The sequence below is a fragment of the Quercus lobata genome, chromosome 3 (assembly GCF_001633185.2).
Source record: "Quercus lobata isolate SW786 chromosome 3, ValleyOak3.0 Primary Assembly, whole genome shotgun sequence".
Lineage (NCBI taxonomy): Eukaryota > Viridiplantae > Streptophyta > Magnoliopsida > Fagales > Fagaceae > Quercus > Quercus lobata.
Window position 1 is genome coordinate 43676016 of NC_044906.1, and position 72089 is coordinate 43748104.

At 35.5% G+C, this 72089-nt stretch overlaps 3 protein-coding genes across 3 annotated transcripts; all 3 read right to left on the reverse strand.

Moving 5' to 3' along the window:
* Positions 1-10569: 10569 nt before the first annotated feature.
* On the reverse strand, positions 10570-12678 carry LOC115980942 (exopolygalacturonase-like). Its single transcript, XM_031103134.1, has 4 exons — positions 12559-12678; positions 12043-12351; positions 10909-11424; positions 10570-10806 (listed from the first exon to the last, which is right to left on the reverse strand). Exons 1-4 carry the CDS (start codon positions 12676-12678, stop codon positions 10570-10572), a joined length of 1182 nt encoding a protein of 393 aa, XP_030958994.1.
* A 16377-nt stretch (positions 12679-29055) lies between these two features.
* On the reverse strand, positions 29056-31164 carry LOC115980943 (exopolygalacturonase-like). Its single transcript, XM_031103135.1, has 4 exons — positions 31045-31164; positions 30529-30837; positions 29395-29910; positions 29056-29292 (listed from the first exon to the last, which is right to left on the reverse strand). Exons 1-4 carry the CDS (start codon positions 31162-31164, stop codon positions 29056-29058), a joined length of 1182 nt encoding a protein of 393 aa, XP_030958995.1.
* Positions 31165-47541: 16377 nt separating this feature from the next.
* LOC115980944 (exopolygalacturonase-like) lies at positions 47542-49650 on the reverse strand. Its single transcript, XM_031103136.1, has 4 exons — positions 49531-49650; positions 49015-49323; positions 47881-48396; positions 47542-47778 (listed from the first exon to the last, which is right to left on the reverse strand). Exons 1-4 carry the CDS (start codon positions 49648-49650, stop codon positions 47542-47544), a joined length of 1182 nt encoding a protein of 393 aa, XP_030958996.1.
* Between the last annotated feature and the right edge of the window lie 22439 nt (positions 49651-72089).

Below are 72089 nucleotides of genomic sequence, written 5' to 3' on the forward strand. Positions count from 1 at the left end.
GATTTTCAAATGGGGATTATAATTGGTTGAGTCTGGTTGTGTTTATTTTTTAATATGTAATAAGATGATGTGGTGTTTTGGGATTGAAGGTATAAAACTTCGGTTTTATACCACATCTTTATAGATTTAATCTCTAAAAAAAATGTCGCATCAAGGTTTTTTTCTTAAGTCTTATTTCTTTTCTCTCACTTTCTTAGCAACCAAACACAAAGAAAATATCTTAGTCATTTATTTGCTCTCAAACTCAAGAACAAAAACTACTAAGCTCAACTTCCAACAAGCTGTTGGAGTTATGATTTTAAATCGAAGACTTAGCCTTTTCAGGTTGAGAATCAAATTTTGAGTAAGGTTTTATTATCAAAAAAATAAGAAAACAAAAGACGATGCAATTGAATAAAGTTTCTCTCCAAACTAGTTTGGAGAGAAACTCTTCAAACTTCTTATATATCTCTTTTTTGGGTGTGAATTTTGAAAATCTAACCGTTGAATTTCATGTTCCTTATGTTCTTAACATGCATATCAAATTGAATGTTATTTACTATTTGATCAATTAACCAATTTTTATACAAAATTTTAGATCACAAAAACTTAAAATTTTAACATTTGTTTGATGACATAGTAATTAATCTTTGATTTTCTTGAAATTTTGTAAGCATGAAGGATATAATAAGAACATGCAACCAATGATTAGATTTTCAAAATTCACACTCAAGGTGTCATTTCAAGGAACACCTTATGGACAAGGTGTTTTGAAGGGGAGGGAAACGATAGTAACCCATATATAGATAATTGTTGTAATGTTGCATTTAGTTAGTTTGTTGGTTAGTTAGTTGCAATTCCCAGCATGTTAATCACATTTAATACATTTCTTATGGGAAAAACCAAGTAAGATTTTTATTTTTATAAATTGAGTAAGACAATTATGAACTCCCACCTTTGGGCGCAAAAGAGTAGAATTGTTTTTACTCGCAAGAATAATAGTAAGATAGAATTGTTTTGAACTTTAGTTTGAAAGGAAGTCCTTTACACTTCAATTTTATATGAATTATTAATTGAAGGCCTGTGTTGTGCCTTGCACGGTGTTAGGGTCATAATTATTATTTGTTGGTATAGACAAAATGCATTTTACTTGTAATTTGGTAGATCTAAAATGTGCAGTGTGTTGAGAAATCAGAATAGGTGATATCATTGAAGTCATGAAGATTGATCGAATAAACAGGAAAGGAAAAGTTAAAATAATGAACCTCGACATTAGTCACAACACAAGCTCGACACTAGCATCTATTGAGATTAAATGATGGAACTCGACACAAGCTTGACACCTCTCGATATATTGAGCTATGGAGATCTAGAATTCTCATATCAAAATTTCCCACGATAACTTGGATTACTGTGGTTTGGTTTACAAAACTCCTAGAGGGTATAGTAACTTTATTTTAAAAAGTCATCAAAGAACTAATATACTTTTGGAGAAGCTACTACGTTCTTGTGCTCCTTAGGCTTTTGTAACCGAGTGCTTCTAGATCTTCAACATGCTTTGAAGTGAAGAACATTGCATTCAACAACAAACATCAATTGCTGGGAAGTTAGTCACGTACTGTGATCCATGAAAAAGGAAATAAGTCTCTACAAGATTAGGTCCAATTGCATATTGGAGTAAAGGTCAATTGTAAGTTGGTATTTTGGGATAGGCCATGGTAGTGGTAAGATTCCTTAGTGAGAAATCATTCTAGCCTCTTCTCCTTCCCTCTCCCATAGTCATACGTTGAGAGGAGATTTGTAACCAAACACAACCCACACATTTTCAGAGTGTAGAGAGTGTTTTGGAGCTTGGGAAACTTTGGGGACTAAGCCAAAAGAAGCCGGTGAGGCTTGGCGGATGTAATTGGGCGTATTGCGGGATCCGGAAAGCTAGACAAGACACAGTTCCGAGAAGCCTTGTTGGAGTAAGAGCTTGGAGGGCTTAGGTACATTGGGTTGATTAGGTTTGGAGGGTCTCTTGCTATTCGTGTATCCCAACTTATTATCTAGTGGATCAATTTACCGCTTGAAGGGCGGCGGAGAGGTTTTTCGCCGAGTTTTTTGGTTTCTTCTTCGATAACACAATAGGATGTTATCTTGTGTTTGCATTCTCTCTTCCTTTACTCTTGTGCTTTGCTTGTATTGTTTGCTGTTCTTGTTTATGCACTAGAGTAGTATCGGTTGATTGCATTTTATTTACTCTTGTTTCCGCACTTAGATAAGTTAGAGTAAAAGCAATCTAGCCATAATTTTTATTTTGGGGGTCTAAACAGCTCTTGTGTTTTAACACATTTTCGAGCTTTCATGATTAATTAAAATTAATTTTGATTAGTCAATAATTAAAATTAATTAAATAATTTATGTGATTGGTTGTTGAATTGGTTAAATTGAGTTTGGTTGCATAGGAATAAAAGGGATAATCTGAAAATGTGGGAATTATTGATACTTAGGCTTTTAGAAGTAATTATCTTTCAAATGATTATTCTTTCGAGGACTGAATTATCAAATTGAAATGAATTTTATTTAGAATATAAGTTTGAAAAACGTCCAAGTACAAATCCCAACCCAAAAAAGAGTCCAAAACGAACTAGAAGAGGAAACTGGGCTGAACACTGAGGAGTGCCAATCAGCACTCCAATAGTGCCGATCGGCACTTTGTATTTGCCAATTTTCTAGGCAACCATAACTTGTTTTTTAAGCAAACACGCCTTTATAAATAAAGGAGAAAATCTAAAATTCAGCACCCCTCTCTCCCCTTACGTTAAAGAAATTCTAGAAGCTCTACTTTAGGAATTTATTTTCTGTAAGTGATAATATTTTAGATCTCTAAAATACTCCCCTCTTGTAGAATACATTCATGCAGGTATTTTCTTACTTTGTTTCTTTCTTTCACAATTTTATCTTGTTTTTGTTTTCTTTTCATAAACATGTTCTTGTTTGTTTTGATTTTTTCTTATGAATGTGTGTTTTGTATCTTTCATTATTCACCTAGTCATGTTCTTAAATTGTTTTTGTATACTTTCCCTCTATCCTTTCTTTTAAATTCACATGCATAGTTTAGGTTCTAATACATTAATTGATTAACATAGATCTAGGGTTAATTTTCTTTTTAAGGTTTTTAGATTGGCAAGAAATTTATTTTGAAAGCTTCAGTCGTTTTTCTATAATAAAAATCAAATCTATATTTTTCATTAAAATATAGATCTGATTTTTTTTTTTTTTCTTTTAACAAAACCAGATCTGTATTTTTCATTAAAATACAAATCTGAATTTTTTTCTTTAACAAAACCAAATCTGTATTTTTCATTAGAATACAAATTTAAATTTTTTTCTTTAACAAAACAAGATCTGTGTTTTTCATTAGAATATAGATCTGAATTTTTTCACTTTAGCAAAACTAGATCTGTATTTTTCATTAAAATTCAGATTTGAATTTTTTTCCTTTAACAAAAACCAAATCTGTATCTTTCATTAAAATATAGATTAGAATTTTTTTCTTCAACGAAACAAAATCTGTATTTTTCATTAAAGAACTCATATGCTTTTGGAGAAGCTACTGCGTTCTTGTGCTCCTTAGGTTTTTGTAACCGAGTGCTTCTAGATCTTCAACGTGCTTTGAAGTGAAGAACATTGCATTCAACAACAAACATCAATTGCTGGGAAGTTAGTCACGTACTGTGATCCATGAAAAAGGAAATAAGTCTCTACAAGATTAGGTCCAATTGCATATTGGAGTAAAGGTCAATTGTAAGTTGGTATTTTGGGATAGGCCATGGTAGTGGTAAGATTCCTTATACTTGTAACTGATTGATTATTGATTAGTGGATTCTTGAGAGTGGCAACCTGAAAATCACCCGATAGGGTTTTTGCCTTGCGAGAGGTTTTTCCCATTAGTCAACAAATGACCATGATAATTTAATTTCCGCTGCACTTTAGTTTATTTGATGATTTGTGTGCACTTCCATGATTTGGCATGTAATTTGACCTAATCAATCAACTTGGGTAATTGAATTAATTAATCGGGTTCAATCTATGACCCGACACATGACTTTTAAAATATATAGTAATTGTATGGAAAAAAAAAAATTAAATGTTACCTGAATTGAAAATTAGTGTATTAAAAAAATGAAGCATTGACACCAAAAAAAAAAAAAAAAAACAGACAAACAAACAAACAAACAAACAAACAACCATTGACAAAATCTATTTTATTTCCTATAGGTATAGGAATCCTATTCCTATTTCATTGGTAAACACAAAAGAAAATATTGTATTCTTTGTTAATACATGCAAAGGAAGCTTCCCACGTTATGGATCACAAGAACAACATAGATGTGGACAGGGTGTTTGAACTACTAGACTATCTTCAACAACATATTCTGTCTTAGCTTTCCATCAATGAAGTTTTTCAATCCTCTATGCTATTTAAGAGATGGAAACATGTGTGGACTGCAATCCCAGTTCTAAAAGTTGACACAATCTTGTTTCGTTCTTTCGAGGTGATGAAAAATATGGATATCTAGAGAAAGTTATGGGAATTTTATATCTTGGGGGAAAGAACTTTAGGAAGGCATTGTAAGGAGGCTAAGTATAAAGGAATTTTCACTTATTCACTACTTTGATAATCGCAAATCATTTTCTCTTGTTGATCGTTGGATTAACTATGTGGTTAAGAGTGATGTCAAAAGCTATCCCCAATCTTTGTTCCTGAATACTGTATATTTGATCAAGATTACTATTATGAAAGGTATCAATTACCACAAAGTGTTTTGGATGCAGAATCCATAACTGTGTTGACTCTATGTTGGTGTAAGTTGGACACAAACTGTGGTAATATAAACTTATCCTCTTTGAAAACACTGTCTTTAGCTTGCATTGATGCAGATGATAAACTATTCAAAAACTAGTTGCTGGGAGTCATGTGATAGAAGAAATGAAATTTATGAAGTGCCATGAATTGGAAAGTATTAAGTTCTCCGGTCTTATTAAAGCCAAGTTGATTGAGGTGGAACTCAACGATGATCTTGTGAGAGTTGAGTTGAAAGCATCAAATCTTTGTCTTGTAATTACACATTAGCCTGAACAATGTGAGGTCAATCTGCTCCCTTGTAATAATCTGAGAATGTTAAAATTTAGTGCACCAAACATAATAGAGAAGTGGTTCCACAATCATTTTTCTCAACTTCCACTAATCGAGTACTTGAGCATAGACCATTGTTGTACACTAGAAGGACTGAAGATTTCAAGTCATCATCTTTAGACATTGTACTTATAGCCCCTTCTATTGCCATGACTCTCTTAGGGGCATTGTTCTTCCATGCAGATAGTCGACTTTTGAACCACCTTTAGGTTGGGTTTTGGCTTAGTATCACCACCTCTTTTGAACCACCTTATTTGTTAGGCTTAGAATGCACTGCTACTCCAAATCATATCATTGAAACTACCATATATCTAGAGCGAAAGAAGGTTATGATGATAAGACTTCTATCATTTTCCTTACTATCTTGGAAGTTTGTATGTGTCCTACATATCTCCTATTATACCTAATTTGCTAGTTTCTTGGAGTAGATGCTAAAAGTTATAATCGTGGTATTCTAAACGGTTATATTTATAAAAATAAATATTTCCCAATAACCGTCAGTGCTTCATAATTTGATAAATATGATTCATTTTGTCACAAAAGTAGACTAATTTAACTACATCCAATCTCTTAAACCTTTTTTTTAGCATTTTGATAGTGTTGCCAACTCTTTACTTGATTTCAGCTCTCCTGTGAAAAGCCTTTTCTTAGAGGGGAAAAGCCTAGCTGTTGCAAACTCCTTCTAGTTCCATGTTGGAGGCATTGCCTAAAGTCTGTGATAACTGAAAACTCTAGGATTGCTGCGGATAAAGAAACTCTAAAGGCAGAGGAAATAGGGCTAGAGAAATATTTTAACGAGAACACAAAAATCTTGGAGAGCTTCCAATTCCTTTCTGGTGTCGTTGCTTAAATATTTTCAAGATTAAGAGGTTTAAAGGATCTTCATACAAAAAGATTTTTTATTTATTTATTTATTTTTTGGTCAAAAGGAACTTATATTAAGAAACTAACTGGAAAAACCAGAGGCAGGACAAAGCCTGTTACAGAAAACACCTAAGGAGTCAGCCTCAATCAGAGGAATCAGCTCTTGAGGGGGAAAAGTATGTACAGAAAAAAACACAGATTGAGCCAGACCAAACTTAGCTAAATGATCCGCACATTTGTTAGCTTCCCGGAAAATATGCTCAACACGGACTTGAGGGAATTGATCAGTTAAAAGCTTGCAGTCATCCAGCAGGGGAGAAATCACAGTATTGCAGTAAGAAGACTTATTAAGAACTTCTACCAGCGACTTTGCATCAAGTTCAATCACAACCGCACCAATGTTCAGATGACGGCAAAGTTGGAGACCATCCTGGAGAGCCCAAATTTCAGCCACAAAGCTGTCAGCTCTACCAATCTTCCTAGAAAAACCCATCACCCAATTGCCACGATCATCCCTTATCAATCCACCACCAGCTGCATTACCTTCCGAGCCATTTGTTGCACCATCTGTATTGAGTTTAAATCATCCCAAATCTGGTTTTTCCCATCTGACTTGCTTAACCACCATATGAATGTTACGATTTGATTTCGCACCACAAAGCAAGAACTCAGTTGCTAATTTAGTTACCACCATGTCAATATTCGGGTTAGGCCTTTTGTTGGAAAAACAAACATTGTTTCTCTGCTTCCATATCATCCATATCGCATAAGGGAAGAGAATGTTCCAAGGAAGACCGGCTGCATTCTGGGAGGACTTGAGGCTGGAATTAGATATCAACCAATCTTTAATGCCTTGGGTGAAGAAAGAAGGACACAGGCAGCTGGTTCCAAGTTTATACCAAATCGGTTTGACCATGTTACTATCCCGGAGGGCATGAGTTAAAGTTTCTGCTTCAGAATGGCACATCGGGTAGGAAGTATCAATAAGGATTCCTCTTTTTGCTATAACCTCCTTGATTGCACTACTATTGTGCATGCATCTCCAAATGGACATCTGAATTCTTGGCAGCATTTGGAGATTCCAAATCCAAGATCCAGAAAAAGATTATGCTTCCATAAGATTTGAGGCAATAAGATAAGCACTCTCCATATCAAAACTCCCTTTTGGAGAAAATTTCCATGCCAACTTATCATTAGTCCTTGCTATAAGAGTAATCGGGGTTGCTTGAATTTCCTCTCTAATCCCTAAAGGGAGGTTGAAAGGGATCTTCGACCAATCCCATCTTCCCATAGATATCACATCTTTAAGCTTGAGGGTGGTCGAGTCTAGAGGGAGGGGACCCTGAATGAGGGCTCTAATGGAGCCAAGATTAGACCAGCAATCAGCCCAAAAATTGAGATTGCTCTCGTGCCCTGGGATCCACTTTAACCCTTTTTTGAAAGTATCCTCACCTATCTTCATACCTTTCCAAGTAGGGGAGCTTGGGAGATTAGCTTCATTCCTCGAGTTGATTCTCTGCCTCGTACAATATTTATATTTAAGAACCTTGACCCAAGGAGCATCATTCTCAGTGTGAAATCTCCAGTTAAGCTTGGCAAGGAGAGCTGTATTCCTGCCTTTAGCCGATTGCAATCCCAGACCTCCCAACTTCTTTGCCTTAGTGACAGCATCCCAATTGACCCAATGCATTTTCCTAGTACGATCAGAGGATCCCCATAAAAAGTTCCTATTGACCCTATCAATGCCCTTGAGGATTTTATTTGGGAGCGAAGCCTGCTGCATGACATAATTTGGAATGGTAGAGGAAGCAGCTTGGATAAGCACCAACCGGCCAGCCATGGAGAGTAAATTAGCTTTCCAACCCACTAACTTTTTCTTTACTCTATCTAGCACAAAATCAAAATCATGCTTCCGAACCCCTGCATGTTTCAACGGAAAGCCCAAATACTTGCCAAGATTGTCAGTAGAGTTAAAGCCAAGCATATTAGAAAAAAGGTCTCTTTGATCAGGATCTACATTAGGCGAAAAGAAAACACGGGATTTTGCTTCGCTAACCTTCTGGCCTGATCTAGAACAAAACTCCTGAAGAGCTTCATTAATAGCAATACAATTTTCCATATCAGCCTCGGCAAATAAAACCAGGTCATCTGCAAAGAAAAGATACGAAAGAGAAGGCCCACTCCTTGAAGTTTTAACTGGAATCCAAGCCTTGGTAGCACACTTATCTTCAATTAGGTGACCCAAATATTCCATACAGAGAATGAATAGATAGGGCGATAGCGGGTCCCCTTGTCTGATGCCTCTAGACGGCCGGAAGGATTCTAAGTAGCCCCCATTGAAGAGGAGAGAAGTTTAAACCGAAGAGACACAACTCATGATAATATCTGTAAGCTTGCTAGGAAAGTTGAACTTAACAAGCATTTCCCTGATAAAACTCCACTCAATTCTGTCATAGGCCTTCTCTAAATCAATCATGATAGCCATGTACCCTTTCCTTCCTTTTGCATGACCAATGGTGTGAATTAATTCTTGCACAATGATAACATTATCCGTGCCTCTCCTACCCAGAATGAAAGCTGTTTGGAAGGGAGAGACAATGCTCTCCAAATGAGGTCTAAGCCGGTTAACAATGACCTTGGAAATGATCTTGTAAACAGAGTTACAAAGACTAATAGGCCTATAGTTCCCAATAGACTCTGGCCCTTGGATTTTTGGGATGAGGACAATAAGAGTTTTGTTGAGATAATCCGGCACTTTTCTATCAAGAAAAACTCTCATAACTTCCTTCTTCACCGAGTCCCCCACTGTGAGCCAAAAACGCTGATAAAAACCAGCATGTAACCCATCCGGACCTGGAGATTTGTAAGGCTTCATAGACCAGAGAGCTTCCTTAATTTCCTCTAAGGTAACCGTCACATCTAAAGAACAACTAACTTCATTGGGCAATTGCACTTGCCATTGAACATCGTGACTTGGAACCCTCTCTACCTCCACAAAGGAAGTGGTATATAAGGAGACAAAACCCTTCCTAAAATGCTCCCTCACTTCTCCCCCATTAGTAATCCACTGCCCTCTCTGATCCTTAACCGAGGCTATATGGTTTCTTTTCCTCCTAGCAAGAGCAGAAATATGATAGAAGGAGGTGTTGCGGTCCCCTTGAATCATCCAGTTAATCCTAGATTTCAACATCCAAAGGTCTCTCTCTTGGTCAAGGATGGACTCAAGCTCTAACAGCAAATGATTCTCCAAATTGATTAGGAAGGAACTAGGCACATTAGATAGAGCTTTTTGGACCCCATAAATTCTAGCCAAGACTCTTCTTTTCCTGTGATGAATAAAATGATTCTCCAAATTGATTTAAGCCTAAGAAACAGATGAATTTGAGGGTATTTTGGGCATCTAAATAGACGATCCCAAACAGGGCAATATCTTTAAATAGTACTATTGATATGTGTTAGGTGTGTAAGTACCAAGCTAAATGGATAAATCTAGCAGCCTCAAAATATTTTTTTTACAAAAGGATTGGCATGTAATTTAGTGACTCTGTGAAAGAGATACAATTGAATGGGCTTTTGGTTTTGGTTGATGATGGTGATGTCCAGGGCTATCCATGGGTCGAGTCGAGTTGGCAAAATCAACCCATGCCCATTTTCCCACGCAAACCCACCAACTAAAATATGACCTAAACCCACCCAATTATTAATTGGGTTAAATGGGTAGTAACCCAATTAGACCCAATTATAACTAACGTTAATTGGGTTTTAACTAGGTACCCAATTAAGCCTAAATATCATTTCTACAAATCACCAAACTCTAAAGTACCTCAAAACCACTAAAAAGACCAAAATACCCATAAAACCTCCAAAATTACCAAAATACATCCTAAACCTAAAAATGAAATAAATACCCCCCGAAATCTTAAAATGACCGAAATACCCCCTAAATCTAAAAAATGACCAAAATACCTCTAAAACATTAAAATGACCAAAATACTCCCTAAACCCGTCAAATGACCGAAATACCCTCAAAACCTAAAAAAAACCAAAGTACCCCCCTAAACCTAAAAATTGAACGAAATACCTCTAAAACCCAAAAATGACCAAAATACCCCCGGAACCTAAAAAACGGTCAAAATTCTATTGAAACCTAAAATTTTGCTCATTTTGTTTTTGTTTACTTACCCGATTGTGTACTAAATTGGATTGGTAGTAGATGCTTAACAATATTGGTGGACAATATTACTTAAGAACAAAAAGCATTTAGGAAGAGTTGAATAAATTTTTTTATTTTTATTAAGAATGATCTCAATTGCAATAATAGAACAATTACTATCTACAACAACACTACAGATCATAGCAGATTTCAACAAAAGGCAGAACTTAAACAACTCAAAAAATAACTAAAAAAATTCCCCAGTTTCATTTAAATAAAGAAAAAGGGAACATGTTAGATGGGATTCTATTTAGAATAGAACTCCGATAACGTATCTGCAAATTGTATTTGTTCATTCTACATTAGTTTTAACAGCTTGGGAAGCATTTCATTAATTTTTATTGGCACAAGCAGGAGGGTTCAGCTTGCCCGAAACTGCAGGCTGGACGTTAGTACAAGTGGAAGTAGCAGATCCTCCACTTCCCTTGTACGTGAGATCAATGTCAGAAAGCACCACTTGTTGGCATGGTACACTCTTACTGCAAATAAGATTCACAGCTTCCTTTGTCGAAGAACTGCCACTAATTTTCTTGAAGCTAACATTGCTGATCTTAACTTTAGAGGGAGACTGAAAACAAAACAAAAAAGCGCACCCAAGAATTCGATATTAGTAGTTTTACTTTTTTTTAACATCAAAATTTGTGTATATATTTGTGATGTTTATAATAACCTGGTTTGAGCATTGACTGTTTGGGCAGTAGTTTTGATCAATGATGATAGGATTGGCAACATTGTTCATGACAACATCCTCGAAATGTATATCAGTAGCAGCTCCAGAAGAGGAAGCAGGCCATGTTTTGATTCTAACACCATTATCTGTATTGCTGAGTGTGGCACCAGTAACTCTGATTCCTGAAACAGGTTCTTCGTTTTGGTACTTTCCAAGACTTCCAACACTGATACCATGGCCAGGTCCACAAGTTACTTGGTTAACAGTAATATCTTGGGCTCCAGCACCAAAGGAGATGCAATCATCACCTGTTCCAATATTGGCATTGGTAATGGTGATCTGAGATGAATGTCCCACGTGGATTCCATCGGTGTTGGGGCTATTTGCGGGTGCAGTTATGGTAACATGTTGGAATTGCAACTTCGTGCATTGCAAAAGGTTGATGTGGAAATATTTGCTGTCCTTCGATGTAATGTCTTGGACTATTGAATTTGTGACTTTATCGAACCTTATATTCTGTTCATGTTTACAAGTTAGATAAATTAAAATGCTAAATATGAGCGCAAGAGTTTCATTTTAATTAGTAAAATGGTAACGATTCTTCGAATTATACAAAAATATATAATAAAAAAATTGTTTGGAAACGAACGTGATCATTAAATCAATATAAAAAAAAAATGGTAAAGTTGTAGCAAATATTATTACATAAAAACTTACAAACTAATGTTTCTGTGAACGTGGTTGGTAGTACTTCAATAATATTATATTATATAAACAATTCTTCAGAGACCACAAGCTTTGTCAAAAGATTACATGTGCGATTGTGATTGGTGAATTATTGTTTTTATATTTAACCATTGTTTTTTCTATATCGCTTTTAGTCGCACATGTTAGTGTTGTGGCACAAAAAGTACTCCATAAACTTTCTCATATAAAAATTTTAAAATTAATTCTTTTTTGAGTTGTGACACATCACTATACAAAACTTGTCAAATTATTAGTAAAACATCATTTAACATATAAATGTTTGAATTTTTTTTTTAACGGGTAAATTTTGTAAAGTTGTAGTGTCTATGTATATCTAATAGAAAATGATGGAATATAAATGCTAATTAATTAAGATTGAAATCTTACAATAGGAAGTACGTTGCAGTTTTTGTCTTTGTCACACTTATTTTTTTGCCATGCATGTTGTCCTTTGCCATCAAAAACTCCACCACCTGACACAGTGAGACCGTCGATACGTTCAAAAACAACCCAACCATCTTTACCGTTGAGGGAGGCAACATCTAATGGGGCTTGTAGGGTTCCCTGAAGGTTAAACTCAATTGCACCTTTGCATGGACCCAACAAATTCACAAAACCTAGTTTGTATACCCCTGCTGAAATCACAACTTTACTTCCTGCTACTGCGCACGCAGCTTTCCAAGCTTTTGTCAAAGCCTAAACACATTGTAAAAAGAGAAAAAAAGAAAATCAAGATCAGTATATAATAATCATTTTGCATGTTAATGTTTTATCATTTGGTCATGACATCAATCCGTTTCTAGTGTAAACGGAGTTTGAACCTAAGTTCTCTTGTTAAAGTTAAAAGGCTTTACTAGTGATGTTAACTGGAACACACTCTTCTTGTCAATTGCGTATTTATACCTGGGTTATATCAACATTAGGTTGTGCTCCATATGATTTAACATCAAAGACCTGCTGGGCTTTGGTGGATGCCAACACCAATAGCAACAAAATTGTTGCAATGCTTAAATTCTTTCCCATCTTATTGTTCTTTATTTTCTTTCTATTACCAGTTTGTTGTACGAAATGATGGTAACCCCATTTGGTTTGAAGCTATTTATACTTCAATACCTGAATTCCACACCATTGAAACTACTCAACTAATATTAACTAATTTAAGGTTGCCAAGAACTCTCCTGTATATACTTCAACTTCTGTACTATTATTAGTTTTTGTGCTTTCTCCTCCACTAATTAATTGTCATTTGTTATTGTATAAGGTAAGATTATTTTACTTTTGTATATCATCTTAACTTCTTTGCTTTAAATGGCACGCTGTTAGCAACCTGAAATATGTTCATTTTATCATGTAAGCAAAGTGAATACTTCCGTTAGTAAGGGGGCAAAAGTCTAGTAAAATCTACCAAAATTGTCCAAAATTAGCATAGGCAGCATGGTTGTCTAAGCTTTACAATAGCAAATTATGAAACCCACCAACATTTTGCTCATTTATTAGTTTTCGAGGTATTTTGGTAAATTTATTTGTTTTTTTGGGGGGGGGGGTATTTCTATCATTTTTTAGGTTTTGAGATGTATTTATGTCATTTTTTTGGTTTAGGGGGGATGTTTTGTTCCATTTTTAGGTTTTAGGGTTATTTTGGTCATTTTTTAAGTTTTGAGGGTATTTTGGTAATTTTAAGTGGTGTTTTTTTAGCATATTTGGTCTTTCTTTAGGTTTGGAGGGTATTTTGGAAATTTTAAAGGATTTTAGGAGTACTTTAGTCATTTTCAAGTTTGAGGGGCATTTTGGTAAACAAGATTATTAGGTAATTGGGTGGGTTGGGGTTTACCCATAATAATTAGTTTAGGTTGGGATTGGGTTAGATGTAATTAGTTATATGGGTACTAAATGAGTAAATGAGTTTTAACCAAACCAACAGCCCTCCCCAAACCTACCCATTTGATACCCCTAGTATTGGGGATGAACCACCGCTTAACTTGATTTGATTGGGTGAATGGGTTAGGGATCAGGTGGGGTTTACACCACGTCCTTATCAAATTCGGAATCATGTGATAAATGACGCGCACCAAAGTTTACGTGGCTAATAAAATAATAACAAATTTGTTTTAATAAACATTAAAAAAAAAAAAAAAAAAAATCCGAATATGGTAAGGATAGGGGTGTAATACCCATGTTTTACACCATCTAATAAGAGATTGAATACATCCTACCACATCGAATAGCATCTCAATAAACTCCCAATTTGGTTGGATTTTCAAAATGGGTATCAGAATTGGTTGGGTGTGGTTGTGTTTATTTTTTAATATGTAATAAGATGATGTGGTGGTATTTTGGGATTAAAGGTATAAAACTTCAGTTTTATAACACATCTTTACAGATTTAATCTCTAAAAAAAATGTCACATCATGGTTTTTTTCTTAAATCTTATTTTCTTTTCTCTCACTTTCTTAGCAACCAAACACAAAGAAAATCTCTTAGTCATTTATTTTCTCTCAAACTCAAGAACAAAAAGTACTAAGCTCAACTTCCAACAAGCTATTGGAGTTGTGATTTTAAGTCGAAGACTTAGCCCTTTTAGGCTGAGAATCAAATTCTGAGTAAGGTTTTACTATCAGAAAATAAGAAAACAAAAAATGATGCAATCGAATAAAGTTTCTCTCCAAACTAGTTTGGAGAGAAACTCTTCAAACTTCTTATATATCTCTTTTTTGGGTGTGAATTTTGAAAATCTAACCGTTGAATTTCATGTTCCTTATGTTCTTAACATGCATATCAAATTGAATGTTATTTACTATTTGATCAATCAACCAATTTTTATACAAAATTTTAGATCACAAAAACTTGAAATTTTAACATTTGTTTGATGACATAGTAATTAATCTTTGATTTTCTTGAAATTTTGTAAGCATGAAGGATATAATAAGAACATGCAACCAATGGTTAGATTTTCAAAATTCACACTCAATATAGAGATATATGAGTACTTTGAAGGGTTTCTCTAAAAACTAGTTTGGCGAGAAACTTTGTTTGATGCAATTATCGGTTTCTCAAATTTCAAAAGTATAAGTAATAATAAACCAACTAAGCCAAATGTAAATGCTTTTCTTTTTAATAAGTAAGCGCAAATGCTTAGACCTAACTCTATCTCCCATTAATTATGTCTCTCTCCCTCATATTGTGAAAGACTGCACCACTAGCCTAGCCTTCAAGTTAAAAGGTTTTCGCATAAGCCACATGAATGGGTGGAGTCTTGTAATTGCCTCTTAAGAGTGGAGGCTTTACTGATGTTATCTCCCCTTCTAGGTCAAGAGTTTTCAATAGAGTCACCACTTATTTAATTGGAAAAATAAGAAAGCCAAAAGAATTGAAAAGTGCATTTTTATTGATGAATTGAAATTGTATACCTTTGTGAAGTAACTAAATATTACATGACTTTGGTTTACTTTCTACAAAGTGAAATTGCATGGAAATGAATTAATCTAGAACTCTTTATCTAAGTTCGGAAGCTAGGTTATAGGATTGGGAAGGTGTTAGGCACCCAACTTTTCTGGTGAAATCAGTCTTCTAGACTTTGGTGGCCAATATATGACTGCAAAGATATTAAAACAAGCAAAAGTGTGATGAAACCCTATTCTAGGCATTCAAAGAGTTGATATTGAAAGAATTGAAATACATGGTGAATGTGTGTGTGATGTGTGATAAACCCTAATCGAAGAGCATGTGAGCATATATTAAGTTCCTAGAGCTAGAATTAAATTAGAAAGTAAGATTAATTCATAGATCCAAATAGATTTTGAAAACAGTTTTTATTTTGGAAAAAGATCTTGGGATTTGCAAAGAGATTTCATTTTAAAAAGAAGTTTTTATTTTGAAAAATATTTTAATCTTAAAAACAGGTTTGAGAATTTTAGATCAAAAAGATATTCTTGAAACTAAGGGTGCATTTGTTTCAGTGTAAAATATTTTCCGGGTGTAAAATATTTTCAGGTGAAAATATTTTCGGGAAAAGAAAATATTTTCAAGTGTTTGGTTGCATTATGAAAATAATTTCAGAAAATATTTTCAAGTGTTTGGTTGCATTCTGAAAATGTTATTTTCCTACTAGTTTCTCACATTTTCTCAGCTTCCAAACAAATTTCATAATAGAAAATTTCAATAATAAACTTAAAAGAAACAAAAATCAAAACAAAACATTCATTGAACTAAAAAAATTGGCGAAACGGAGAGAGAGGGAGGAAGAGAGAGTGATCGACAATTGAGGGAAAAGGAGAGGTAGATCGAGAAAGAGAGAGATCAGGCATGGGTAGGTCATGGGTGCGATCTCGCCGGTGCTGGGGATGCAATCTCGTCAGTGCTGGGGTACAACGAGACCGGTGTGATCTGGGGTTGGGTGCGGTGGTGCGATCTGGGGTTAGATGCGGTGGTGCAATATGGGGTTGTGGTGCACGCTAGGGTTGGATGCGGTGGTGCGATCTGGGGTTGTGGTGTGCACGATCTCGCTAGCTCTACTCTCTCTTATTGCTCTTGGTTCAGTCCTCTTTTTTTTCTTCTAGAAATGGTTTGAAGGTAAGCTTGGAGACAGGTTTTGGACCGTGGGGCGGCACGATCTGGGCTGGTCGAAGCTTGGCTGAGGTGAGCTTGGATATGGGTTTTGGATCGTGTGAGGTGTGTGCTCGAGCTTTCTCTATTCAGGTGTGATTTCTGGAAATTTTTTGAAGGTAAAATCAAAGCGTAAATGATTTTACGCTCAAAGTGGCTTATTTTCCGGTCAAAGCGTAAATGATTTTCTGTTGACCGTATTTTCCGTAGCTGCCAAACACACACAAGGGTGTAAAATAATTTCTTGAAAGTGTTTTCAGGCGAAACAAATGCACCCTAAACAGAAAACTGTTTTCATCATGGGTGCTGAAAAAATATTTTGATGCTGAAAAATATTTAATGTAGGAAGTTATTTAAAATAGTACAGTTTTTTTAATGCAAAAAATAGTGCAAACTTTTATGTAGAAAAATAGTGTAGTGAATAATGTAGAAAAATAGTTTTCTATAAGATCTTTTTAACAAACTGGATATATGAACCTAACTTTAATTAAAAAAATAATCCTAGATCTAATATACTTGCATGATTCTAGTATTTTAACTCAAAAGTATGGAAACACATTTATAACTAGGAAAAATCCTAATTCTAAACATGTGAACATAATATTTGAATTAAGAACCCTAAAAACATGAAAAGTAGGAAAAACTAAGAAAAACCTATATCTTGCATGCTAAACAAATAGGAACTAACTAAGAAGATGAAAATAAAACATGTTTGAATCTAAAAGCTAGGGCCTAATTAAAAAAAGAAGAGGTTTAGAAACCTTACCTGCATGCACTAGCACTCCTGAGCATTACAAGCACTCGCAGCAAAAAAGTTTCTCTAGAAAGGGATTTGTAAGTAGAAATTTGGTAGCCTAAGACCATGAGATCCAAACTATCCCTTCTAGTGCCTTGAAACTAGGAGGTCTAAGACACCAAAGGCACCTTCCACTACTAACTATAGAGAATAGGGATAGAGTTCTCTTGAAGAGGATTTATGAATATGAAGTTGGTAGCTCAAGACTAGGAGGTCCAAGCTATCTCCTCTAGTGAATTGAAACCAGGAGCTCCAAGGCACCAAAGGCTCCTTACTATTACTAACTCTAAAGAGTAAGAACAGAGAGAGAGAGAGAGAGAGAGAGAGAGAGATCTTAGTTTACTAGGAAGTTTTGAGGATTTTTGGAGTGCTTTGAACTATTGATGGAGGGGGGGTATTTATATTGGATGTTAAGGAGCTAGGGATAAGTCTTTGGGCAATGTGATACTTAGAAAAATAGAGTGTTTTGAGTGAAAAATGTAGGGGGCAAAGTCAACTTGAGTAAGGAGTCAACCAGGCCAAAAAAGGATGAGATTCTGGGGGATTTGGTCCAAGTTCTGATCGGCACTTGGTATAAATCCTCCCTAGATCTTTCCCTTTTTTGTCTCTTATGTTCTAGTTTCAATTATGATTTGATTCCTTCCAATGATCATTGCTCACTATTTTGACCATGACTTTTGATCCATAAATCATATTTGAGTGAATTTTGTTTCATTTGAACATAGACACCCTAAGATTTAACTTGAACATAATTTTTTGTAATTTATATTTAAAATGAGTGAGTTATGGCCATTTGAAGTTAAGCTAGCAGTGCAGTCAAATTTAGGGTTTTGTAAGCCCGTGTTTGGAACCATGCATGCGCACCCACGACCATGTGCACACATTATGCGTTATGGTCATATCTTCATTTTTAAGGACCCAAAGCTTCAAGCTTTGGGTTGGGTTGGGCCACCCCTAAACCCTTAAGAATGTCCAAAAGCCTCTAAAAGGTTTTGAAAACGCTAGGCTGGATTGGGTTGATTGGGCCTGTACCCCAATTAATTTGTTTTCAGGATTGCCATAGTGGGAGATCCCAAAAGCACCTTTCTTTGTTATATGTGGTATTTAGATGATATTTGATGATAACCCCCTTGAAAATCCGGCTATACGTGAAAACTACCAGGTAGCCGAGTGTTGAGGTACAATTTTTCTCACATGCCACATGTCCTAATTTCATTTGCCCACTCACCAAAAAATACCCATAATTATTTTTGGCCCTCACAAGTATTTCTCATATTATTACCCAAATTGGGCCCTCAAAAATATTTCTCTTATTATTACCCAAATTGGGCCATCAAAAATATTTCCCATATTATTACCCAAATTGGGCCCACACAAATATTTCTCACATCATTACCGAAATTGGGCCACAAAATTATACCATCTCTATAAAAGCCCAAACTCATTTATCTTTGGCAAAACCCAAAAAAATGTCCAAAATTTTTATTACAAAGCCCATTGCTACACGACACCTTTTACGAAGCCCGTTGCTACACGACACCTCTTACAAAACCTAGGAGAAACACTTGGCAATATTTATCAAAATCCAAAAATATTATTAAAAGCCCATATTCTTATTTTGTCAATATTCTATTAAAAAGCCAAATATTATTTTGGCAATATTTTACAAAAGCCCAATACAACTTTGACAACATTTTATCAAAAACCCAAAACTATTAATTTTGGGCAAACTATTATTCCATGAAAGCCCAAATTTTATTTGACAAAAATATTATATTATGCTCAAAGTCCAAAGTTAATAATCTCTGGCAATAACATATTTTGACATGATAAATTCCCTAGCAAATATGCCAACTCATGGGAAACATAAATTTTTTATGACATGTTACCCATCTCATAAAACTATTTCTTTTACAAAATTTTTGAGAATCATACTTATTTTTTCCATAAGAAATTACAATTACAAAAGCCCATGTATCTTACAAACCCATGGCAAGACTATTTATTTTATAGGGACATGCACGCCCAAGAGCTTAATGATAAGGCCCAACCAAAATAGTCTAGCCCATATGCCAAATCTCAGCAACTAAAGCTCATATAGGTGGCTAAAATGGTTAGGCCAGTTACAATTCAGTTTTAGCACAACTAGACTGACAGCTGGGACTGACTACAATCACTTTTAGCTTGTCAAATCAAGTCAGAGGGGGACATGTGTCAAGCTGAGCTTAAACCCTTATTTGGCAAGCTGATTTCTGATGATTTTGACAAGACATAAAGGTTGTATTGATCCATGAAGGCTGAAGTCAACCACCTTTTCTCTCTTCTCCAACAAATTTGATCAAGAGGCTAAGGGAAACCATAACCAGACCTTAGAAGCTTCTAGAACTACTGCTAAATAGCTTATTACCTTGCTAAAACTATGTATTATTTGGTTCATGAACCAAACACATAAACCTTAATGGGAAAACTTAGGGAAATGTGGTTTGAAGGGTACCAAGGAGATCTCCAGCAGAGTTTCTAGCAAGAGGCTCCAAGATTGACACCTGACTTGGGGTGACACAATCTGCCCTAGGAACTTTGATACTAGTAGCAGATAACCAAGATCACTAGCCGTAATACATGCTCTAATCTCATTGGTTGAGGACAATCTAACATTTAGTGCTAAGTTAGAACCTCTAGTTGATATTGCCTGAAACAGCAAATACTTCTTAAAGCTAGACATACCATTCTTGGCCAAATCCTAGGATGGATCTTCTAAAGGTTTATTGCTAATTGAGACAGATTTTAGCTAAGATTCTTTCCTAGATACCCCCTTAAACTCAGCTATAAATAGAGCTCCTCATCAACACACCAAGACACACCATACCACAAGAGAAGGACTAATCTCTCATAGCTTCTCTACTAACTCTTTTGCTCTAATTATCTTCTTAGCTCTTTAATGAGGTTCAGAGCTCCTGAGTTCTTAGTTCTCAAAAATTATTAACTAAGCTCTTCAGTTTTTGGCTCATAAATACACCTCACACTACTACTCATAAATGCTTATCCATCCTCCAATAGAAAATCCAAGCAATATAGCTAAATATTCTCTCACTACTCATTCATACTACCAAAATGACCCCTACTACTCACTACACATACAACTATTATGAGCATACCCTAGCATAAAAGTGATCTTGCTGTTCTAGCTGGAATCTCTCTCCCTTCATCTCATATTAAGCTTTCTCCATCATTTGTCATAATGGATCCCATACAATTGAAGTTTATACAATTTTGTTTTCTTTTATTGCTGGGACGTTTCTTTGTTGCAATGGACTTTTCCATTTGTGCTAATTTGTTTGCTGCAGGAAATGTTTTAGGCCTTCCCATAATCCTTGTCGGGCCTAACCTAGGAAAAGAGCATTAAAAAAAAAGGGAATCTCTTACAAGTTTCACTAATAGCCTTTAGGCTGTGCTTCAAGCCCATCATCGAGTCTTGGTTTGGCCCCCACCCAATTACCACACATTTGTCGGAAGGAAAGCTTTCTCCCCTGACACCGAGTATCCCTTTCTGAGGTCCGAGCTGGACTCCTTTAACACTGAGACTATGCTTTTCACTCACTCTTTTCTCTCATGTTTCTCACCCCTTAATTAGGTTCTAACCCCTATTTCAATTTCCCCTCCTCTTTTTATATCCTTCTCTTAGTGGAGCCCTTATAATGGTGGAATATCCTACATGTGTGTGGGTGCCTCCACTTTTGGGACCTGAGTGGATCTCTAGGTCTATGTTATTGTTCTGTCATGTCAAATCATTTGCCAGAGGTGGGGCTCAAAACTCTATTATTGAAAAGATCTTCTAGTAACTTATGTCTAATGTCAAATCTCATGCTTGGCAAGCAAATCCTCCTAAGGCAATGCTTTATGTCCTAGGCAGGGAAAATCATCCTCAGTATGTTCCTCTGAGGTGGGTTATCCCTTTAGTTGTGTTCAGATATCCATTTAGTCAGTATGGATTAGGCTGGGCCTAGTTAACCTCGAGCACCCATCTAGTCAGTATGGATTGGGCTAGGCCTGGTTAACCTCGGGCAAGCTTGGCCTGGCCTGACAACAAACCAAGCTCCCCCACACACACAGACACTCATATTATGTCTCTAATGAAAACCCTAGCTGGAGAAAGTTTATTTTTTGCCTCCATCTTTTCTAAAACCCTAGTTCAAATTTTCTAAACTCATACACAACACACTAGCACATTTTTAATGTATTAAAAACATCTCTTAAGTAGATTTCTAAGGTAGTAACTAGTTTTTCAAATCGTTTTCTAAAACCTTTTCAATTATAATCTTGTTCTTGAGTTGTGATTAACAAAGTGCTATTGTGTTCTTTATTTTCTCTTGCAATCTCAATCTAATTTCAATATTGTAGGCACTAAAGGGCCAGTTAAACAATCTCAAACTCGTGATCCCAAGCAAGGTGAGTATTCTTTCCATGAATTTTTTCTTTGTTTAATTAGATTCACATGAGTTTCTTAACATAGTTTTTCTAATTGTTATATTTGATATGCTTTATGATTTTTATTCGTTTTGATATGTATTAATATGATCTTGGGTTGATATAATATGTTCTATTTATTCGTGTCTTTATTTTGTTCTTATGTTAGATTAACATGTTCTTGGTGTGATGTTAGTTTGAATATTCATATTTGTTCAATGATTATTATGATCTTTGTTTGATGTCTTAGCATGATTATAGATTTGTTATATTTTGTTCTTATTTTAGCAATGTCCTTAATTTCATTCCATTTCAGTCTAAATGACAGGAAAATACCATTTCGGTATGCAAACCAGAATAAGCTTGTTCCACCTCGGATGAAATTCTGGGTCATTCCAGACTGTTTCGGTGAATTCTAGCCGAAATTGAAGTTTCAGCTGGTATGAAGCCATGATTTTGTGTGTGTGTGTTTTTTTATTATTTATATATATATGTAGACACTAAATTTTGCGCTCTTAATTTAATTTTGGAAGATGATTGAAATGATCATTTTAAGTACCCCAAAAATTATAAATGCATTTCATGCATCAAATCATTCATCACATATCATAAAAATGATCTTGAGATTCTAACGATTGTGACCAATATGTCCGGTTCTCAAATCGGACCATTGAATTGAAAGGTACCACGAGATCAAGTTTTCACAGTTTGAATGCATTTCATTTGGGTGAAACCGATCACATGTGATTTGTAAAGTTGTAATTTACAACTACGTTTTAATGTTGGCTTATTCCATGACAAAAAGTGTTGTAATCGCTTTAATTTTGTTCCTTGTATTTTGTGGGATTTTATTGTATTGGGTTTAGTATTAAGTTGGTGAAGACTCAAGCTTAATTGAAGATCAAGTGGATTTCGTGAGAAGCTTGCGAGAAGCCAACCTGTGAAGTAGCCACATGAGAAGCACATGACTGGAAGCTGAAGAGTCATGTCAGGCTGTCAGTTTCGCAAGTGTCTCGCAGGTAAGGCCTTCCTGCAAGGTAGTCACGGAACTCTCTGCCTGGAGGAATTTTAAGTGTGACTTTTTTATCCTTCACCCATACTATATATACCCTCATTACCCACAAAAGTAAAAGAGGCCATAAGAGAGAAAAAACCTAGATAGGTTTTCTACAACACACACACCCATCTTTTAGAGAGAGAGCTACTCATCCTTAGTGAGAAATCATTCTAGCCTCTTCTCCTTCCCTCTCCCATTGTCATACCTTGAGAGGAGATTTGTACCCAAACACAACCCACACCTTTTCAGAGTGTAGAGAGTGTTTTGGAGCTTGGGAAGCTTTGGGGACTAAGCCAAAAGAAGCCGGTGAGGCTTGGTGGATGTAATCGGGCGTATTGCGGGATCCGGAAAGCTAGACAAGACACGGTTCCGAGAAGCCTTGTTGGAGTAAGAACTTGGAGGGCTTAGGTACATTGGGTTGATTAGGCTTGGAGGGTCTCTTGCTATTCGTGTATCCCAACTTATTGTCTAGTGGATCAATTTACCGCTTGGAGGGCGGCGGAGAGGTTTTTCGTCGAGTTCTTCGGTTTCCTCTTCGATAACACATCAGGATGTTATCTTGTGTTTGCATTCTCTCTTCCCTTACTCTTGTGCTTTACTTGTATTGTTTGCTGTTCTTGTTTATGCACTAGAGTAGTATCGGTTGATTGCATTTTATTTACTCTTGTTTCCGCACTTAGATAAGTTAGAGTAAAAGCAATCTAGCCGTAATTTTTATTTTGGGGGTCTAAACAGCTCTTGTGTTTTAACACATATTCGAGCTTTCATGATTAATTGAAATTAATTTTGATTAGTCAATAATTAAAATTAATTAAATAATTTATGAGATTGGTTGTTGAATAGGTTAAAATGAGTTTGGTTGCATAGGAATAAAAGGGATAATCTGATAATGTGGGAATTATTCATAATTAGGCTTTTAGAAGTAATTATCTTTCAAATAATTATTCTTTTGAGGACTTAATTATCAAATTGAAATGAATTTTATTTAGAATATAAGTTTGAAAAGCGTCCAAGTACAAATCCCAACCCAAAAAAGAGTCCAAAACGAACTAGAAGAGGAAACTGGGCTGAACACTGAGGAGTGCCAATCAGCACTCCAATAGTGCCGATCGGCACTTTGTATTTGCCAATTTTCTAGGCAACCATAACTTGTTTTTTAAGCAAACACGCCTTTATAAATAAAGGAGAAAATCTAAAATTCAGCACCCCTCTCTCCCCTTACGTTAAAGAAATTCTAGAAGCTCTACTTTAGGAATTTATTTTCTGTAAGTGATAATATTTTAGATCTCTAAAATACTCCCCTCTTGTAGAATACATTCATGCAGGTATTTTCTTACTTTGTTTCTTTCTTTCACAATTTTATCTTGTTTTTGTTTTCTTTTCATAAACATGTTCTTGTTTGTTTTGATTTTTTCTTATGAATGTGTGTTTTGTATCTTTCATTATTCACCTAGTCATGTTCTTAAATTGTTTTTGTATACTTTCCCTCTATCCTTTCTTTTAAATTCACATGCATAGTTTAGGTTCTAATACATTAATTGATTAACATAGATCTAGGGTTAATTTTCTTTTTAAGGTTTTTAGATTGGCAAGAAATTTATTTTGAAAGCTTCAGTCGTTTTTCTATAATAAAAATCAAATCTATATTTTTCATTAAAATATAGATCTGATTTTTTTTTTTTTTCTTTTAACAAAACCAGATCTGTATTTTTCATTAAAATACAAATCTGAATTTTTTTCTTTAACAAAACCAAATCTGTATTTTTCATTAGAATACAAATTTAAATTTTTTTCTTTAACAAAACAAGATCTGTGTTTTTCATTAGAATATAGATCTGAATTTTTTCACTTTAGCAAAACTAGATCTGTATTTTTCATTAAAATTCAGATTTGAATTTTTTTCCTTTAACAAAAACCAAATCTGTATCTTTCATTAAAATATAGATTAGAATTTTTTTCTTCAACGAAACAAAATCTGTATTTTTCATTAAAGAACTCATATGCTTTTGGAGAAGCTACTGCGTTCTTGTGCTCCTTAGGTTTTTGTAACCGAGTGCTTCTAGATCTTCAACGTGCTTTGAAGTGAAGAACATTGCATTCAACAACAAACATCAATTGCTGGGAAGTTAGTCACGTACTGTGATCCATGAAAAAGGAAATAAGTCTCTACAAGATTAGGTCCAATTGCATATTGGAGTAAAGGTCAATTGTAAGTTGGTATTTTGGGATAGGCCATGGTAGTGGTAAGATTCCTTATACTTGTAACTGATTGATTATTGATTAGTGGATTCTTGAGAGTGGCAACCTGAAAATCACCCGATAGGGTTTTTGCCTTGCGAGAGGTTTTTCCCATTAGTCAACAAATGACCATGATAATTTAATTTCCGCTGCACTTTAGTTTATTTGATGATTTGTGTGCACTTCCATGATTTGGCATGTAATTTGACCTAATCAATCAACTTGGGTAATTGAATTAATTAATCGGGTTCAATCTATGACCCGACACATGACTTTTAAAATATATAGTAATTGTATGGAAAAAAAAAAATTAAATGTTACCTGAATTGAAAATTAGTGTATTAAAAAAATGAAGCATTGACACCAAAAAAAAAAAAAAAAAACAGACAAACAAACAAACAAACAAACAAACAACCATTGACAAAATCTATTTTATTTCCTATAGGTATAGGAATCCTATTCCTATTTCATTGGTAAACACAAAAGAAAATATTGTATTCTTTGTTAATACATGCAAAGGAAGCTTCCCACGTTATGGATCACAAGAACAACATAGATGTGGACAGGGTGTTTGAACTACTAGACTATCTTCAACAACATATTCTGTCTTAGCTTTCCATCAATGAAGTTTTTCAATCCTCTATACTATTTAAGAGATGGAAACATGTGTGGACTGCAATCCCGGTTCTAAAAGTTCACACAACCTTGTTTGGTTCTCTCGAGGTGATGAAAAATATGGATATCTAGAGAAAGTTATGGGAATTTTATATCTTGGGGGAAAGAACTTTAGGAAGGCATTGTAAGGAGGCTAAGTATAAAGGAATTTTCACTTATTCACTACTTTGATAATCGCAAATCATTTTCTCTTGTTGATCGTTGGATTAACTATGTGGTTAAGAGTGATGTCAAAAGCTATCCCCAATCTTTGTTCCCGGATACTGTATATTTGATCAAGATTACTATTATGAAAGGTATCAATTACCTCAAAGTGTTTTGGATGCAGAATCCATAACTGTGTTGACTCTATGTTGGTGTAAGTTGGACACAAACTGTGGTAATATAAACTTATCCTCTTTGAAAACACTGTCTTTAGCTTGCATTGATGCAGATGATAAACTATTCAAAAACTAGTTGCTGGGAGTCATGTGATAGAAGAAATGAAATTTATGAAGTGCCATGAATTGGAAAGTATAAAGTTCTCCGGTCTTATTAAAGCCAAGTTGATTGAGGTGCAACTCAACGATGATCTTGTGAGAGTTGAGTTGAAAGCATCAAATCTTTGTCCTGTAATTACACATTAGCCTGAACAATGTGAGGTCAATCTGCTCCCTTGTAATAATCTGAGAATGTTAAAATTTAGTGCACCAAACATAACAGAGAAGTGGTTCCACAATCATTTTTCTCAACTTCCACTAATCGAGTACTTGAGCGTAGACCATTGTTGTACACTAGAAGGACTGAAGATTTCAAGTCATCATCTTTAGACATTGTACTTATAGCCCCTTCTATTGCCATGACTCTCTTAGGGGCATTGTTCTTCCATGCAGATGGTCTACTTTTGAACCACCTTTAGGTTGGGTTTTGGCTTAGTATCACCACCTCTTTTGAACCACCTTTTTTGTTAGGCTTAGAATGCACTGCTACTCCAAATCATATCATTGGAACTACCATATATCTAGAGCGAAAGAAGGTTATGATGATAAGACTTCTATCATTTTCCTTACTATCTTGGAAGTTTGTATGTGTCCTATATATCTCCTATTATACCTAATTTGCTAGTTTCTTGGAGTAGATGCTAAAAGTTATAATCGTGGTATTCTAAACGAGTATATTTATAAAAATAAATATTTCCCAATAACCGTCAGTGCTTCATAATTTGATAAATATGATTCATTTTGTCACAAAAGTAGACTAATTTAACTACATCCAATCTCTTAAACCTTTTTTTTAGCATTTTGATAGTGTTACCAACTCTTTACTTGATTTCAGCTCTCCTGTGAAAAGCCTCTTCTTAGAGGGGAAAAGCCTAGCTGTTGCAAACTCCTTCTAGTTCGGTGTTGGAGGCATTGCCTAAAGTCTGTGATAACTGAAAACTCTAGGATTGCTGCGGATAAAGAAACTCTAAAGGCAGAGGAAATAGGGCTAGAGAAATATTTTAACGAGAACACAAAAATCTTGGGGAGCTTCCAATTCCTTTCTGGTGTCGTTGCCTAAATATTGTCAAGATTAAGAGGTTTAAAGGATCTTCATACAAAAAGATTTTTTAAGAAATATTGTTCTTACAATGCAGGGAATTGTAAATCCTCTCATAATCTGTGACTTCTAGCTTGTCTAGTAGAACCTTGCTACAAACTCGTGTTATTTTTTCAGTTTATATGAATATTCTAATTGTCTGAATATTTTGTAAGACTACTGTTGACACTTAGGAACCTGTTAAAGATGTTCTTAGGTTAGGAATTCTAGCACTATCCCTCTTAGGCATGGTGTCTTTGTGGTAGCAGTGCTAGTGATGCTGTTTCTATTCGAGTTATATCACCTGATTTTCTTATTACTTATGGCATATGAGAACACTAGCATGCGATTTACTGAAATGGTAGGGTGCTTGGCCTGGCTTTTAGTCTTTACTCTTTAAGTTAGAAATGATTCTCATAAGCTTGATTAAAAGTAACTAGCCTCATCACTTGTGCTTCGCATGTGCGATGATGCTTTTCATTTTTTATTTTTTGGGTCCACACGTTTTACTCATGGGAGCTTTATTTTATTTTTTATTTTAAGAAGAAGTTGTATTAGTACTTGACTACTAATGCGAGAGAGAAATGTGGAGGTGGGATAAAAACAGTTCAGTGATAAAAAAAATGGTACGTTTGTGGAAAAAGGAAAAAACAATTTTATTTTTTATTTTTTCTAAAAGAAGAAGTTGTATTAGTACTTGACAACAAACGTGAGAGAGAAATGTGGAGCTGGGAGAAAAAACTTTTTATTTTTTATTTTTTTTTAAGTTGGCCAAAAATTGGGTGGTTTTGAAGTACTAATTTTACATGTCTAACCCTATGATTTAAGCCTTAGAAACAGATGAATTTGAGGGTATTTTGGGCATCTAAATAGACGATCCCAAACAGGGCAATATCTATAAATAGTACTATAGATACGTGTTAGGTGTGTAAGTACCAAGCTAAATGGATAAATCTAGCAGCCTCAAAATATTTTTTTTTACAGAAGGATTGGCATGTAATTTAGTGACTCTGTGAAAGAGATACAATTGAATGGGCTTTTGGTTTTGGTTGATGATGGTGATGTCCAGGGCTATCCATGGGTCGAGTCGAGTTGGCAAAATCAACCCATGCCCATTTTCCCACGCAAACCCACCAACTAAAATATGGCCTAAACCCACCCAATTATTAATTGGGTTAAATGGGTAGTAACCCAATTAGACCCAATTATAACTAACGTTAATTGGGTTTTAACTAGGTACCCAATTAAGCCTAAATATCATTTCTACAAATCACCAAACTCTAAAGTACCTCAAAACCACTAAAAAGACCAAAATACCCATAAAACCTCCAAAATTACCAAAATACATCCTAAACCTAAAAATGAAATAAATACCCCCCGAAATCTTAAAATGACCGAAATACCCCCTAAATCTAAAAAATGACCAAAATACCTCTAAAACATTAAAATGACCAAAATACTCCCTAAACCCGTCAAATGACCGAAATACCCTCAAAACCTAAAAAAAAACCAAAGTACCCCCCTAAACCTAAAAATTGAACGAAATACCTCTAAAACCCAAAAATGACCAAAATACCCCCGGAACCTAAAAAACGGTCAAAATTCTATTGAAACCTAAAATTTTGCTCATTTTGTTTTTGTTTACTTACCCGATTGTGTACTAAATTGGATTGGTAGTAGATGCTTAACAATATTGGTGGACAATATTACTTAAGAACAAAAAGCATTTAGGAAGAGTTGAATAAATTTTTTTATTTTTATTAAGAATGATCTCAATTGCAATAATAGAACAATTACTATCTACAACAACACTACAGATCATAGCAGATTTCAACAAAAGGCAGAACTTAAACAACTCAAAAAATAACTAAAAAAATTCCCCAGTTTCATTTAAATAAAGAAAAAGGGAACATGTTAGATGGGATTCTATTTAGAATAGAACTCCGATAACGTATCTGCAAATTGTATTTGTTCATTCTACATTAGTTTTAACAGCTTGGGAAGCATTTCATTAATTTTTATTGGCACAAGCAGGAGGGTTCAGCTTGCCCGAAACTGCAGGCTGGACGTTAGTACAAGTGGAAGTAGCAGATCCTCCACTTCCCTTGTACGTGAGATCAATGTCAGAAAGCACCACTTGTTGGCATGGTACACTCTTACTGCAAATAAGATTCACAGCTTCCTTTGTCGAAGAACTGCCACTAATTTTCTTGAAGCTAACATTGCTGATCTTAACTTTAGAGGGAGACTGAAAACAAAACAAAAAAGCGCACCCAAGAATTCGATATTAGTAGTTTTACTTTTTTTTAACATCAAAATTTGTGTATATATTTGTGATGTTTATAATAACCTGGTTTGAGCATTGACTGTTTGGGCAGTAGTTTTGATCAATGATGATAGGATTGGCAACATTGTTCATGACAACATCCTCGAAATGTATATCAGTAGCAGCTCCAGAAGAGGAAGCAGGCCATGTTTTGATTCTAACACCATTATCTGTATTGCTGAGTGTGGCACCAGTAACTCTGATTCCTGAAACAGGTTCTTCGTTTTGGTACTTTCCAAGACTTCCAACACTGATACCATGGCCAGGTCCACAAGTTACTTGGTTAACAGTAATATCTTGGGCTCCAGCACCAAAGGAGATGCAATCATCACCTGTTCCAATATTGGCATTGGTAATGGTGATCTGAGATGAATGTCCCACGTGGATTCCATCGGTGTTGGGGCTATTTGCGGGTGCAGTTATGGTAACATGTTGGAATTGCAACTTCGTGCATTGCAAAAGGTTGATGTGGAAATATTTGCTGTCCTTCGATGTAATGTCTTGGACTATTGAATTTGTGACTTTATCGAACCTTATATTCTGTTCATGTTTACAAGTTAGATAAATTAAAATGCTAAATATGAGCGCAAGAGTTTCATTTTAATTAGTAAAATGGTAACGATTCTTCGAATTATACAAAAATATATAATAAAAAAATTGTTTGGAAACGAACGTGATCATTAAATCAATATAAAAAAAAAATGGTAAAGTTGTAGCAAATATTATTACATAAAAACTTACAAACTAATGTTTCTGTGAACGTGGTTGGTAGTACTTCAATAATATTATATTATATAAACAATTCTTCAGAGACCACAAGCTTTGTCAAAAGATTACATGTGCGATTGTGATTGGTGAATTATTGTTTTTATATTTAACCATTGTTTTTTCTATATCGCTTTTAGTCGCACATGTTAGTGTTGTGGCACAAAAAGTACTCCATAAACTTTCTCATATAAAAATTTTAAAATTAATTCTTTTTTGAGTTGTGACACATCACTATACAAAACTTGTCAAATTATTAGTAAAACATCATTTAACATATAAATGTTTGAATTTTTTTTTTAACGGGTAAATTTTGTAAAGTTGTAGTGTCTATGTATATCTAATAGAAAATGATGGAATATAAATGCTAATTAATTAAGATTGAAATCTTACAATAGGAAGTACGTTGCAGTTTTTGTCTTTGTCACACTTATTTTTTTGCCATGCATGTTGTCCTTTGCCATCAAAAACTCCACCACCTGACACAGTGAGACCGTCGATACGTTCAAAAACAACCCAACCATCTTTACCGTTGAGGGAGGCAACATCTAATGGGGCTTGTAGGGTTCCCTGAAGGTTAAACTCAATTGCACCTTTGCATGGACCCAACAAATTCACAAAACCTAGTTTGTATACCCCTGCTGAAATCACAACTTTACTTCCTGCTACTGCGCACGCAGCTTTCCAAGCTTTTGTCAAAGCCTAAACACATTGTAAAAAGAGAAAAAAAGAAAATCAAGATCAGTATATAATAATCATTTTGCATGTTAATGTTTTATCATTTGGTCATGACATCAATCCGTTTCTAGTGTAAACGGAGTTTGAACCTAAGTTCTCTTGTTAAAGTTAAAAGGCTTTACTAGTGATGTTAACTGGAACACACTCTTCTTGTCAATTGCGTATTTATACCTGGGTTATATCAACATTAGGTTGTGCTCCATATGATTTAACATCAAAGACCTGCTGGGCTTTGGTGGATGCCAACACCAATAGCAACAAAATTGTTGCAATGCTTAAATTCTTTCCCATCTTATTGTTCTTTATTTTCTTTCTATTACCAGTTTGTTGTACGAAATGATGGTAACCCCATTTGGTTTGAAGCTATTTATACTTCAATACCTGAATTCCACACCATTGAAACTACTCAACTAATATTAACTAATTTAAGGTTGCCAAGAACTCTCCTGTATATACTTCAACTTCTGTACTATTATTAGTTTTTGTGCTTTCTCCTCCACTAATTAATTGTCATTTGTTATTGTATAAGGTAAGATTATTTTACTTTTGTATATCATCTTAACTTCTTTGCTTTAAATGGCACGCTGTTAGCAACCTGAAATATGTTCATTTTATCATGTAAGCAAAGTGAATACTTCCGTTAGTAAGGGGGCAAAAGTCTAGTAAAATCTACCAAAATTGTCCAAAATTAGCATAGGCAGCATGGTTGTCTAAGCTTTACAATAGCAAATTATGAAACCCACCAACATTTTGCTCATTTATTAGTTTTCGAGGTATTTTGGTAAATTTATTTGTTTTTTTGGGGGGGGGGGTATTTCTATCATTTTTTAGGTTTTGAGATGTATTTATGTCATTTTTTTGGTTTAGGGGGGATGTTTTGTTCCATTTTTAGGTTTTAGGGTTATTTTGGTCATTTTTTAAGTTTTGAGGGTATTTTGGTAATTTTAAGTGGTGTTTTTTTAGCATATTTGGTCTTTCTTTAGGTTTGGAGGGTATTTTGGAAATTTTAAAGGATTTTAGGAGTACTTTAGTCATTTTCAAGTTTGAGGGGCATTTTGGTAAACAAGATTATTAGGTAATTGGGTGGGTTGGGGTTTACCCATAATAATTAGTTTAGGTTGGGATTGGGTTAGATGTAATTAGTTATATGGGTACTAAATGAGTAAATGAGTTTTAACCAAACCAACAGCCCTCCCCAAACCTACCCATTTGATACCCCTAGTATTGGGGATGAACCACCGCTTAACTTGATTTGATTGGGTGAATGGGTTAGGGATCAGGTGGGGTTTACACCACGTCCTTATCAAATTCGGAATCATGTGATAAATGACGCGCACCAAAGTTTACGTGGCTAATAAAATAATAACAAATTTGTTTTAATAAACATTAAAAAAAAAAAAAAAAAAAATCCGAATATGGTAAGGATAGGGGTGTAATACCCATGTTTTACACCATCTAATAAGAGATTGAATACATCCTACCACATCGAATAGCATCTCAATAAACTCCCAATTTGGTTGGATTTTCAAAATGGGTATCAGAATTGGTTGGGTGTGGTTGTGTTTATTTTTTAATATGTAATAAGATGATGTGGTGGTATTTTGGGATAAAAGGTATAAAACTTCAGTTTTATAACACATCTTTACAGATTTAATCTCTAAAAAAAATGTCACATCATGGTTTTTTTCTTAAATCTTATTTTCTTTTCTCTCACTTTCTTAGCAACCAAACACAAAGAAAATCTCTTAGTCATTTATTTTCTCTCAAACTCAAGAACAAAAAGTACTAAGCTCAACTTCCAACAAGCTATTGGAGTTGTGATTTTAAGTCGAAGACTTAGCCCTTTTAGGCTGAGAATCAAATTCTGAGTAAGGTTTTACTATCAGAAAATAAGAAAACAAAAAATGATGCAATTGAATAAAGTTTCTCTCCAAACTAGTTTGGAGAGAAACTCTTCAAACTTCTTATATATCTCTTTTTTGGGTGTGAATTTTGAAAATCTAACCGTTGAATTTCATGTTCCTTATGTTCTTAACATGCATATCAAATTGAATGTTATTTACTATTTGATCAATCAACCAATTTTTATACAAAATTTTAGATCACAAAAACTTGAAATTTTAACATTTGTTTGATGACATAGTAATTAATCTTTGATTTTCTTGAAATTTTGTAAGCATGAAGGATATAATAAGAACATGCAACCAATGGTTAGATTTTCAAAATTCACACTCAATATAGAGATATATGAGTACTTTGAAGGGTTTCTCTAAAAACTAGTTTGGCGAGAAACTTTGTTTGATGCAATTATCGGTTTCTCAAATTTCAAAAGTATAAGTAATAATAAACCAACTAAGCCAAATGTAAATGCTTTTCTTTTTAATAAGTAAGCGCAAATGCTTAGACCTAACTCTATCTCCCATTAATTATGTCTCTCTCCCTCATATTGTGAAAGACTGCACCACTAGCCTAGCCTTCAAGTTAAAAGGTTTTCGCATAAGCCACATGAATGGGTGGAGTCTTGTAATTGCCTCTTAAGAGTGGAGGCTTTACTGATGTTATCTCCCCTTCTAGGTCAAGAGTTTTCAATAGAGTCACCACTTATTTAATTGGAAAAATAAGAAAGCCAAAAGAATTGAAAAGTGCATTTTTATTGATGAATTGAAATTGTATACCTTTGTGAAGTAACTAAATATTACATGACTTTGGTTTACTTTCTACAAAGTGAAATTGCATGGAAATGAATTAATCTAGAACTCTTTATCTAAGTTCGGAAGCTAGGTTATAGGATTGGGAAGGTGTTAGGCACCCAACTTTTCTGGTGAAATCAGTCTTCTAGACTTTGGTGGCCAATATATGACTGCAAAGATATTAAAACAAGCAAAAGTGTGATGAAACCCTATTCTAGGCATTCAAAGAGTTGATATTGAAAGAATTGAAATACATGGTGAATGTGTGTGTGATGTGTGATAAACCCTAATCGAAGAGCATGTGAGCATATATTAAGTTCCTAGAGCTAGAATTAAATTAGAAAGTAAGATTAATTCATAGATCCAAATAGATTTTGAAAACAGTTTTTATTTTGGAAAAAGATCTTGGGATTTGCAAAGAGATTTCATTTTAAAAAGAAGTTTTTATTTTGAAAAATATTTTAATCTTAAAAACAGGTTTGAGAATTTTAGATCAAAAAGATATTCTTGAAACTAAGGGTGCATTTGTTTCAGTGTAAAATATTTTCCGGGTGTAAAATATTTTCAGGTGAAAATATTTTCGGGAAAAGAAAATATTTTCAAGTGTTTGGTTGCATTATGAAAATAATTTCAGAAAATATTTTCAAGTGTTTGGTTGCATTCTGAAAATGTTATTTTCCTACTAGTTTCTCACATTTTCTCAGCTTCCAAACAAATTTCATAATAGAAAATTTCAATAATAAACTTAAAAGAAACAAAAATCAAAACAAAACATTCATTGAACTAAAAAAATTGGCGAAACGGAGAGAGAGGGAGGAAGAGAGAGTGATCGACAATTGAGGGAAAAGGAGAGGTAGATCGAGAAAGAGAGAGATCAGGCATGGGTAGGTCATGGGTGCGATCTCGCCGGTGCTGGGGATGCAATCTCGTCAGTGCTGGGGTACAACGAGACCGGTGTGATCTGGGGTTGGGTGCGGTGGTGCGATCTGGGGTTAGATGCGGTGGTGCAATATGGGGTTGTGGTGCACGCTAGGGTTGGATGCGGTGGTGCGATCTGGGGTTGTGGTGTGCACGATCTCGCTAGCTCTACTCTCTCTTATTGCTCTTGGTTCAGTCCTCTTTTTTTTCTTCTAGAAATGGTTTGAAGGTAAGCTTGGAGACAGGTTTTGGACCGTGGGGCGGCACGATCTGGGCTGGTCGAAGCTTGGCTGAGGTGAGCTTGGATATGGGTTTTGGATCGTGTGAGGTGTGTGCTCGAGCTTTCTCTATTCAGGTGTGATTTCTGGAAATTTTTTGAAGGTAAAATCAAAGCGTAAATGATTTTACGCTCAAAGTGGCTTATTTTCCGGTCAAAGCGTAAATGATTTTCTGTTGACCGTATTTTCCGTAGCTGCCAAACACACACAAGGGTGTAAAATAATTTCTTGAAAGTGTTTTCAGGCGAAACAAATGCACCCTAAACAGAAAACTGTTTTCATCATGGGTGCTGAAAAAATATTTTGATGCTGAAAAATATTTAATGTAGGAAGTTATTTAAAATAGTACAGTTTTTTTAATGCAAAAAATAGTGCAAACTTTTATGTAGAAAAATAGTGTAGTGAATAATGTAGAAAAATAGTTTTCTATAAGATCTTTTTAACAAACTGGATATATGAACCTAACTTTAATTAAAAAAATAATCCTAGATCTAATATACTTGCATGATTCTAGTATTTTAACTCAAAAGTATGGAAACACATTTATAACTAGGAAAAATCCTAATTCTAAACATGTGAACATAATATTTGAATTAAGAACCCTAAAAACATGAAAAGTAGGAAAAACTAAGAAAAACCTATATCTTGCATGCTAAACAAATAGGAACTAACTAAGAAGATGAAAATAAAACATGTTTGAATCTAAAAGCTAGGGCCTAATTAAAAAAAGAAGAGGTTTAGAAACCTTACCTGCATGCACTAGCACTCCTGAGCATTACAAGCACTCGCAGCAAAAAAGTTTCTCTAGAAAGGGATTTGTAAGTAGAAATTTGGTAGCCTAAGACCATGAGATCCAAACTATCCCTTCTAGTGCCTTGAAACTAGGAGGTCTAAGACACCAAAGGCACCTTCCACTACTAACTATAGAGAATAGGGATAGAGTTCTCTTGAAGAGGATTTATGAATATGAAGTTGGTAGCTCAAGACTAGGAGGTCCAAGCTATCTCCTCTAGTGAATTGAAACCAGGAGCTCCAAGGCACCAAAGGCTCCTTACTATTACTAACTCTAAAGAGTAAGAACAGAGAGAGAGAGAGAGAGAGAGAGAGAGAGATCTTAGTTTACTAGGAAGTTTTGAGGATTTTTGGAGTGCTTTGAACTATTGATGGAGGGGGGGTATTTATATTGGATGTTAAGGAGCTAGGGATAAGTCTTTGGGCAATGTGATACTTAGAAAAATAGAGTGTTTTGAGTGAAAAATGTAGGGGGCAAAGTCAACTTGAGTAAGGAGTCAACCAGGCCAAAAAAGGATGAGATTCTGGGGGATTTGGTCCAAGTTCTGATCGGCACTTGGTATAAATCCTCCCTAGATCTTTCCCTTTTTTGTCTCTTATGTTCTAGTTTCAATTATGATTTGATTCCTTCCAATGATCATTGCTCACTATTTTGACCATGACTTTTGATCCATAAATCATATTTGAGTGAATTTTGTTTCATTTGAACATAGACACCCTAAGATTTAACTTGAACATAATTTTTTGTAATTTATATTTAAAATGAGTGAGTTATGGCCATTTGAAGTTAAGCTAGCAGTGCAGTCAAATTTAGGGTTTTGTAAGCCCGTGTTTGGAACCATGCATGCGCACCCACGACCATGTGCACACATTATGCGTTATGGTCATATCTTCATTTTTAAGGACCCAAAGCTTCAAGCTTTGGGTTGGGTTGGGCCACCCCTAAACCCTTAAGAATGTCCAAAAGCCTCTAAAAGGTTTTGAAAACGCTAGGCTGGATTGGGTTGATTGGGCCTGTACCCCAATTAATTTGTTTTCAGGATTGCCATAGTGGGAGATCCCAAAAGCACCTTTCTTTGTTATATGTGGTATTTAGATGATATTTGATGATAACCCCCTTGAAAATCCGGCTATACGTGAAAACTACCAGGTAGCCGAGTGTTGAGGTACAATTTTTCTCACATGCCACATGTCCTAATTTCATTTGCCCACTCACCAAAAAATACCCATAATTATTTTTGGCCCTCACAAGTATTTCTCATATTATTACCCAAATTGGGCCCTCAAAAATATTTCTCTTATTATTACCCAAATTGGGCCATCAAAAATATTTCCCATATTATTACCCAAATTGGGCCCACACAAATATTTCTCACATCATTACCGAAATTGGGCCACAAAATTATACCATCTCTATAAAAGCCCAAACTCATTTATCTTTGGCAAAACCCAAAAAAATGTCCAAAATTTTTATTACAAAGCCCATTGCTACACGACACCTTTTACGAAGCCCGTTGCTACACGACACCTCTTACAAAACCTAGGAGAAACACTTGGCAATATTTATCAAAATCCAAAAATATTATTAAAAGCCCATATTCTTATTTTGTCAATATTCTATTAAAAAGCCAAATATTATTTTGGCAATATTTTACAAAAGCCCAATACAACTTTGACAACATTTTATCAAAAACCCAAAACTATTAATTTTGGGCAAACTATTATTCCATGAAAGCCCAAATTTTATTTGACAAAAATATTATATTATGCTCAAAGTCCAAAGTTAATAATCTCTGGCAATAACATATTTTGACATGATAAATTCCCTAGCAAATATGCCAACTCATGGGAAACATAAATTTTTTATGACATGTTACCCATCTCATAAAACTATTTCTTTTACAAAATTTTTGAGAATCATACTTATTTTTTCCATAAGAAATTACAATTACAAAAGCCCATGTATCTTACAAACCCATGGCAAGACTATTTATTTTATAGGGACATGCACGCCCAAGAGCTTAATGATAAGGCCCGACCAAAATAGTCTAGCCCATATGCCAAATCTCAGCAACTAAAGCTCATATAGGTGGCTAAAATGGTTAGGCCAGTTACAATTCAGTTTTAGCACAACTAGACTGACAGCTGGGACTGACTACAATCACTTTTAGCTTGTCAAATCAAGTCAGAGGGGGACATGTGTCAAGCTGAGCTTAAACCCTTATTTGGCAAGCTGATTTCTGATGATTTTGACAAGACATAAAGGCTGTATTGATCCATGAAGGCTGAAGTCAACCACCTTTTCTCTCTTCTCCAACAAATTTGATCAAGAGGCTAAGGGAAACCATAACCAGACCTTAGAAGCTTCTAGAACTACTGCTAAATAGCTTATTACCTTGCTAAAACTATGTATTATTTGGTTCATGAACCAAACACATAAACCTTAATGGGAAAACTTAGGGAAATGTGGTTTGAAGGGTACCAAGGAGATCTCCAGCAGAGTTTCTAGCAAGAGGCTCCAAGATTGACACCTGACTTGGGGTGACACAATCTGCCCTAGGAACTTTGATACTAGTAGCAGATAACCAAGATCACTAGCCGTAATACATGCTCTAATCTCATTGGTTGAGGACAATCTAACATTTAGTGCTAAGTTAGAACCTCTAGTTGATATTGCCTGAAACAGCAAATACTTCTTAAAGCTAGACATACCATTCTTGGCCAAATCCTAGGATGGATCTTCTAAAGGTTTATTGCTAATTGAGACAGATTTTAGCTAAGATTCTTTCCTAGATACCCCCTTAAACTCAGCTATAAATAGAGCTCCTCATCAACACACCAAGACACACCATACCACAAGAGAAGGACTAATCTCTCATAGCTTCTCTACTAACTCTTTTGCTCTAATTATCTTCTTAGCTCTTTAATGAGGTTCAGAGCTCCTGAGTTCTTAGTTCTCAAAAATTATTAACTAAGCTCTTCAGTTTTTGGCTCATAAATACACCTCACACTACTACTCATAAATGCTTATCCATCCTCCAATAGAAAATCCAAGCAATATAGCTAAATATTCTCTCACTACTCATTCATACTACCAAAATGACCCCTACTACTCACTACACATACAACTATTATGAGCATACCCTAGCATAAAAGTGATCTTGCTGTTCTAGCTGGAATCTCTCTCCCTTCATCTCATATTAAGCTTTCTCCATCATTTGTCATAATGGATCCCATACAATTGAAGTTTATACAATTTTGTTTTCTTTTATTGCTGGGACGTTTCTTTGTTGCAATGGACTTTTCCATTTGTGCTAATTTGTTTGCTGCAGGAAATGTTTTAGGCCTTCCCATAATCCTTGTCGGGCCTAACCTAGGAAAAGAGCATTAAAAAAAAAGGGAATCTCTTACAAGTTTCACTAATAGCCTTTAGGCTGTGCTTCAAGCCCATCATCGAGTCTTGGTTTGGCCCCCACCCAATTACCACACATTTGTCGGAAGGAAAACTTTCTCCCCTGACACCGAGTATCCCTTTCTGAGGTCCGAGCTGGACTCCTTTAACACTGAGACTATGCTTTTCACTCACTCTTTTCTCTCATGTTTCTCACCCCTTAATTAGGTTCTAACCCCTATTTCAATTTCCCCTCCTCTTTTTATATCCTTCTCTTAGTGGAGCCCTTATAATGGTGGAATATCCTACATGTGTGTGGGTGCCTCCACTTTTGGGACCTGAGTGGATCTCTAGGTCTATGTTATTGTTCTGTCATGTCAAATCATTTGCCAGAGGTGGGGCTCAAAACTCTATTATTGAAAAGATCTTCTAGTAACTTATGTCTAATGTCAAATCTCATGCTTGGCAAGCAAATCCTCCTAAGGCAATGCTTTATGTCCTAGGCAGGGAAAATCATCCTCAGTATGTTCCTCTGAGGTGGGTTATCCCTTTAGTTGTGTTCAGATATCCATTTAGTCAGTATGGATTAGGCTGGGCCTAGTTAACCTCGAGCACCCATCTAGTCAGTATGGATTGGGCTAGGCCTGGTTAACCTCGGGCAAGCTTGGCCTGGCCTGACAACAAACCAAGCTCCCCCACACACACAGACACTCATATTATGTCTCTAATGAAAACCCTAGCTGGAGAAAGTTTATTTTTTGCCTCCATCTTTTCTAAAACCCTAGTTCAAATTTTCTAAACTCATACACAACACACTAGCACATTTTTAATGTATTAAAAACATCTCTTAAGTAGATTTCTAAGGTAGTAACTAGTTTTTCAAATCGTTTTCTAAAACCTTTTCAATTATAATCTTGTTCTTGAGTTGTGATTAACAAAGTGCTATTGTGTTCTTTATTTTCTCTTGCAATCTCAATCTAATTTCAATATTGTAGGCACTAAAGGGCCAGTTAAACAATCTCAAACTCGTGATCCCAAGCAAGGTGAGTATTCTTTCCATGAATTTTTTCTTTGTTTAATTAGATTCACATGAGTTTCTTAACATAGTTTTTCTAATTGTTATATTTGATATGCTTTATGATTTTTATTCGTTTTGATATGTATTAATATGATCTTGGGTTGATATAATATGTTCTATTTATTCGTGTCTTTATTTTGTTCTTATGTTAGATTAACATGTTCTTGGTGTGATGTTAGTTTGAATATTCATATTTGTTCAATGATTATTATGATCTTTGTTTGATGTCTTAGCATGATTATAGATTTGTTATATTTTGTTCTTATTTTAGCAATGTCCTTAATTTCATTCCATTTCAGTCTAAATGACAGGAAAATACCATTTCGGTATGCAAACCAGAATAAGCTTGTTCCACCTCGGATGAAATTCTGGGTCATTCCAGACTGTTTCGGTGAATTCTAGCCGAAATTGAAGTTTCAGCTGGTATGAAGCCATGATTTTGTGTGTGTGTGTTTTTTTATTATTTATATATATATGTAGACACTAAATTTTGCGCTCTTAATTTAATTTTGGAAGATGATTGAAATGATCATTTTAAGTACCCCAAAAATTATAAATGCATTTCATGCATCAAATCATTCATCACATATCATAAAAATGATCTTGAGATTCTAACGATTGTGACCAATATGTCCGGTTCTCAAATCGGACCATTGAATTGAAAGGTACCACGAGATCAAGTTTTCACAGTTTGAATGCATTTCATTTGGGTGAAACCGATCACATGTGATTTGTAAAGTTGTAATTTACAACTACGTTTTAATGTTGGCTTATTCCATGACAAAAAGTGTTGTAATCGCTTTAATTTTGTTCCTTGTATTTTGTGGGATTTTATTGTATTGGGTTTAGTATTAAGTTGGTGAAGACTCAAGCTTAATTGAAGATCAAGTGGATTTCGTGAGAAGCTTGCGAGAAGCCAACCTGTGAAGTAGCCACATGAGAAGCACATGACTGGAAGCTGAAGAGTCATGTCAGGCTGTCAGTTTCGCAAGTGTCTCGCAGGTAAGGCCTTCCTGCAAGGTAGTCACGGAACTCTCTGCCTGGAGGAATTTTAAGTGTGACTTTTTTATCCTTCACCCATACTATATATACCCTCATTACCCACAAAAGTAAAAGAGGCCATAAGAGAGAAAAAACCTAGATAGGTTTTCTACAACACACACACCCATCTTTTAGAGAGAGAGCTACTCATCCTTAGTGAGAAATCATTCTAGCCTCTTCTCCTTCCCTCTCCCATTGTCATACCTTGAGAGGAGATTTGTACCCAAACACAACCCACACCTTTTCAGAGTGTAGAGAGTGTTTTGGAGCTTGGGAAGCTTTGGGGACTAAGCCAAAAGAAGCCGGTGAGGCTTGGTGGATGTAATCGGGCGTATTGCGGGATCCGGAAAGCTAGACAAGACACGGTTCCGAGAAGCCTTGTTGGAGTAAGAACTTGGAGGGCTTAGGTACATTGGGTTGATTAGGCTTGGAGGGTCTCTTGCTATTCGTGTATCCCAACTTATTGTCTAGTGGATCAATTTACCGCTTGGAGGGCGGCGGAGAGGTTTTTCGTCGAGTTCTTCGGTTTCCTCTTCGATAACACATCAGGATGTTATCTTGTGTTTGCATTCTCTCTTCCCTTACTCTTGTGCTTTACTTGTATTGTTTGCTGTTCTTGTTTATGCACTAGAGTAGTATCGGTTGATTGCATTTTATTTACTCTTGTTTCCGCACTTAGATAAGTTAGAGTAAAAGCAATCTAGCCGTAATTTTTATTTTGGGGGTCTAAACAGCTCTTGTGTTTTAACACATATTCGAGCTTTCATGATTAATTGAAATTAATTTTGATTAGTCAATAATTAAAATTAATTAAATAATTTATGAGATTGGTTGTTGAATAGGTTAAAATGAGTTTGGTTGCATAGGAATAAAAGGGATAATCTGATAATGTGGGAATTATTCATAATTAGGCTTTTAGAAGTAATTATCTTTCAAATAATTATTCTTTTGAGGACTTAATTATCAAATTGAAATGAATTTTATTTAGAATATAAGTTTGAAAAGCGTCCAAGTACAAATCCCAACCCAAAAAAGAGTCCAAAACGAACTAGAAGAGGAAACTGGGCTGAACACTGAGGAGTGCCAATCAGCACTCCAATAGTGCCGATCGGCACTTTGTATTTGCCAATTTTCTAGGCAACCATAACTTGTTTTTTAAGCAAACACGCCTTTATAAATAAAGGAGAAAATCTAAAATTCAGCACCCCTCTCTCCCCTTACGTTAAAGAAATTCTAGAAGCTCTACTTTAGGAATTTATTTTCTGTAAGTGATAATATTTTAGATCTCTAAAATACTCCCCTCTTGTAGAATACATTCATGCAGGTATTTTCTTACTTTGTTTCTTTCTTTCACAATTTTATCTTGTTTTTGTTTTCTTTTCATAAACATGTTCTTGTTTGTTTTGATTTTTTCTTATGAATGTGTGTTTTGTATCTTTCATTATTCACCTAGTCATGTTCTTAAATTGTTTTTGTATACTTTCCCTCTATCCTTTCTTTTAAATTCACATGCATAGTTTAGGTTCTAATACATTAATTGATTAACATAGATCTAGGGTTAATTTTCTTTTTAAGGTTTTTAGATTGGCAAGAAATTTATTTTGAAAGCTTCAGTCGTTTTTCTATAATAAAAATCAAATCTATATTTTTCATTAAAATATAGATCTGATTTTTTTTTTTTTTCTTTTAACAAAACCAGATCTGTATTTTTCATTAAAATACAAATCTGAATTTTTTTCTTTAACAAAACCAAATCTGTATTTTTCATTAGAATACAAATTTAAATTTTTTTCTTTAACAAAACAAGATCTGTGTTTTTCATTAGAATATAGATCTGAATTTTTTCACTTTAGCAAAACTAGATCTGTATTTTTCATTAAAATTCAGATTTGAATTTTTTTCCTTTAACAAAAACCAAATCTGTATCTTTCATTAAAATATAGATTAGAATTTTTTTCTTCAACGAAACAAAATCTGTATTTTTCATTAAAGAACTCATATGCTTTTGGAGAAGCTACTGCGTTCTTGTGCTCCTTAGGTTTTTGTAACCGAGTGCTTCTAGATCTTCAACGTGCTTTGAAGTGAAGAACATTGCATTCAACAACAAACATCAATTGCTGGGAAGTTAGTCACGTACTGTGATCCATGAAAAAGGAAATAAGTCTCTACAAGATTAGGTCCAATTGCATATTGGAGTAAAGGTCAATTGTAAGTTGGTATTTTGGGATAGGCCATGGTAGTGGTAAGATTCCTTATACTTGTAACTGATTGATTATTGATTAGTGGATTCTTGAGAGTGGCAACCTGAAAATCACCCGATAGGGTTTTTGCCTTGCGAGAGGTTTTTCCCATTAGTCAACAAATGACCATGATAATTTAATTTCCGCTGCACTTTAGTTTATTTGATGATTTGTGTGCACTTCCATGATTTGGCATGTAATTTGACCTAATCAATCAACTTGGGTAATTGAATTAATTAATCGGGTTCAATCTATGACCCGACACATGACTTTTAAAATATATAGTAATTGTATGGAAAAAAAAAAATTAAATGTTACCTGAATTGAAAATTAGTGTATTAAAAAAATGAAGCATTGACACCAAAAAAAAAAAAAAAAAACAGACAAACAAACAAACAAACAAACAAACAACCATTGACAAAATCTATTTTATTTCCTATAGGTATAGGAATCCTATTCCTATTTCATTGGTAAACACAAAAGAAAATATTGTATTCTTTGTTAATACATGCAAAGGAAGCTTCCCACGTTATGGATCACAAGAACAACATAGATGTGGACAGGGTGTTTGAACTACTAGACTATCTTCAACAACATATTCTGTCTTAGCTTTCCATCAATGAAGTTTTTCAATCCTCTATACTATTTAAGAGATGGAAACATGTGTGGACTGCAATCCCGGTTCTAAAAGTTCACACAACCTTGTTTGGTTCTCTCGAGGTGATGAAAAATATGGATATCTAGAGAAAGTTATGGGAATTTTATATCTTGGGGGAAAGAACTTTAGGAAGGCATTGTAAGGAGGCTAAGTATAAAGGAATTTTCACTTATTCACTACTTTGATAATCGCAAATCATTTTCTCTTGTTGATCGTTGGATTAACTATGTGGTTAAGAGTGATGTCAAAAGCTATCCCCAATCTTTGTTCCCGGATACTGTATATTTGATCAAGATTACTATTATGAAAGGTATCAATTACCTCAAAGTGTTTTGGATGCAGAATCCATAACTGTGTTGACTCTATGTTGGTGTAAGTTGGACACAAACTGTGGTAATATAAACTTATCCTCTTTGAAAACACTGTCTTTAGCTTGCATTGATGCAGATGATAAACTATTCAAAAACTAGTTGCTGGGAGTCATGTGATAGAAGAAATGAAATTTATGAAGTGCCATGAATTGGAAAGTATAAAGTTCTCCGGTCTTATTAAAGCCAAGTTGATTGAGGTGCAACTCAACGATGATCTTGTGAGAGTTGAGTTGAAAGCATCAAATCTTTGTCCTGTAATTACACATTAGCCTGAACAATGTGAGGTCAATCTGCTCCCTTGTAATAATCTGAGAATGTTAAAATTTAGTGCACCAAACATAACAGAGAAGTGGTTCCACAATCATTTTTCTCAACTTCCACTAATCGAGTACTTGAGCGTAGACCATTGTTGTACACTAGAAGGACTGAAGATTTCAAGTCATCATCTTTAGACATTGTACTTATAGCCCCTTCTATTGCCATGACTCTCTTAGGGGCATTGTTCTTCCATGCAGATGGTCTACTTTTGAACCACCTTTAGGTTGGGTTTTGGCTTAGTATCACCACCTCTTTTGAACCACCTTTTTTGTTAGGCTTAGAATGCACTGCTACTCCAAATCATATCATTGGAACTACCATATATCTAGAGCGAAAGAAGGTTATGATGATAAGACTTCTATCATTTTCCTTACTATCTTGGAAGTTTGTATGTGTCCTATATATCTCCTATTATACCTAATTTGCTAGTTTCTTGGAGTAGATGCTAAAAGTTATAATCGTGGTATTCTAAACGAGTAGATTTATAAAAATAAATATTTCCCAATAACCGTCAGTGCTTCATAATTTGATAAATATGATTCATTTTGTCACAAAAGTAGACTAATTTAACTACATCCAATCTCTTAAACCTTTTTTTTAGCATTTTGATAGTGTTACCAACTCTTTACTTGATTTCAGCTCTCCTGTGAAAAGCCTCTTCTTAGAGGGGAAAAGCCTAGCTGTTGCAAACTCCTTCTAGTTCGGTGTTGGAGGCATTGCCTAAAGTCTGTGATAACTGAAAACTCTAGGATTGCTGCGGATAAAGAAACTCTAAAGGCAGAGGAAATAGGGCTAGAGAAATATTTTAACGAGAACACAAAAATCTTGGGGAGCTTCCAATTCCTTTCTGGTGTCGTTGCCTAAATATTGTCAAGATTAAGAGGTTTAAAGGATCTTCATACAAAAAGATTTTTTAAGAAATATTGTTCTTACAATGCAGGGAATTGTAAATCCTCTCATAATCTGTGACTTCTAGCTTGTCTAGTAGAACCTTGCTACAAACTCGTGTTATTTTTTCAGTTTATATGAATATTCTAATTGTCTGAATATTTTGTAAGACTACTGTTGACACTTAGGAACCTGTTAAAGATGTTCTTAGGTTAGGAATTCTAGCACTATCCCTCTTAGGCATGGTGTCTTTGTGGTAGCAGTGCTAGTGATGCTGTTTCTACTCGAGTTATATCACCTGATTTTCTTATTACTTATGGCATATGAGAACACTAGCATGCGATTTACTGAAATGGTAGGGTGCTTGGCCTGGCTTTTAGTCTTTACTCTTTAAGTTAGAAATGATTCTCATAAGCTTGATTAAAAGTAACTAGCCTCATCACTTGTGCTTCGCATGTGCGATGATGCTTTTCATTTTTTATTTTTTGGGTCCACACGTTTTACTCATGGGAGCTTTATTTTATTTTTTATTTTAAGAAGAAGTTGTATTAGTACTTGACTACTAATGCGAGAGAGAAATGTGGAGGTGGGATAAAAACAGTTCAGTGATAAAAAAAATGGTACGTTTGTGGAAAAAGGAAAAAACAATTTTATTTTTTATTTTTTCTAAAAGAAGAAGTTGTATTAGTACTTGACAACAAACGTGAGAGAGAAATGTGGAGCTGGGAGAAAAAACTTTTTATTTTTTATTTTTTTTTAAGTTGGCCAAAAATTGGGTGGTTTTGAAGTACTAATTTTACATGTCTAACCCTATGATTTAAGCCTTAGAAACAGATGAATTTGAGGGTATTTTGGGCATCTAAATAGACGATCCCAAACAGGGCAATATCTATAAATAGTACTATAGATACGTGTTAGGTGTGTAAGTACCAAGCTAAATGGATAAATCTAGCAGCCTCAAAATATTTTTTTTTACAGAAGGATTGGCATGTAATTTAGTGACTCTGTGAAAGAGATACAATTGAATGGGCTTTTGGTTTTGGTTGATGATGGTGATGTCCAGGGCTATCCATGGGTCGAGTCGAGTTGGCAAAATCAACCCATGCCCATTTTCCCACGCAAACCCACCAACTAAAATATGGCCTAAACCCACCCAATTATTAATTGGGTTAAATGGGTAGTAACCCAATTAGACCCAATTATAACTAACGTTAATTGGGTTTTAACTAGGTACCCAATTAAGCCTAAATATCATTTCTACAAATCACCAAACTCTAAAGTACCTCAAAACCACTAAAAAGACCAAAATACCCATAAAACCTCCAAAATTACCAAAATACATCCTAAACCTAAAAATGAAATAAATACCCCCCGAAATCTTAAAATGACCGAAATACCCCCTAAATCTAAAAAATGACCAAAATACCTCTAAAACATTAAAATGACCAAAATACTCCCTAAACCCGTCAAATGACCGAAATACCCTCAAAACCTAAAAAAAAACCAAAGTACCCCCCTAAACCTAAAAATTGAACGAAATACCTCTAAAACCCAAAAATGACCAAAATACCCCCGGAACCTAAAAAACGGTCAAAATTCTATTGAAACCTAAAATTTTGCTCATTTTGTTTTTGTTTACTTACCCGATTGTGTACTAAATTGGATTGGTAGTAGATGCTTAACAATATTGGTGGACAATATTACTTAAGAACAAAAAGCATTTAGGAAGAGTTGAATAAATTTTTTTATTTTTATTAAGAATGATCTCAATTGCAATAATAGAACAATTACTATCTACAACAACACTACAGATCATAGCAGATTTCAACAAAAGGCAGAACTTAAACAACTCAAAAAATAACTAAAAAAATTCCCCAGTTTCATTTAAATAAAGAAAAAGGGAACATGTTAGATGGGATTCTATTTAGAATAGAACTCCGATAACGTATCTGCAAATTGTATTTGTTCATTCTACATTAGTTTTAACAGCTTGGGAAGCATTTCATTAATTTTTATTGGCACAAGCAGGAGGGTTCAGCTTGCCCGAAACTGCAGGCTGGACGTTAGTACAAGTGGAAGTAGCAGATCCTCCACTTCCCTTGTACGTGAGATCAATGTCAGAAAGCACCACTTGTTGGCATGGTACACTCTTACTGCAAATAAGATTCACAGCTTCCTTTGTCGAAGAACTGCCACTAATTTTCTTGAAGCTAACATTGCTGATCTTAACTTTAGAGGGAGACTGAAAACAAAACAAAAAAGCGCACCCAAGAATTCGATATTAGTAGTTTTACTTTTTTTTAACATCAAAATTTGTGTATATATTTGTGATGTTTATAATAACCTGGTTTGAGCATTGACTGTTTGGGCAGTAGTTTTGATCAATGATGATAGGATTGGCAACATTGTTCATGACAACATCCTCGAAATGTATATCAGTAGCAGCTCCAGAAGAGGAAGCAGGCCATGTTTTGATTCTAACACCATTATCTGTATTGCTGAGTGTGGCACCAGTAACTCTGATTCCTGAAACAGGTTCTTCGTTTTGGTACTTTCCAAGACTTCCAACACTGATACCATGGCCAGGTCCACAAGTTACTTGGTTAACAGTAATATCTTGGGCTCCAGCACCAAAGGAGATGCAATCATCACCTGTTCCAATATTGGCATTGGTAATGGTGATCTGAGATGAATGTCCCACGTGGATTCCATCGGTGTTGGGGCTATTTGCGGGTGCAGTTATGGTAACATGTTGGAATTGCAACTTCGTGCATTGCAAAAGGTTGATGTGGAAATATTTGCTGTCCTTCGATGTAATGTCTTGGACTATTGAATTTGTGACTTTATCGAACCTTATATTCTGTTCATGTTTACAAGTTAGATAAATTAAAATGCTAAATATGAGCGCAAGAGTTTCATTTTAATTAGTAAAATGGTAACGATTCTTCGAATTATACAAAAATATATAATAAAAAAATTGTTTGGAAACGAACGTGATCATTAAATCAATATAAAAAAAAAATGGTAAAGTTGTAGCAAATATTATTACATAAAAACTTACAAACTAATGTTTCTGTGAACGTGGTTGGTAGTACTTCAATAATATTATATTATATAAACAATTCTTCAGAGACCACAAGCTTTGTCAAAAGATTACATGTGCGATTGTGATTGGTGAATTATTGTTTTTATATTTAACCATTGTTTTTTCTATATCGCTTTTAGTCGCACATGTTAGTGTTGTGGCACAAAAAGTACTCCATAAACTTTCTCATATAAAAATTTTAAAATTAATTCTTTTTTGAGTTGTGACACATCACTATACAAAACTTGTCAAATTATTAGTAAAACATCATTTAACATATAAATGTTTGAATTTTTTTTTTAACGGGTAAATTTTGTAAAGTTGTAGTGTCTATGTATATCTAATAGAAAATGATGGAATATAAATGCTAATTAATTAAGATTGAAATCTTACAATAGGAAGTACGTTGCAGTTTTTGTCTTTGTCACACTTATTTTTTTGCCATGCATGTTGTCCTTTGCCATCAAAAACTCCACCACCTGACACAGTGAGACCGTCGATACGTTCAAAAACAACCCAACCATCTTTACCGTTGAGGGAGGCAACATCTAATGGGGCTTGTAGGGTTCCCTGAAGGTTAAACTCAATTGCACCTTTGCATGGACCCAACAAATTCACAAAACCTAGTTTGTATACCCCTGCTGAAATCACAACTTTACTTCCTGCTACTGCGCACGCAGCTTTCCAAGCTTTTGTCAAAGCCTAAACACATTGTAAAAAGAGAAAAAAAGAAAATCAAGATCAGTATATAATAATCATTTTGCATGTTAATGTTTTATCATTTGGTCATGACATCAATCCGTTTCTAGTGTAAACGGAGTTTGAACCTAAGTTCTCTTGTTAAAGTTAAAAGGCTTTACTAGTGATGTTAACTGGAACACACTCTTCTTGTCAATTGCGTATTTATACCTGGGTTATATCAACATTAGGTTGTGCTCCATATGATTTAACATCAAAGACCTGCTGGGCTTTGGTGGATGCCAACACCAATAGCAACAAAATTGTTGCAATGCTTAAATTCTTTCCCATCTTATTGTTCTTTATTTTCTTTCTATTACCAGTTTGTTGTACGAAATGATGGTAACCCCATTTGGTTTGAAGCTATTTATACTTCAATACCTGAATTCCACACCATTGAAACTACTCAACTAATATTAACTAATTTAAGGTTGCCAAGAACTCTCCTGTATATACTTCAACTTCTGTACTATTATTAGTTTTTGTGCTTTCTCCTCCACTAATTAATTGTCATTTGTTATTGTATAAGGTAAGATTATTTTACTTTTGTATATCATCTTAACTTCTTTGCTTTAAATGGCACGCTGTTAGCAACCTGAAATATGTTCATTTTATCATGTAAGCAAAGTGAATACTTCCGTTAGTAAGGGGGCAAAAGTCTAGTAAAATCTACCAAAATTGTCCAAAATTAGCATAGGCAGCATGGTTGTCTAAGCTTTACAATAGCAAATTATGAAACCCACCAACATTTTGCTCATTTATTAGTTTTCGAGGTATTTTGGTAAATTTATTTGTTTTTTTGGGGGGGGGGGTATTTCTATCATTTTTTAGGTTTTGAGATGTATTTATGTCATTTTTTTGGTTTAGGGGGGATGTTTTGTTCCATTTTTAGGTTTTAGGGTTATTTTGGTCATTTTTTAAGTTTTGAGGGTATTTTGGTAATTTTAAGTGGTGTTTTTTTAGCATATTTGGTCTTTCTTTAGGTTTGGAGGGTATTTTGGAAATTTTAAAGGATTTTAGGAGTACTTTAGTCATTTTCAAGTTTGAGGGGCATTTTGGTAAACAAGATTATTAGGTAATTGGGTGGGTTGGGGTTTACCCATAATAATTAGTTTAGGTTGGGATTGGGTTAGATGTAATTAGTTATATGGGTACTAAATGAGTAAATGAGTTTTAACCAAACCAACAGCCCTCCCCAAACCTACCCATTTGATACCCCTAGTATTGGGGATGAACCACCGCTTAACTTGATTTGATTGGGTGAATGGGTTAGGGATCAGGTGGGGTTTACACCACGTCCTTATCAAATTCGGAATCATGTGATAAATGACGCGCACCAAAGTTTACGTGGCTAATAAAATAATAACAAATTTGTTTTAATAAACATTAAAAAAAAAAAAAAAAAAAATCCGAATATGGTAAGGATAGGGGTGTAATACCCATGTTTTACACCATCTAATAAGAGATTGAATACATCCTACCACATCGAATAGCATCTCAATAAACTCCCAATTTGGTTGGATTTTCAAAATGGGTATCAGAATTGGTTGGGTGTGGTTGTGTTTATTTTTTAATATGTAATAAGATGATGTGGTGGTATTTTGGGATTAAAGGTATAAAACTTCAGTTTTATAACACATCTTTACAGATTTAATCTCTAAAAAAAATGTCACATCATGGTTTTTTTCTTAAATCTTATTTTCTTTTCTCTCACTTTCTTAGCAACCAAACACAAAGAAAATCTCTTAGTCATTTATTTTCTCTCAAACTCAAGAACAAAAAGTACTAAGCTCAACTTCCAACAAGCTATTGGAGTTGTGATTTTAAGTCGAAGACTTAGCCCTTTTAGGCTGAGAATCAAATTCTGAGTAAGGTTTTACTATCAGAAAATAAGAAAACAAAAAATGATGCAATTGAATAAAGTTTCTCTCCAAACTAGTTTGGAGAGAAACTCTTCAAACTTCTTATATATCTCTTTTTTGGGTGTGAATTTTGAAAATCTAACCGTTGAATTTCATGTTCCTTATGTTCTTAACATGCATATCAAATTGAATGTTATTTACTATTTGATCAATCAACCAATTTTTATACAAAATTTTAGATCACAAAAACTTGAAATTTTAACATTTGTTTGATGACATAGTAATTAATCTTTGATTTTCTTGAAATTTTGTAAGCATGAAGGATATAATAAGAACATGCAACCAATGGTTAGATTTTCAAAATTCACACTCAATATAGAGATATATGAGTACTTTGAAGGGTTTCTCTAAAAACTAGTTTGGCGAGAAACTTTGTTTGATGCAATTATCGGTTTCTCAAATTTCAAAAGTATAAGTAATAATAAACCAACTAAGCCAAATGTAAATGCTTTTCTTTTTAATAAGTAAGCGCAAATGCTTAGACCTAACTCTATCTCCCATTAATTATGTCTCTCTCCCTCATATTGTGAAAGACTGCACCACTAGCCTAGCCTTCAAGTTAAAAGGTTTTCGTATAAGCCACATGAATGGGTGGAGTCTTGTAATTGCCTCTTATTTGATATGCTTTATGATTTTTATTCGTTTTGATATGTATTAATATGATCTTGGGTTGATATAATATGTTATATTTATTCGTGTCTTTATTTTGTTCTTATGTTAGATTAACATGTTCTTGGTGTGATGCTAGTTTGAATATTCATATTTGGTCAATGATTATTATGATCTTTGTTTGATGTCTTAACATGATTATAGATTTTTTATATTTTGTTCTTATTTTAGCAATGTCCTTAATTTCATTCCATTTCAGTCTAAATGGCAGGAAAATACCATTTCGGTATGCAAACCAGAATAAGCTTGTTCCACCTCGGCTGAAATTCTGGGTCATTCCAGACTGTTTCGGTGAATTCCAACCGAAATTGAAGTTTCAGCTGGTATGAAGCCATGATTTTGTCTGTGTGTGTGTGTTTATATATATATATATATATATATATATGTAGACACTAAATTTTGCGCTCTTAATTTAATTTTGGAAGATGATTGAAATGATCTTTCTAATTACCCCAAAAATTATAAATGCATTTCATGCATCAAATCATTCATCACATATCATAAAAATGATCTTGAGATTCTAACGATTGTGACCAATATGTCCGGTTCTCAAATCGGACCATTGAATTGAAAGGTATCATGAGATCAAGTTTTCACAGTTTAAATGCATTTCATTTGGGTGAAACCGATCACATGTGATTTGTAAAGTTGTAATTTACAACTACGTTTTAATGTTGGCTTATTCCATGAAAAAAAGTGTTGTAATCGCTTTAATTTTGTTCCATGTATTTTGTGGGATTTTATTGTATTGGATTTAGTATTAAGTTGGTGAAGACTCAAGCTTAATTGAAGATCAAGTGGATTTCGTGAGAAGCTCGCGAGAAGCCAACCTGTGAAGTAGCCACATGACTGGAAGCTGAAGAGTCATGTCAGGCTGTCAGTTTCGCAAGTGTCTCGTAGGTAAGGCGTTCCTGCAAGGTAGTCGCGAAACTCTCTGCCTGGAGGAATTTTAAGTGTGACTTTTTTACCCTTCACCCATACTATATATACCCTCATTACCCACAAAAGTAAAAGAGGCCATTAAGAGAGAAAAACCCTAGATAGGTTTTCTACAAAACACACACCCATCTTTTAGAGAAAGAGCTACTCATCCTTAGTGAGAAATCATTCTAGCCTCTTCTCCTTCCCTCTCCCATTGTCATACCTTGAGAGGAGATTTGTACCCAAACACAACCCACACCTTTTCAGAGTGTAGAGAGTGTTTTGGAGCTTGGGAAGCTTTGGGGACTAAGCCAAAAGAAGCCGGTGAGGTTTGGCGGATGTAATCGGGCGTATTGCGGGATCCGGAAAGCTAGACAAGACACGGTTCCGAGAAGCCTTGTTGGAGTAAGAGCTTGGAGGGCTTAGGTATATTAGGTTGATTAGGCTTGGAGGGTCTCTTGCTATTCGTGTATCCCAACTTATTGTCTAGTGGATCAATTTACCGCTTGGAGGGTGGCGCAGAGGTTTTTCGCCGAGTTCTTTGGTTTCCTCTTCGATAACACATCAGGATGTTATCTTGTGTTTGCATTCTCTCTTCCCTTACTCTTGTGCTTTACTTGTATTGTTTGCTGTTCTTGTTTTTGCACTAGAGTAGTATCGGTTGATTGCATTTTATTTACTCTTGTTTCTGCACTTAGATAAGTTAGAGTAAAAGCAATCTAGCCGTAATTTTTATTTTGGGGGTCTAAACAGCTCTTGTGTTTTAACACATTTTCGAGCTTTCATGATTAATTGAAATATATTTTGATTAGTCAATAATTAAAATTAATTAAATAATTTATGTGATTGGTTGTTGAATTGGTTAAAATGAGTTTGGTTGCATAAGAATAAAGGGGATAATCTGATAATGTGGGAATTATTGATAATTAGGCTTTTAGAAGTAATTATCTTTCAAATAATTATTCTTTTGAGGACTTAATTATCAAATTGTAATTTTATTTAGAATATAAGTTTTGAAAAACGTCCATGTACAAATCCCAACCCAAAAAAGAGTCCAAAATGAACTAGAAGAGGAAACTGGGCTGAACACTGAGGAGTGCCAATTAGCACTCCAATAGTGCCGATTGGCACTTCGTATTTGCCAATTTTCTAAGCAACCATAACTTGTTTTTTAAGCAAACACACCTTTATAAATAAAGAAGAAAATCTAAAATTCAGCACCCCTCTCTGCCCTTACGTTAAAGAAATTCTAGAAGCTCTACTTTAGGAATTTATTTTCTACAAGTGATAATATTTTAGATCTCTAAAATACTCCCCTCTTGTAGAATACATTCATGCAGGTATTTTCTTACTTTGTTTCTTTCTTTCACAATTTTATCTTGTTTTTGTTTTCTTTTCATAAACATGTTCTTGTTTGTTTTGATTTTTTCTTATGAATGTGTGTTTTGTATCTTTCATTATTCACCTAGTTATGTTCTTAAATTGTTTTTGTATACTCTCCCTCTATCCTTTCTTTTAAATTCACATGCTTAGTTTAGGTTCTAATACATTAATTGATTAACATAGATCTAGGGTTAATTTTCTTTTTAAGGTTTTTAGATTGGCAAGAAATTTATTTTGAAAGCTTCAGTATTTTTTCTATAATAAAAATCAAATCTATATTTTTCATTAAAATATAGATCTGATTTTTTTTTTTTTTTTAACAAAACCAGATCTGTATTTTTCATTAAAATAGAAATCTGAATTTTTTTCTTTAACAAAACCAAATCTGTATTTTTCATTAAAATACAGATTTGAATTCTTTATCAAAAACTAGGTTTGTATTTTTCATTAAAATACAGATCATAATTTTTTTCTTTAATAAAAACCTAATTTGTTTTTTTCATTAAAATACAGATCAAAATTTTTTCTCTATAAAAATACAGATTTGAATTTTTTCTCTTTAACAAAATCTAGATCTATATTTTTCATTAAAATCAGATCTTAATTTTTAAAACGAAACCAAATCTGTGTTTTTCAAAAAAATCTATACTTTCATAAAAGATTTTTTTTCTTTCCATTTATAAATATAAAAACTAGATCTGAATTTTTTATAAAAGAATTCAGTATTTTCATCATAGAAACTCAGATCTAGATTTTTCACCAAGCAATCTCATCAAACTTTTTTTTCTTTTTCATACAAAATAAAATTGCATACCTAGGACTCTTAAATGGTGGATTAACCTTAGATCTAGAATTTAACATGGCATTTTTTACATTTAAATAATATCATACAATGGTACTTAAATGATCATTTTAGAGTCTAGGAGATCGGACTTTGTCTGGGCAGGATAGGTGCCTAACACCTTTCCATTTTGTAACCTAGACACTATCTTTAGGTTTTTGGTTTGTAGAAATAGCACTTTATTTTCTATTTTGGTAGATTGTATCTAGGACCAAAGTTTTGTATTTTTTACATAGATTTTATGTAGGACCAAAGCCTTGTAAACATCTTCTATCAAAATTGTATTCATTTATTCTATCAATGAAACTTCGAATTATTCAGTTATGTACTTTACATAGTTTTTCTTTTTCTTTTTTTAATAAAAAATAAGTGGCGAATTCACATTACCCCAAAATAGAGGTGCTGATACCTTTCTCTTTTGATTGAGATCACCCCAAAAAGTTTCCAGTCTCTAACAATGGCAACTCCACTGGGGATGTTGATGGCTAAGCTTCATATTAAATGTAAGATGATCAATTAAGTACCCTTGTGTTTGTATGATATATTTTTTGCTTGTATAATATTGCTTAAGTTTGTATGATATTTTTTGGAATGTCATTTAAAATTCCATGTTGTTTGTTTATAGCTTTCCCTAATTGTCATTGTGCATGCCATGAAACAACAAATAATGCATGAACCCATCTCAAAATCTGGTGGTAGTAACCATAGATCACTAGTCTTCCTTAGATTTGAGTATCCAGTGGTGAACTCACTGCTTGCTCACTCTCAGTGCAAGAGGTCATAACAATATAATTCTCAGAGTACCGAGGTCGAATCACAAGGAACGGGGTAAATTCAAAGACAATGTAATTAAAAAAAAAACTTTTGGTGATGATGAAGAATTATTTTTGCCTGTAATTGTAAACAAGAATAAGAATGATAACTAATTTAAGTCAAAATGTAAATACTAGGGCATTGGGGTGTTTCCCTATATCAATATGAAATTCTTTGTAATCTAAGAAAATATATATTTCATAATTTATTGTTCTTATACAATTAAATACTTATGATTCGGTTGAACTGAAACAATTCAAGAACACATGATAACCAAGATTAATAATGCAGTTAGAATAGTTTTCAAAAAAACCCATTCACTTTAAAACCTAATTTCTATTTGAAACTATCAGAAATTCGTCTAAATAATAAGAAAAACATGATTGAACTTATTGAAAGCATGGAAGAACTAATACATCAAAAGAAATCTAATTGAACAATCAAATATGTTGTTGTCTAAAATCTTAGAAAGAATCACATTGAATATTCATACCGTATAGAAGAAATATAACCCCTAGCCCTAGCAAAGAGTTTAGGCTGCCATTAGATAAAGGAAAATACAAGATTTTCTCTGCCAAATTCATTCTACACAGCCTCCCTTCAAAACCCTAACGTAAAAGTGTCCAAAGAAAATAAAACTTTTACTATTTTAATTTTCCTCCAGATTTACAGCAGTAATTTGTGAGTTAATTTCAGCCTTTCAAAACTGTGAATTGCGGAAAACTTAAAACTGGAAAGTTGTAGATATTTAAGTCATGGTTCCAATCCTTCTATCCTTGTGTCAATTGGATTTTGAGAAGAGAGATACACCCAAAATACTGGTCAGTGCTCAAATCTGATTTTTCCTTTTCAAATTCTTCCTCTTTGATTTCTTCCCTTATTTGAAGCTTCCAAACATGGTAGAAGACCCAAGCAGTCCAGCTGAACCTCCTTAGACATTTAAACATGGTCCTTTAGCTCCTCTTTAATTCTAGTTTGGCCTCCATTCTCTCACAAACTCTTGTAAACTCATCTTTTTCACAAGATTTCCTAAAAGTAGAAAATTACACGCAATGAATGACATCTTATTCAAGAAATTATGTAAAGATAAATAATAGGAACTAATGCAAATCATAGCTTAATTCTACAAATTAAACATAGTAATAAGTAGATAATACTCACATAAATATATAACAAGTATGCATTTTATGGCGTTATCACACCCCCAACTTAAATCTTGGTAGTCCCTAGCAATCCACAAAGCACCCATGTCTACTGAAAGTGAAAAATTCAAACTAAAATACAAGCCACTTTTGGAGGCTACACGACTGCCCTTCCCATGTGCAACAAGTCTTTGAACCCCTAAGTCACCCTAGTGGACGAGTTTACACTTGTGAGGGTTTGCAGTGACTTTACTCACAAAAGTCAAAGGTTTCCTAAAAATTCTTGCAACTAAACTTGGGGGTTTCCACTAATAAATTTTCCTAAGCTTTTCAAAACAAAAACTCATGGAACTTTTCAATCCTTTCCTCTTTGGAAACCTTTTAAAGTGTAAAACCCATCACTTATACCTTTACAAATACAAAGAAAGATAACAAAATTAGAAAAAATAAGATCAAAAAGTAATTTTCGAAAAAATATTTGGAAGCTTTTAGAGCTTCCATGAGAACACAAGCACAAGATTAAAAATGGTTTTTACAACTCTACTCAAATAGATTTCTCTCTCTCTCTCTCTCTCGCCCCAAACCCCAAAGGATCCAAAGCATGAGAGAAGAACCATTAAGAACAAGAACATATAGATTTTTTTTTCTTTTTCATTTCTTTTCTTTTTCCATAGGATGAGAATAAATAACCATACTAAAATCTCCACATTACGAGTCAGAGCTCTATAACACATTTACAAACAATAACTAAAATCATGTGCATCCATATAATACAAGAACATATTTCAAAACACTAAATGGATAACACAAAACCACAACATTTCTAGAATACGCAACCTCAACATTGAATCTAGGCCTACCACGCCTAAGGCTAACAAATCTTAAATGCCCAACCTCCAATAGAATTAATTATGACCTCGTTAAACTTTGCAAGATATAGCACTCCAATCACCACCAATAAATTAAGCTTCATGCCCGACATGTAGCTAATTTATCTGTAAAACTATTGGAGAATAGGATGAGCTAAAGCCCCGTAAGTAGCATAATTAATGGGGGTGGGGGAAATGCAAGTTTAATGATAATGAGCATTTTACAAAACATGCTATAATTTGGGAATTTCCATTTGAATTCTGTAAAATAAATTTCATTAACATCATGACAAGAATGATAGACCTATTGTAGCACCAAGCTTCCCAAAGTAACTATGAAACTGCACGTTATTCACTGTGCGCCATAAAAATACCCAATACCATTTCAAAACTAGAAACCTCACCCAAGGTTACACAAGGTTGCCACACAAACGGGGTCATCACAAAGATGGGGTTGTCACACAGAAGTGGTTGTCACATAGACAAGGTTTTCACACAGACGGGGTCATCACACAAACGGGGTAATCATCAATATCATGGCACAATGGCAAAACCACATCAAAAGCTCACAAGTTAATGTATTTGAAATACACAGTTCACTTCCAAGTAGTGTCATAAAATATTTCAATCAATGTTATGAATACCGTTTCGGACCCTGTTTCGGTTTGTCCAATGGAACGGAATATTTCGGTACCATTCTATTTCGGTGTACCGTTTTAAGGTGTTTCGGGGTTTCTAAAAAAATTAAAAATAATATATATTTATATTTTCTTATACAACATAATATTATTGATCCAAATAAGTAAACCTCAAAAAACACAAATCAATTAGTTTTTACATAACAATTACTATTTTAGAATATTAAAACATAAATATGTAATTAAAAAATTAAAAATAACAACCAAAAACAGTACCAAAATATATATATATATATATATATCACGTTGGGGACAGGCAAGACTCAACAAATATAAGTTTAAAATCAAACTCCTTTGTCAGCTTTTTTGAGTTTTGTCATTTCCAAAACTTTGTCACGTGGGTGGGGTCAGCAAACTAAAAGTCTACAAGGCAAACACAAATAAAAAACAAAACAAAAACTTGACAAAGCAAAAACTAAAGTAAAAAAAGGAAAGGAGCAGACTGGCAGAGAGTCTGAGATGAAACGAAGAAGAGAAGGAGCGAAGTCTGTGATGGCTAGGTTTGTTTTTTAGGGGATCATCACTAGGTAATAACATGATGTGCTAATGAGTTTGTAAGTTTAGGGATTTTTCTTTTTTCTTTTTTCTTTTTTTCTTTTTTTTTTCTTCTAAAAGCTGGTACCGGCCGAAATTTACATTTCAGCCGAAATTGACCGAAATTTGCCGAAATGGCCGAAATGACCCAGAACTGGCCGAAATTGGACCCGAGGTGGAACGAGTGGTATTACCGTTCTGGATTGCATCCTAGTACGAGATTTTCCGGCCGTTCCAGCCGAAACGGAACGGATTTAATAACAATGATTTCAATAACCAAATATCTAAAATATTCTAAAAGTCCTCAAAACCATTTATTGTCATAAAATATTTTGCATAAATTTCCCAAATAATACAAGTTAAGATAAAGCATCTTTAGTATTTCCAAATAATACCACAAACCATGAAATCCATTATCAAGGGAGTTCAAAGATGCTTTTCTTTTACATGCCAAATATTCATGCATTTCCCCATATGCAATATTAAATATGATACACTTTTCATATATAATTATACATAGTAGGGTCACAACACGGCACTTTTTACAAAAACATAGTTTCACAAATAATTTTCCAAAATGTGTTTAACCCAAAAAAAGTTTATGCAACATGGTTATTTTCTGAAAATTCCCATTAAAAACTACTTACCTTGGAAGGCCAACTAATTTTACCCCAACCAGGCATCACCTAATCAAGCCAACCAATCACTAAGTCCATCACCAAGAATCTCAAAACCTAGAAACACAATGATCAAGCCTATCAATAACAAGGCTTGCCACAAAGTACCATCAAACTTGTATCCATAGATCGAAAATGGTCCCCTAAAATCGAATCGAGGACCTAAAACCTAACTTAACTATCTCAAGGGACCTATACCAAAGGATATCAAACAAGCATACAAGTGATCCAAAGGACCATAATAAAACCAAAGCATTTTAATAAACTACCACAAACAGTGTGCATTTATTAGATAACATAAAACTCATCACTTCAAAATAGAGGTAGCGTATCTTATGAGTTTCCTTTTAGGTACCAAGTGATTAAGCCAAACCATTATTAAAATTAACTAAGTAAAACACATGTCGAAGAAAACACATGAATTTACAAAGCTAATCCACTCATCAAAGGTTTGAAGTAAATTCCACAAAATCCCAACATGTTTGTCATACTTTCAAATTCACTACATAGCAGGCTTTTGTAAAACTTGTTTGGTCCATCTGATTAATTTGAAATTAAATAGGGATTGGTTCTTACATGTGAAGTATGTACCATAAAAATTCCAGCTCAAAATAATTTTTCTATAATTTATTAAAAATCACGTCATGCGGCTGATTCAAATCTGCCCCTGACAGCTTTAGAATCCAAAAGAAAATCACTATATTTTTAATTTTAAGCCCAAATGCTTTGAGACTTCATCACATTAAAACCACTTATTAAAGCATATTAAAAACAAGAAATGAAACCCATAATCTCATATAAACAGTTTATCAAACACTTGTTATTCAACAAGCATTAAGCCCACTTTCACATATGTCAAAACCATCCAAATGCAAAGAAAGCACACTTTAAAATCAGCTCACCTCAACACATGCAGCAACAAAACTCATATGGTTGTTCTAGGAAAACCATCCCTCAAGTACCCATTAGAAAATTAGACAACTAAGATCCTTTTATCACAGCAGACCCTTTCACCATAAATAAACCTCAAATGGCCAACAAATGTAAAAACATAAACTCACTCATCAAATAAATTCCACCAAGAAAAAACCCATATACATAAACACATGAATATCACTTCCAAAACTTAGATTAGAAGAACCTCTAGCAAAATATGGAAACCCAAAAAATAATAAGAGGTAGTTTTACCTTCAAAAGGAGAGATGAAGAAGCCTTAGAGGTTGCTTTAAAGTTTTTTCCAGTAATCTTGCCAAAAAAACGACGGTGGAGGTGGTGGTGGGGTGAGTACCGGTGTGAGAGAGACAGAGAGAGAGAGAGAGAGATGTGTGTTTGTTTTGTGTTTAAGTGTGAAAGAAAAGAAATAAGGGAGAGCCCTTCACTAGCTGGCCAAGAGAGAGATATTTTGCAAGCTTGTGTTTGTGTGGTTGGGAGATAATTGGTAGGTGGGGGCACACGTGTGGGTCAAAAAAATCTGACCCCTTTTTTTTGGGGGGGGGGGGGGGTGTTGGGGCACACACACACACACTCTCTCTCTCTCTCTCTCTCTCTCTTGTTGCACCCCTAAGCAACAAGCAACAAGTTACCCTTTCTTGGGTCAAAAAGCCATTAGATTGAAAATTGTTGATAATCTAAGACATGGCATTGTGGGTCTTGGGAGTTAGTTTTCTAGGTTTTGGTTTGCGATCAAAGAGAGTGAAGAGTGGGTTTATTAATTTTGTTGGTTTTTTTTTGGGTTTTTTATTGCAATGGACTCCAAAACAAGATTGGTTTTATTTTTTTATATACGAAAAAGACTGAATTTTGTTAATTTTTCTAGGATTTTGAAATTTTCTAGGTTTTTAGTTTTTGAACTTTTTAGGGTTTTTAATTTTTGTTGGCAAGGACGTGAGGAGTAGGATATTTGATTTGATTTATTGGAAGGTTGTTGAGTTAGATTAGGTGTTTTAATTTTGTTTTTTTTTTTTTTTTTCCAATTGATTTATCAAAAGGAAGTAACAATAAATACACTCATGGATTTTTGTTTTGAGTCCATAACTATCATTGACTCTTTTTCTTTTTGTTTTCGCTAAAGCAATTGTATCTAAAATAGTTCATTGCTTTGTAAAAATTGGATCTAAAATTGGATTTATATTAAGTTGTTACTTGTCTTTTCTCATATGGCTTTATCATGCTTTCAAATGTATAATTAGTTGTTTGTTTGTGATTGAGATGATAAGTTCAAATACAAGTTGAAGATTTAAGAAATTTCATAATTGTTTTTTACCCATTGCAAATTTTAATCTTGTTTTCTCTTGATTTTTTTTAATGTTTTGGGAGGAGGGAGATATAAAAATGGAGTAAAAATACATATTTACTCTTGTTTTTAACATAGATAGGCAACAGGAGACTAACGTAGGTAATCTCAAATTGGCAATGAGTTAAGTTTTAAACAACGGATAGGTAAGGTGAAAACAGGCCTAACCACATATAAGTTTACTATAATTTGCCACACACACACACACACAAAAACAAAAAACAAAAAAAACCATGGGATTTTTAATCTTTTCCCTTTTACGGAACCTTTCCAAAAACACAATACTCATTGGATTTTTAATTTGTACGGTTATCGGCCCATCATTAGGGGGCCCATGGGTAGTGGGTTGGATAATAGTTCCCCAGTGAGCCCAATCCATGATACTCGACGGATTGGGCCATGGGCTGTTTAGTTCTCAGGATCTGACATTGCTCGGAGCCTACTCCAGGGTATCTTGGTAATGCATTGGGGGATATCGCCCCCGAGCAACAATCGGCGTCTATTGCAAGCCCCAAAACTGACGTACCTGTTCCCAAAGTTGGGCCCCTTTTGTTTGGAATAATCCTTAAGGGCCCCACCTGCACAAAAAATCATCAAAAGCAATCATCATTGACCCACTAAGGAAGGCTATAAATAGGAGGAAAATAGAAGAGAAAGAGGTTAGACACTGGACTAGAGGGTGAGGAACCAAAGACTTAGAGAGGAAGAGAAAAAAACCAAGAAAAAACCACCTCAGGAAGAAGGTAGGTAGTTGTATTACGGGTATGAACTTTCGACCTTAGGAGCTTCCCATTGTAGGATATCCATACACCCACTACAACAAGTAAAATGTGAGCCCAGCAAAATAGTTAGCCTATTAATCGAGATTTGGGTGCGCACATAATCCTTTTTTCTTTTAGGAATTAAAAAAAAAATACAAAACCAAAGAAGATTTTTAATCTATCCCTTTTAGGGATTCTTTTAAAAATTAAAAACCATGGGACTTTTTATTTTCTCCCTTTTTGGGAATCTTTAAAAAAATATGAAATCCTATGCATTTCTTTAATCCTTTTCCTTTTAAGAATTTTTTCTAAAACTTAAAACCTATGAGCTTTTCACACACAAAAAAACCTTTTAAGAGATATTTTTTTGTAGATTAAAAACTCATACGAACTTTATTTTGGGTGTTTTAAAATGTGATGCTTTGCCTATGGCTTAAATCCATTAAGTTCATGGGCACTCTAAAAGCCAAACATAACTTCCCTCTCCTTTTAACAAACATCTTACTTTGTTGATCTTGGCATGCAAATAAATGTGATGCCTAGTATGATTTAATGTAAATTTAATTGTGCAGGGTATATTTTCTATCTCTTATTTAAATTATTCATGTTATATAGGTCATTTACATTCCATTATAATTTAGATTACACATGTCATTCTAGGATATATTGCATGTAATTTTTACATGTCATTATAGAGTAGTTTACATGTCATTTCTTTACATTATTTCTCACATGTCATTCTAGGATGGATTGCATGTCATCTTAGGATAGTCTTTTTCTTTGCCTTAGATGTACATGCATACCTTTCTTTCTTTTTCAAAGCCAAATGCCAAATATGTTATTGTTGACGGGATTGACGAAGTCAACCTCCTTGGACGAAGTCATTAATACTAACAAAGTAAACTTGATAGACGAAACAACTAAGCATCCCCGGCGATACAACCACACTGCTGACGAAAGTAGAGAAGCCATTCAATACAGTCAATAAATGAGTCGAGCGATTAAAAGGCCAGCTGAGCAGAACGTTGGTAGCCCATTAAAGTCCACATTACTGGGGGTGAGATGTTACCCAAAGGAGCATTAAAACCACCATAACAGCCATAATGGCTTGGAGCTAAGAGAATGTATATATATAGCTCTCACACCTCCAATAGAAGGTACTTTGAAACAAAAAAACAGCATCCCTAGTTATTTTTATACTCTGTTATTTACTATAAGTTTCTTATACTGACTTTGACATTGGAGGCGTTGTGGCAGGCACCACACCGGGGACCATCGTGAGAGATTGCTACTTCCATGGTGACGTAGACAAATATCCGACTCCATCCGGACATGTTCACTACGACTGACGAATTTACACTTCATCCGTTTGGCACCGTCTGTGGGAATGACATTTTCGTACTCAGATTCAAAAACGTAGTTCCTATCAACTTCTATATATTCAGATGGAGTCCAACCAGGATTCAACAGCCTTAGCTCAGCAAATCTAGGCTCTAGTGGCCACCGTTGAAGAGCTCACCAGGCAGAATCAGGAAATGAGGTTACGGCTTCAACAGGGGAGAATTGGTCCAGAGCCAATCAAGAGGATGAGGGAGATAGCCATAGAAGAAGTGACCGTCGAGGGCCTACTACTCCAGATGAACAGAACTCAGATCTTTTTCGAGAGATGAGGAAGGAGATGGACGAGCTGAGGAATGCCATTAAGGAGAAAACGGACCGAAACCTGGATAGAATGGTCAGGGCAACAGACTCTCCGGTCACTATGGCTGTCTTGGAGTGCCCAGTGCCGTCAAAATTTCGATTGCCCCAACTTGAACCGTTTGACGAACTTAAGGACCCCCAGGACCACCTCAGCACCTTCAAAACGACACTAGGCCTTCAATAACCTCTTGATGAAATACTATGTCGTCCCTTACCTACCACTCTCAAAGGAGCTGCAAAGGAGTGGTTCACAAAGTTGCCAACTTCGTCCATCGACAGCTTCGAGCAGTTGAGCAATGCCTTTTTACGCCACTTCGTCAAGGGACAATGCCCCAAGAGGCTAGCAGACCACTTGCTTACTATTAAACAAGGGGAGAAAGAAACCCTAATGTCGTATGTGAAACGATTCACGAAGGAGACCTTAGAGGTAGACGAAGCTAACGACAAAGTGCAGTTGACGGCCTTTAAGGCAGGGCCGAAGTCTAGAGAGTTCGTGTTGTCACTCACGAAGAATCCTCCTAAGATGATGGCAGAGATGCTCCTGAAGGCACAGAAGTACATGAATACTGAAGATGCACTAGCTGCCATAAGGGACGTAGAGAAGTCAACAGACAAGGGAAAAAACGAGGACAATTGTAGGGGACAAAAAAGGGAGCGTCCAGATCGCCGAACCAGCGAAGGGGTAAACGGAAAGACGAAAAAACCCCTCGAATGGTAAAATTTACTCCTTTAGTTATGCTAATTGACAAAATTTTGGCATAGATTAAGGATGAGCATTACCTCAAATGGCCAAGGCCATTACATTCGTCCCCTAACGTCCAAGACAAGAAGAAGTACTGCCGGTTCCACAAGGATCATGGCCACTACACAGAAGATTATCGGGACCTGAAGGAGCAGATAGAGGAATTGATATGGAAAGGAAAACTGCAGGGAGAATCCAGCAGGTTTAGAGACGATGATAAAAACCAATGCGGGTTTTTGCCTAAAGACGAGGATCACACATCTTAACGACCACAAATTGTGATCGGGGAGATAAGGACGATCACAAGTGGGCCATTCACAAGCGGGTCATTCAAATCCCTCAAGAAAGCATGTCAGAGGCAGGTGAACAGCATTCACATGACACCCCTATTTAAACAGAGATGGACAAACCCGGACATGTCTTTCAGTGAGGAAGATGCTAGGGGAGTGAAGCAATCTCACAACGACCCCTTGGTCATAATGCTCACGATAGAAGGATTCAACACCAAGAGGATCCTCGTGGACAATGGTAGCTTCGCAGACATTATCTACCTTCCGCTTTCTAGCAGCTAAAGCTAGATCCAAGAAGACTACGCCCATTTGACTCCCCATTCGTCAGTTTCAGTGGGGATAGAGTATATCCCAAGGGCATAGTGACTTTGACAATAACAGTGGGGACCTACCTGAAGCAGTTAACACGTCAGTTAGACTTCTTAGTGATGGACTGCCCTTCATCCTACAATGTGATCATTAGGAGACCCACACTCAACCAATGGAAGTCAACCATGTCCACCTATTGCTTAAAGGTAAAGTTCCCAACAAAGAATGGTGTTGACGAGGTAAAAGGAGATCAGGTCCTAGCCAGGGAATGCTACCAGGCCGTGTTGGCTACAAAGGAGAACCATACATGGATGATCGAGGAGAAAGAAGAAGATAAAATGGAAGCCCTGGAGACAATGGAACTAGTCAAAAGGAGAGGCAACCAACACGACAAGAATAGGGATGACACTATGTCCCGTGATGAAAACAAGGATCATCCAGTTCCTTAAAGAAAACCTGGACGTCTTTGCCTAGACTCACGAAGACATGCTAGGCATATCTCCAAAATTTATTTAGGATAAGCTGAATGTGGACCCAGAGAGAAAGCCCGTCCAGCAAAGACGACGAGTCTTTGCCCCAGAATGGAACCAAGCAATTACAGACAAGGTTAGCAAACTATTGTCAGCAGGTTTTATCCGGGAGGTCTACTATTCTGATTGGCTCATAAACGTCGTCCTAGTGAAGAAAGCAAATAGGAAATGGAGAATGTGCGTGGACTTCACAGACCTGAACAAAGCCTACCCGAAAGACAGTTTCCCTTTGCCGAGAATAGACCAGGTAATGGATTATATAGCCGGGCATAAGTTATTGATATTCATGGATGCTTTCTCAGGGTACAACTAGATAAAAATGGCCAAAGAAGATCAGGAGAAAACTGCTTTCATTTCAAGTCAGGGGCTCTATTGCTATAAGGTAATGCCCTTCGGGTTGAAAAATGCCTGAGCAACCTACCAGAGGTTAGTGAACAAAATGTTCAGCAAACAGATTGGCAGGAATATGGAGGTGTATGTGGACGACATGCTCGTCAAGAGTAAGGAAGAACTTACCCACCTGGACAACCTGGAGGAGACGTTTACCACCCTTAGACAATACCAGATGAAGTTGAACCCTAGCAAGTGTGCCTTTGGTGTAGTCTCGAGGAAATTCTTGGGATTCATGGTGTCCCAAAGAGGGATAGAAGCAAGCAAACCCAGAGAAGGGGAAGGCCATACTCGACATGACATCACCCAAGACCGTCAAAGAAGTCCAAAAGCTCACAGGAAGAATGGCCGTGCTCAACAAGTTCGTCTCTAAGGCGATGAACAAGTGCTTACCCTTCTTCAAGATGTTGAAACAGACTTTCACCTGGATTGACGAATGCGAGGCAGCTTGTTAGGAACTCAAACGTTACTTGAGCAATCCGCCACTTTTGAGTCCGACCAAAGAAGGGGAAAACTTATATTTATATCTGGTGGTATCAGCCATGGCCGTGAGCGCAACCCTAATTCGAGAAGAGGGCAAGATATAGTTCCCAGTTTACTACATCAGTCAAGCTTTCCAAGATGATGAGACCAAGTACCCAAGGATTAAGAAGATTGCATTTGCGCTAATAGTAGCCTTGTGCAAACTGAGACCATACTTTCAATCAAACCCCATCTTGGTGATGACGAATCAACCCATCAAGAAGTCCATGAACAAGTTTGAAGCAGCAGGGAGAATGATCCAGTGGGCAATTGAACTCAGCTAGTTCGACATTGAGTACCACCACAGGACAGCCATTAAGGCACAAGCCTTGGCGGACTTCATCGCTGAGTTCCCCTCCTGGACGAGGATAGCCACACCAACGAGGCAGAACGGTGGACAGTACATACCGATGGTTCGTTAGCCTAAAAAAGGGGGGAAGTAGGGTCATCATAGCTACCCCTGACGGAGAAGCGCTTAAATATGAAGTTCAACTGAAATTCCCAGCCACCAATAACGAGGCCGAGTATGAAGGGATACTGATGGGATTGAGATTTGAAAGGCCCTCAGAGCTAAGAACCTGCTAGTTCAGAGTGATTCAAAGCTAGTGATAGGGCAGATTAAGGAAGAATATGAAGCAAAAAAGGAAAGAATGGAGAAATACCTCAGGCTGACGAAGCACCTAACTCAGGAATTTGATAAAGTGGAATTTGCGCAGATCCCCAAGAGCTAGAACATATTAGCAGATGAAGTCGTGAAGTTAGCATCGTCGGAAGAAGGAGCGGCGAGCATGGGCTTAATGATGGAAGTCCAGAAACGCCCCAGCATCGAGGAAATCTCCACATTCACAACCCAGAGCACAAATATCTGGATGCACCAATCATATCCTTTCTCCAGGATGGGCATCTCCCTCAAGACGTAGAGGAAGCTAGGAAGGTCAGGAAAAGAGAAGCCAGGTTTGCGATCCTGAACGACACACTATACAAGAGAGGTTTTTCCATGCCTTACCTGAAGTGTGTTGGCAAAGAAGAAGCCAAGTATGTTCTAAGGGAGATCCATGAAGGGGTTTGCAGAGACCATGCAAGCCCCAGATCACTAGTAAGTAAAGTGATCAAAACAAGTTATTTTTGGCCTACAATGCAAGTAGATGCAAAGGAGTTCGTCAAGAAGTGCGACAAGTGGCAAAGGTTCGAGAATGTCCAACGCTTTCTAGCGGAGAAACTGATGACGATATCCTCCCCCTGGCCCTTCATACAATGGGGAATCGACATTGTCGGCTCGTTGCCTCAAGATAAAGGACAGGTAAAATTCCTATTAGTCACCATTGACTACTTCACTAAGTGAGTCGAAGCAGAGGCACTAGCAACCATCACTGAAGCCAGAATCTAGAACTTCGTGTGGAAGAACATAATTTGTAGGTTCAAGATTCCACAGACGATCATATCAAATAATGGGTGGCAGTTCGATAGACAAATCTTCAGGGACTTCTGTTCAGGCCTAGGGATCAAGAACCAGTTCTCATCCCTGGGACATCCACAGGTAAACGGACAGACGAAGGTAACAAATCAGACACTACTCAAGATAATCAAGGCCAAGTTAGACGATGCAAAAGGTGCTTGGCCAGAAGAATTGCCCAACGTCTTGTGGGCCTACAGGATCATGGCAAGAACCCCAACAGGAGAAACCCCCTTCAGACCCACCTATTGTACCGAGGCAATAATCCCAGTCGAGGTGGGAATAGCTAGCATCAGGCGAGAAATGTTCCACGAGGAGAATAATGACGACTAGCTACGAGTCAACCTAGATTGTCTAGACGAAGTGAGAGAGAAAGCCTTCGACAAGATGACGAAGTACCAACAGAAGATGGCCGAGTACTAAAACAAGAGAGTGAAGCTCAGACAACTCAACATAGGAGACCTAGTCCTGCGTAAGGTCACCCCAGCAACCAAAGACTTTGCCTAAGGAAAGCTCAGCCCCACATGGGAAGGACCCTACTGAGTCATCCATTACTCTAGAAAAGTAACTATCACCTAGAGACCCTAGACGGATAAAGACTCCAGCGACCATGGAATATTGAGCACTTGAAGAAATACCACCAGTAGGATGTAACAAAAAATTGTACTTATTATCGAAAGCAATAATAAGAACTATCCAGCCAGTGTTTTAATAAGAGCAGATCTTGTAATATGAAAGTCACCTAAAATTTGGCTAAGTAACAAGATTCCGCATAGACGGATGTAAGTTACCGACGAAACCATAAAAATGACAAGATCTCTTGAATGGGTGTAAGTCACAAAAGATTTGGCTAAGTAACAGGATTCCGCATAGACGGATGTAAGTTATCGACGAAGCCATAAAAATGACAAGAGTCCTTAAATGGGTGTAGGTCACAAAAGATTTGGCTAAGTAACAAGATTCCGCATAGACAGAGGTAAGTTACCAACGAAGCCATAAAAATGACAAGATCCCTTAAATGGGTGTAAGTCTAAGTAACAAGATTCCACCTAGATGGATGTAAGTTACTGACGAAGCCAAAAGAACGACAATGGTTGTAAGTCACAAGAATATGGCTAAGTAACAAGATTCTGCCTAGACGAATGTAAGTTACTGACGAATCCAAAAGAATGACGAGATCCCTAAAAGGGTGTAAGTCACAAGAACCTTGCAACAAACATGTTCAAGAGAGAGCATCCTTTGAAGGGTCACAACTAAAAACTGTTGACGAAGAATAGGAAGGGTCACAACTAAAAAATTATTTGCTAAGTACAAAGCATGGACGCAAGCAAGTAAGTATACAATTGCTAATTTAATTCAAGCCCAAAAACAGCGGACAACTGCCATTGTCTTTACATCTAAACCAAAGGCCCATAAACACTGGGCTAAAGATATTGTTGTCAAAACAGATTAAAAAGAAAAAAATTGTTCTGGAATTAGACTTACAAAAGGCCCAAAACATAACGGGCACCCAAAAACAAGGGAGAAGAAAAGGAAAATCTTTTCAAGTAATAAGCTCAGGCATTAGCGACAGCATCGTCACTAGTAGGAGCGTCATCAATAGGAGCATTCTTAGGAGCGCCACCCTCAGGAGCCGAGGACTGGGCAGCCTCGTCAATTGCCATCTCCTTGTCCACCTCTTCTAGGTCCAAGTTCTCTAAGTCAACTCCAGTGGGATGCTTGATGAGGTACCTCCTCAGAAGCTCAAAACCCTTAAAGTACCAACTGAAGCGCACTGCTGTACTCGTCAGTCTGCTGGAACGCCTCAACGGATTAAGCAGCAATGGTTTTGAGTTTCTTCTTGGCACCCAGAAGTTGTTCATCCTTCTCCAGGTTTAGCTGACGCTCAACTCTAATGTCGTCACTCAAGGTCTTGATTTTTCCTTCAGAGTGTTAGCCTCGTCCATAGAATCGATAAGTTTCTTCTTCAGCATGGAATTCTCTGACTCCAAAGCCTCCATCCTAGATGTTAAAGACACCACCTTGGCCTCCTGAGTAAGGTACTTAGAAGTAATATGAAGGCTTTTCTCCAAAACCTGAAAAGAACATTGAAGCCGTCAGTAAAATGATAAGAAAAGAAAGAGACTAAAAGTTGCACGAGCACGTTACCTGAACCAGTTTGTGGATGTGGCAAGTTACAACCTCGTTGAAGGACACACCGAAGATGAGTCATACGATTGGAGCATTAACTCCACTGATCAGAACGTGCCACATGGCCACGATGTGTGTGGCACCGCCACTATGCATTTAATACGAAGCGAAACCCTAAGAGTCATGGACAACTCATAAAAACCTTTCATCTTCTATAATCATCATGACACATCATGATGACCATAGAACCTCGGGGGGCAATTGATGGCACTGACGAAGTCATTAATACTGACAAAGTAACCTTGACAGACGAAATAACTAAGCATCCCCAGCGATACAACCACACCGCTGACGAAAGTAGAGAAGTCATTCAAAACAGTCAATAAATGAGTTGGGCGGTTAAAAGGCCAGTTGAGCAAACCGTTGGAAGCCCATTAAAGTCCACATTACTGGGGGTGAAACGTTACCCAAAGGAGCATTAAAACCACCATAATAGCCACAACAGCTAGGAGTTAAGAGAATGTATATATATAGCCCTTACACCTCCAATAGAAGGTACTTTGACACCAAAAAAAAAAGAGCATCCCTAGTTATTTTTATACTTTGTTATTTACTATAAGCTTCTTATACTAACTTTGGCATTGGAGGCGTTGTGGCAGGCACCACATCGGTGACCATCATGAGAGATTGGTACTTCCACGGTGACGCAGACGAATATCTGACTCCATCTGAACATGTTCACTATGACTGACGAATTTATACTTCATCAGTTGTTATTTTAAATGGTGAAATTTAACATTAAATTTGAAATAATGTATTATCCTTTTGGATGGGTGTCATGGGGTGCCTAACACATTCCCCAAACGTAAACAAACTTCCAAATCTTTTATTTCTGGTTCGAGATGTTTATTTTATTTCCAAGTTAAGCTTAGGAGCCTTAGGGTTTTCTAAGTTAAAATTATGAAATAAAATTGATTAAACTTAAGTGACTAGTTACACATTAGAAGTCCAATGGTTAGTGCCAACTCCTTAAATTGAATATAGGTGTAAATACTCACACTAACACACCCCACCATAGTATTGCACGTCTTACACACCCATTTGCCTTAACACAAACGTATACATGCGCATGTCGCCAAG

What these genes read in the sequence shown, in the direction of transcription:
- LOC115980942 (XM_031103134.1), bottom strand. Translation starts at nt 12,678, where the DNA reads ATGGGAAAGAATTTAAGCATTGCAACAATTTTGTTGCTATTGGTGTTG. An exon ending in CTAATGTTGATATAACCCAG is followed by an intron (nt 12,352 to 12,558) that starts GTATAAATACGC and finishes CAATGTGTTTAG; the next exon opens with GCTTTGACAAAAGCTTGGAA. An exon ending in ACAGTCAATGCTCAAACCAG is followed by an intron (nt 10,807 to 10,908) that starts GTTATTATAAAC and finishes TTTTGTTTTCAG; the next exon opens with TCTCCCTCTAAAGTTAAGAT.
- LOC115980943 (XM_031103135.1), bottom strand. Translation starts at nt 31,164, where the DNA reads ATGGGAAAGAATTTAAGCATTGCAACAATTTTGTTGCTATTGGTGTTG. An exon ending in CTAATGTTGATATAACCCAG is followed by an intron (nt 30,838 to 31,044) that starts GTATAAATACGC and finishes CAATGTGTTTAG; the next exon opens with GCTTTGACAAAAGCTTGGAA. An exon ending in ACAGTCAATGCTCAAACCAG is followed by an intron (nt 29,293 to 29,394) that starts GTTATTATAAAC and finishes TTTTGTTTTCAG; the next exon opens with TCTCCCTCTAAAGTTAAGAT.
- LOC115980944 (XM_031103136.1), bottom strand. Translation starts at nt 49,650, where the DNA reads ATGGGAAAGAATTTAAGCATTGCAACAATTTTGTTGCTATTGGTGTTG. An exon ending in CTAATGTTGATATAACCCAG is followed by an intron (nt 49,324 to 49,530) that starts GTATAAATACGC and finishes CAATGTGTTTAG; the next exon opens with GCTTTGACAAAAGCTTGGAA. An exon ending in ACAGTCAATGCTCAAACCAG is followed by an intron (nt 47,779 to 47,880) that starts GTTATTATAAAC and finishes TTTTGTTTTCAG; the next exon opens with TCTCCCTCTAAAGTTAAGAT.